Below are 71,530 nucleotides of genomic sequence, written 5' to 3'. Positions count from 1 at the left end.
GCAGCAACAACATCAACAACAACAAGCAGCTGCCATTTCTCGATTCCCTTCAAACATTGATGCTCACTTGCGTCCTATTAGACCCCTCAATCTCCAACAAAACCCTAACCCTAACCCTAACCCTTCACCCAACCCTAATCCTAATCCCATCCTCAATTTGCACCAGAACCCTAATTCTAACCACCTTCCACAGCAGCAGCAGCAGCAGCAGCAACAGCCCCAGCAATCGCAACAGCCGCAGCAGCAGCAACAACAGCAACAGCAACAGCAGCAGAAGGCTATTCGACCCGGGAACCAAATGGAGCTCCAGATGGCATACCAAGACGCTTGGCGGGTCTGTCATCCGGATTTCAAGCGACCCTTCTCTTCTCTTGAAGATGCCTGCGAGAGGTTCATTTCTTAACCCTAAGCTTCGTTTGTATCTCCAACATGATGTTTTTGTGTGCTTTTATGTAATGATGCTTGCGTGTTTGTTTTTGCTCACTGCGGAAATAATGAAGGAACTTTCCATATTTGAATTTCAGTTTCTGTTTCCTTCCTTTTTTTTATTCTATTTTTTTCCAATTTATATGGGATTTTTTCATACTTTATTTATACACTGTCAAGGGGGTCAAAGATGATAACTATTAGATTGCTTCCTGTATATCCTGGGGATTTAATAATTTGGATACCGTTTGATGTGGCATGATTTGGATGGTGATTACTGATTAACCCGTTTTACCTAGAAAAGGCCTCAAACCTTGCTAATTGTTATTTACCTGCTATTTTCTGAATACCTCGATATTTGTTGTGTTGTGCTAAATCTTTAGTGTAGACAAAAATAATATTTTTTTTCCCCTAATGCTGCGTACCTATCATGTTTTCTTTGTGCTTTCTTAGTCAATAATATCAATTCGCACAAGGATGGGAAAAGTGTTATCTTGCAACACTTGGCCACTCAGTATCTAGATGTTAAAGCAGCTTGTAATGCTTGTTTAATCAGTTAATGTCTTTTCCAGAAAATAGGAAAAATCACATGTATGCTAAGGATAAATGGTTTTGGGATTTATCTGAAATATCATGAAACCTTTCTCCTACTGAAAATTCATGTGAATGAGATCAGCATCTAAGCTTACGAACAGAATTTTTTTGGGGTGCCAGTGCTGTATTGGATTTGCATGTTGATACCTGAAAATACTTTACAAAGAATTAAGAAGATGAACACCCCATATAAACAATAAGTACAGAGGCTAACTATTTTGTGTATAAGCAATTGAAAATTTTGAAACAATAGCCTTTTTGATGCTATTATGTGGATGTATAATCTATGTTTTGCTGATATAACGTTTATGATGGTGGCATCTTTTGAGTGATTTCCTTCAGGAATTATGTTTATGGCCTTGCAATCACTTGTTTAATGTAGCTTATTCTGAAGTTCTTTTTGAGACTCAATTCATATTCTTAGCTCTCTCAAGCCTTCCTGTTTTGTGATTTGTTCATGCTTTTACTGTGAAGTTGATTGTAAAGGGATGACAAAATGCCCTTGTCATTGAATGAAGCTATTAATGATACCATGTTGGGATAGTTTGCAGTTGAGTATGTGAGTGAAGCTTCTTAAAGAAGTAATATTTAAAATTATCTGTGCCATTTCAGTATTTCACTCACTGAGATGAGTATGTGGAGCTTTGGTTGTTGCTGCACCTGGAAATTTTTGTGTGTCTAAAAACCAGCAGATCAGATATGTTTAATGAACAATATAATTTTAATTGTATATGAGAAGTATGATTAAAATACTAGGATCATTCGACAAATATTGGTATATTACTTAATCTGTTATGATGAAATGAGTCCTTTGCATGATATATTCTTGTCCTCTCATAGATAAACATACACCAGTGATGTTACTGTTTCATTGTGTGAAAATAGGAGACTCCCTGTTCTTTTACATTTCAAACTTTCTTTTTAGAGAAAGGGGTGTAAATATGATTCTGTTGTCCAGTCCAATGAAGAATAACGTTGTAGAATTTCTGGAGTAACCTCATGACCTCATGAGAATCAGATGGAATAAGTTTGCAAAAAAGAAGTATCAGACACATATGGGGTATTCAAATATTAACTTCTCTGTTATGACTGTATGTGATATGAATGCATTTCTTCGACATGCCTGTTATTAGAGTAGAAACAGTATCAACTGCTCTGATACCATCACAGAAAGAGAGGGAAAGTGAGAGAAAACAGCAGAGAGAGAAAGTGAGAGCATTGTGTTTATGATCTTCATTCCTAGTCAATATCTGCAATAACAGAGATGAATATATAGCCTTACACAAGCTTGCAAAGCAAGCTGGATCAGTAACCGTTTAAAAGATTCGGGTGCAACAGAAAATGATTACTTGAAGCTAACTAACTATTAACATGCTGACTCAGCAGCACTAGACTCAAATTATAACAATTAAAATAAAGGCATGAAGATTGATCTGGTTTCAGTCACTGTAGATACTGTTTCTACACTAATATGTGTTATTTGCTTTCATTGAACCATCGAAGAGATTCATGTTACTGTATTTTTAAAGCGTCCTTTAATTGTTTCATGATAACAACCTTTTCAAATTTCAACTATATCTTGTACTTTTTTACCTTCCTTTTTTTATGGGTTTTACTACGTTCAGTACGGATTGGTTTTAATTTCTCGAAGTTTAAAGGCAAAAGTCAAACTGTCAATTGTTCTCATTAGTGTTTGGGCTACATCTAGCTGTCAGTGGCCATCTGCTGGTTGCTAGGTGTCCCGCACTGGTCATAGGGTGGTTTCAGCTTGTTCACACCGTCCTTCTTATGTTGTCAAATGCCTGTTTCTGAATAGATTTTACCATTCCACTACCCAACAAGTACGAAAAATTGATTGCAAATTGTTTATTTTCTATGAATGGATTTCCAATTGGCAAACTTTTCTCTTCATGATGCTAATTTCTGTGTAACGAAAGGAAATATGAGATGTTATGGGGTGGTGCATCGTAATTTTAGCTGGGATTAGAAAGATACTGAAAGTAATGTTGATCATCGTTAATGCTTCATTCATTTAAGCTGATGCCAGCCAAAAATTCTGATCAATGTTTTTGTTATGTGCTTACATTATAGCCCATAGGCTATATGATTTTAGATGTTGTTTGGCATCAATTTTCTGGTCTGAATACCAGTTTTATCTCTTCACTTGCGGTTTTTCTCACAGCAACCTGCTACTTATCTGTTTTTGCTATGCACCTGCAGTATACTCTCATGTTGCTTTCCTCATTTTATTTGATTTCAAGTTTAATTCTAATCTGTCCTTTTGGTCTTATATATTCAATTTTCAACCTTTGATCTTCTGTGGTACATGTTTGACGCCATGTTATGTTTAGTTACTCTGCTTTTAGAATTATTTAGCATATGTCATCTAGTACTCCAACTTGTCATTGACCCTGTTTCCAGTATCATATCAAAATTTCTCTATTTATGTTTAAAACCATATAATTAAGTTTTTATCTATTCCCGTGTCCTTATTTATAATTTTACTACATGCATGCTTTATTTTTATTTTTTTGGGGTGCAAATATGCATGCTTTATTTATTTAGTTATAGTTTTGCAGAACCTGTAACGTTTAGATTCTAGCAAAATTGAATCCTTACTCTACCATTAGTCAATTGATATGCGCTAATTTACTTCAATCAATTGAAGCAGGACTGACAGTTGGTTTGTTGTAATATAGAAATCAACTTGGAACTCTACTAGTTTATTCATATACTGCAAATGCATGATATTTTTCCTTCTGTAAATTTGACCACATGATTTCATTGGGGGCCTTGATGTGCTTGGTATGACATTCATGTTGAGCTTACCTAAATGAATATAAAATATATATTTTATGATCTCAATTTTAGCTAGCTATCCACAATTTGGTTTTTCAATGGTTTGATATGATGAATTAAAACAACAATCAGTGCTGTGTATAACTTCCTATTACTTGCTATGTGTGAATCTTATTATTGCTTTAAATGCTTCTTGATCCTGATTGCATTTCATTGAAATATGCTAATACTAATTTAAGCATAATGTTTGAAAAGTGCTTTTTTGGCCAATTTTAGCCTGTATCTAGTAGTTTTTTTATTGAAAGGAAGAATACTGCTGGTACAAAAATAAAATTCCCAAATTTTAAAGTGTAATGCAATTGCAATTTGCTCGTAATGCAATTCCCAAATTTTAGCCTGTGTCTAGTAGTTTTTTCTTATGTTTCTGAATTTCCCTAAATTTTCGTCCTGCAGATTATTGCCATATCATGTGGTGGCAGACTATGAAGCAGAAGAGGATGATAGGATACTTGATTCTGACACCACCGGCCAGGTTCTTTCACGGTCCCAGCAGTGGGATAATAATATTGCTGCTAAAATTGCTGAGTTCACTGCAACTTTTGAGAAACAAGCACTTGCCTTCAACATTATATCCCAAAAGAGAGGTTTGGGGGAATTCCGGTCTGAGGAGAGATTGATGATTGAGCAGGCACTACTCCAAGAGGAAAAACGGGCTATGTTGGAACTAAGAGCGGAATTAGAATCCAGGGAGAAGGCTGGTCGTGAAGCCCATGAGGCTAAACTACGGATGGCAGCAATGGTTCAAGCAGAGCAGGCTCGGGCTGATTCACAATCTCATGCTGAAATGATGTCTCGAGTCCCCATAAGAGGAAGTGCACATGGTCATCATGACATGGGAGAGCAGGATCAGGGAGGTAACCCAGTTGAGATGATGAATGGTTGGGGAAACAATACACAGAGAGATGAGAAAGAGCCATCTGAGGATTTCTTGAATGATGAAGCCGAAAATGGAGACACTGGCACCCAGGATGGCTGGCGTGAAGCTGGTGAATTTGATTTGAATGCTAGGTGATTCTCGACAGTGATTGAATAAAAACTTTCGGGAGGGTTTGTATTATGTGTAAGGGATCAATATCCATTTTGAAAATAATCTTTATCCTGGGCATCAACCATCGTCTTCAAGTTACTATCTTAAGATTACTTTCTCAGATGAATATCCATTCACAAGGGCGGAAGGAAAACTATTGAACCAGTATTAGATTGGATGAATATTTAGTTTATGCTCTTAGCCTAGTGTAGCGCACATGGTTGGATCATTAGGTTCAAAGGAGTGTTATATAAGCATACAAATTCAGTCAAATGTATATCTTACTTTTCCGGGAAGCTCTGGTTTCATCGTTTTGGCATCTGATTTTGCAGGTCACGATCGTATCTTTACTACCATATTTATCAGAAAAGGTAAATTATATTTTAGATGACGCGGATTTAGTTATAGGATCGCAGGTGTAAAATTGCTAGCTTTCATTATCAGTACTTTTGCTAGCAAATTTATTTTCAAGTACTAATATCCTAGTCAGATGCCATATGCACGTATGAATAACAATAGTTCACATTTTGCACAGAATTTGTTTTCAGAGTAATGTGCACTTTCCGAATAAAATAAGGTATGACAGCGCAGTGTACAGGTTGATAAGATTACGTAAACGAATTAGTTATAGGTCATGCTCATGCCCTATTTGATTTCCACGTGGGAGAGTGGTGATTGTAGATAGCTAAAAGTTGTTATTATACATTACATTAATGCTTGAATGCGTTGGAATATATCCTATGTTCCTTGCAAGTTGCAACACATGTTTTATGCCCCTCTGACAATAAAGAAATGTCCTCACGTCTACGCCCAGGGATCCCTTTTTTTTTTTTTTGAAATATTTCATCGATTCATCGCTTCGCGACTAGTCCAATTTGGGACGGGTTCAGGATTAAGGCATTAAACTCTTTCCAAAGATGGTACTGGGAAGGTTCGAACACATGTTCTCACACTCCACCTGCTCAGCTTCTATGCACCAATTGAGCTACCACCATTTGGTTACGCCCAGGGATCCTTGACTCCGTAGGTTCTGATATTGCGTGGAGCATTAACACAACTCTACGCATTGACTCAGTTTCTTTTCTTTTTCTTTTTCTTTTTTGTATTAGTTAAACCTATTTTGGTCGCTTGAAAATTGTGAGATGAGTTGGCATTTTATGTGGCGTTACCTGTCCAAAATGCTACTGAAAAAGCACTTTATGTCCTGATAGTATAATTTTAAAATAATCAGTTTTTTGTATTACTGTATTATAATTAAGTATAAAATTAATACAGATATGTCATTTTATTTTTTGATCACTTTTTTTTCTAAATTAATTCATTAATAACAAATTTTAAGTATATATGTTGTATTAGTTATACAGTATTGAGATGTACACTTTACTTAGTATTGAGACTATAATGTTACAACTTTTTTTGTTTACATGCATAGAACTTACGTTTCTATTATCTTTTTTTTTTTTTTGGTAAGCAACTTACGTTTCTATTCTAACTACTCTTAAGTTAGTGTTTAATATAAGGGATAAATTGACATCCAAATAAATAAATAAAGGACCACATAATTTTTTTCGGTTATAATAATAATACAAAAATTTGAACTTACAAACTTCGACATCTAATTTCATAACACTAACCTGAAATAGTAAGTTAGCCTAATTTGAATATAAAATTTCTGAATAGAAAGGAAGGGAATGGTCCCTCTAACCTTAGTGGGAATTAAATTTGTAAATAACCTAACAAATGAGTACTTTGAAGCACGCCTTATAGTATGACATTGACTTCCTTGTAGTATGACAAATGCATAATTTGATGCTAATAACATTGACTTACTTGGGCAACCTTATAGTATGACAAATGCATAATTTGAGTTCGAAATTTAGAATTCTCTTTTCTTTTCTTTTTTACAAGAAATTTAGAATTCTTTGTTAGTAGATAAACTGTGATTTGCCCGATCATTGAAACAGGAAGAACTTCCTTCATTAATTTTTATTTTTTTTGTATTAAAAATGATTTATATCAAATTGACACATAAATAAGAAACTATAACTACTTGCCTGTTTTAAAAAAAGAGAAGCTTGTGCCAAAGATCAAGTCTCATCCCCTAAGTTGACTTCACTATCTAAACTCGAGAATCGGTTCACAATTATATGGATTCATAATACTAATGTGTTCAAACCCAATGACATGCACTTGTCCTACTTAAACGATAGGTAGCCTAACCTTACATAAAACACACAAGGAATACCTTAATTATGTTCATTTCTTTGACCTACATTTTATTTATTTTTTTGGCTCTGAAAATATATTAAGCATCAAAGTATATTTGTAGGTATCACCACCGCATCTTTAACTGGTAATCCGCCATTGCTTACTGACACGAAGCTCTCATACATTGATCAATTTGTCCCAACAAAAAAAGTAGTATTTTCAATTTATAAGACCGCTATGCAGTCATCTTACCATTTCAATTACCCAACCCACCGGCTCATTGTGTTCTAACACACTCGCAAAAACTCAAAATGTATTATCAAGCAATCAAAGCTAAGCTAATTACAGAGAGAAAATAAAGAATGAGGACAGTGAAGATTTCTCAAATGTAAAGTAATGAATTCACAAACTTGACTGCTTCTACAAAATATTAGGCAGCTGAGAATCCAATCTCTGCTGCAATTCCCTAATTTTCAGAGAGAGTTCCCCCTTTTGCTCCTTGTAGTTCTGGAGCAAGTATTCTTTTCCTTCTATTACCTCTTTCAACTCTCCTACTTGCCTTCTCAGCATCTCAATTCTGTCGTCGTCATCCCTTGTTTTTTCAGGGGGCTCCAAATTATTCTCCCCATCAAGATGTCCATTTGCATGGCCATTTCTAGTCTCGGCAGGCCAAGCTGTGATTGTGGAAGATTTGTCATGGGGAACATGTCCAACACAGTGATCTGCAATTGCTTTCCTCAGCCGTTGGATCTCTCTCTCCGAATCAAATAAGCCCCTGTTTGCAGCCTCAAGCTGCAATTGTAAATGAGAAGAAAGCCCCAGCTGAGCATTAAGTGAATTTTGCAATTCAGCTATTTGATCTTGCATCTCTAGTATCATTTCATCTCTTCTCTTCAATTGCTGCCGCAGCTTCTGTATGACTTCACGCTTACTAAAAATATCAGAACCAGATTCTGATACACATGGTGAATCTGAGCAATTTGAATGGTGGAATGGCTTTGAAGGTAATTCAAGACGATCAGGAGAGCATGCCCAGACAACACCATTTTCCTTGCTATATTCAGCAGCAGGAACAGTCACCAAAGGGAGGGCCCCATCAAATTCACTCAACATCTGGCCATTTGGTGGGCACTTTAGTTCCATATTACCTCCAGTTCCTGTCCCAAACATCATACACACAGAAAATCTAAGCCACATGCAACACGTAACAGATCAACAAGCTAAAACATTTAGGGCATGGTACCTGCCCCACAAAAAGGCACCATAAATGAAGGATGTCAAGCGAACTATATCACAGAGAATGCAGAATCAAATTCATGAACTACAAAGACCAATGATTTATTTATTCCATAAAATATAATCACCAATTATTTGGGAATGACTCATGTACAAAGTTGGCAAGCTTTTCTCAGACAGCAATCAACTTCAAATGGAAGCCCATCAACTAATACATTCCAGAATAAGTTAATCCAGGTTTGCTTTAAATGTCTGAGCTATTTGTTTAGTTTGCATCTCTTGGTCAGTAAACAAGATAGATTACATCTGCTGAAACCACATAAAAAATTTGATCTCCACTACTGCAATTATTCTACAATAAACACAAGATCAAATATCAAGTATTATACATTGCTGAGCTACAGTTAGATTCAGAATGTTTAACTCAATGGCTTGATTAGACATCTCTGTGTCCATTCCCATCATAGCTTAAGAGTACTGATAAATAAGTCACATCTTCCCACCACTTCCTACATCTCCAATGTTATGTGGAATTTCTCAATATTATTAGCACATGCAACAATGATATTCGATAGGAGTGTCATTGATATAGAACTAGCACCAGAGGAGGATAAAAAGTAAATAAGATGAGAATGTGAGTAAAGAAATAAAGAAGAATAAAGAGATGATTGATAGCTTCACAACCCATTGGGAACATGGGATGAGTGGAATAAGGTTCCACTAAAACTCAATATATAACAAGTGGACTAAACTAGGAAGCAGTGATAAACCCTACAGGTCTTAGCAAATGAAAAAAAAATAAAAATATCACAGTATACAAGAAAACATTTTATACAAATCCAACATAATTCAAAATTCAAAAACAAATTTTCTTGATAGAAAAGGAAAATTTCTAAATGAGGACAAAGAAAAGTACAAGAAAAATCAACAAAAAATAAACTACACCTTGTCATTAAAACTCAGAAAATCAAAAATATCTCTGAAGCACAAATTAAACCTGGAATGCAACTGAAGCAGCCATGATTATCTTGTGTTTGGGAATATCCATTAGACTGCATAAAGCAATCTGCAGATTTCCTTGTGTTGGAGGATTTTCCATTTGCTGAAGTTTTTTAAAAAATGAAGTTAGAAGTCACCATAGACAAAGGAACCATCTATGCCAATCAAATTATAGAACCATTTTGAGTATTACATTTGTTTACTCATTTGGATAAAGAGTAGTTAATAAAAAGAGAAGAGAAATACAGAACAGGAAGATTGGAATCCTCCCAACAGTATATAAGCACCTTTCTGAGTAGTGGTTGCATTCTGCTTCGGCTTTGAGTCAAGTGCCTGTTTCAACTTGTAACCAAAGCGAATGGATAACGTACTCAACAAAGCACCAGCAGCAATAAGAAGCCAGTTAGGCCCTTCAACTTGAGCATTATTTGCCTTATGAAATCTAGACACGCCATTGGTTTGTCGTTTCATTTTAAGAGCTAAAAGAACGGAACAAAATGTTCAGGGTTGTCCAGGAAAAACCTACAGAAACAATTACCATCATTTCATTACTATCATAAGGAAGACATGAAAGACGTAAAGGCCTAACAAAATTAAAATAAAATACAAAATAAAATCAGTAGATGCTAAAAACTTCATTACCAATATTACCTTTTGAGTTTTGATATTCACCAAAAAAAGAACAAATTCACCTTTCGATAATTAAGATGTACATTTAATATTTGCTCATCTAAAAATATGTTCCCCTCTCTTATAACGTGGAAAATCCTCCTCTTCTCCACCTATTTCCTCCTCTGGTGAATCCATTAAACTTAAAAAAAAAAACTGTTCAATCAGATTTTAATTTTTGGGTAACATTAAAATGATAGATACATTCTGTCCCTTAAACCCTTCTTCTCAAAGATCTCAACCATTTGTGTCCGTTAAACCCTTCTCAACTTTTTCTCCCATTTCCAACCTTAAATCAAACATCATCACCCACACAGAGTCAATCAAGAAACGTTACATCAAAAAGCAGTACCAGTATTCTAAAATGCTAATATTCAAACAAAAACGACAACGACGACGACGACAACAACAATATACAGAACAAATGAAAGAGACAAATAGAAGAAGAACCTAGAAAGAGAGAAATGGAGTGAGTACCCGGGGGACGCCGGAGGTCTAGGAGAACATGGTGGCGCCGTCGTGGTCGACGATGAAAACGGTGGCGGAGGAAAAATAGAGTGAGAGCTGGTTATTGAATAGGAGCGAAAAAGGAAGGGTTTGTATGGGTTTGTGGAAAGTGCGCCTAACGAACTGAGGCAAAGGACAGTGTTGTGTGTGGGGGTTGAGAGAGTGGAAGAGGCTGAGAAGAGAGAGAGAGAGAGAGAGAGTGGGTTTTCAGAAAAAGAAATATTTGACTGGTAAAAAAGAAAAAGAAAAAAATATTGAGATAATTGAATCCAAAGATGCGAAAAAGAAGAATATTGTTATACCTTCTTCCAGATTACGAACGATCTCAACAAAACATGCTTTATTCGGTGTGTGCCACACACAATATTTATAGAACGTGTTTTGTTTTCTCCCCCCTCTCTCTCTTTTTTGGGGATTTTAAAATCAAACTTCGGACAAAAGTTATGCGAAGTAAAATTTTGCTTGAATTATGCATTGAAGCTTTCTAAACAACAAATTAGACATAAATTTGTTCAGTTATAGAAGCATTATTATTGATTCGTCTTCATTATTTTTTTTTTGAAAAAAACAGGGCATAAAAGTAATTTTATTTTTAATAAATTGTAAATTAAAAATTGTTTTCAAACAGTGGCGTAGCCCTGTTATATTTAGGTTGGACCCGGGACCAGCTACATTGTTATAAATTTTATTTATTATATATAATTATATAAGTAATTAGAGGAAGGTTATACAAATAAAATGTTAAGCATGTCAGGCTTACAAGTGTCAACTCGTTCGGAGAAGTTCATTATGTGGATAAGGCCTCCTGATAATTGGATGAAACTAAACATTGATGAGACAAGCTCCTCAAGTACTATGCAATCTAGTTATGGAGGGGTTATAAGGGATTCAACAGGAAATTGGATTGTGGGTTTCTGCAAGAATCTAGGGTGTGGAAACGTTCTTAATGCTGAACTATGGGCTTGTTTAGTTGGCCTAAATCTCAGTTGGAACAAAGGATTCAAAGTTATTTGGTTGGAAGGGGACTCATTGGTGGCTCAACATCTCATTAGAAATGGTTGTAGTGAAACACACCCATCTTTTCCTTTGGTAAGAAGCATCCGAGAATTGGTGACCAGAAACTGGAGAGTGCACATCTCTCATATTCATCGTGAAGGAAATAGTGTGGCTGATTGGCTTGCCTCCTATTCGTATGAGTTTAATTGGCAGACTCAAGTATTTGTTGATCCTCCACAAGGGTGCCTTGGCAGACTATTCTCTGACTCTATAGGAGTAGGGTGGCCTAGAGTTTGTAGCTAGTTTTTGTTTTTTGTTTTTATCTTCATGTTAATTTCCAAAAAAGAAAGAGAGGAAGGTTATACTTATAACTTTTTTTTTAAAACCTCTTACAACCATATCCTAATACCGTTGATTTCTGCCAATCAACGGTTATCATTTATTGTAAATTAATAATTAATTAATGAGTTTAATTTGCGAATTTGCTTTGCTTGTATGATCATATAACAAATTGTTTTCTTCTTAATTTCTTCTTCTTTCATCTTTTTTCAATTAAGATTTTTTTCTAAAAAAATTTTATTCGCACTCACCCCCAGAACCCAACCATTCTGTGATAAGGTACGATGTTTTGTTCCTTTTCTCAAGATTTTAAGAATACATATTCTTGGAATATGCATTGGTAATTATATTGTCCGCTCGGAAAAAAAAAATTAATTTATATTTTTGAATCTTGTAAAAGATAAATTCTTTGTTTTTGCTGACCATAATTATTTATTGGGTGTTTTTAACATGAGTGAAATTCATTCCCTCTTTTTTTATTTATAACTTTTTTTTTATGCGGGTATATTTATTGATTTTATTTCTTTTGAAAAATGAAGTGTTGTTTTTACATTTTCCTTTTTTTTAAAAAAATTATTATTATTTTTTTTTTGGTATCCTAAAAAATTATTTTAATATAGAGTTACAGTTGCTATTGGTAATGGAATTGAATTGTTTATCTGTGGTGTTTGTATTTGATTTCACAACAGGAATAAGAATTTTAGCAATTATTCAATGAAAGCTGTTAAAGAGAAAAATCAATGAAGATATATGTATATATATGGAGTATGAAAATTTCTTGTACATATTCATTAACAACTTTTTTGTTTTTTTTTTGTATTTTTAAAATTTTTAAAATTTTTAAAATATCTAAACACTGATTAAATGATTTATCTGGATCCAATGTCATTTAAATGATTTTAGACATTTATTGCTGATTGTTCAATGTTTCTTTTTAATTGTGAAGTTTGATGTCCTTCTACATTGATGTTCTTCACAGGTCACGATTAGGGGTATAAATGGATCAAGTTAGACCAGACTTTGACTTTGATAGCCTAAACCTAAGTCTATGTAAAATATTTAGAGCCTATATTGGTCTATTAGCATGTTAAAGACTTGATTTATAGGTCTAGCCTGACCTATTACAAAAACTAAAATACCTAAATCGACCTGTAAAGTCTACCAAGTTGCAAACTAAAATTTATAGACCCAAATCAAATTAAAATATAAAAGATAAAAAAAAGTATTCACAAAGATCACATGAATTTTTTTTTCATTAATATCACATAAAATAATGTTCATAAAGATCACATGAAAATATTCATAAAATTTTATATATGTATATATACATATAATTTGCACTTTCTTTACTAATTTAATTTTATATCATATTTTAAATTTTAAATAAATATTTATTATTTGTTAAAGTAACATCAATCCTATTATTTTAAAAATGTTAAGTAAATTTTTTTCATAATAGATTTGTAAAATTATAGAAATATTTTAATAATTTGATATGTTAAATTTTTTGACCCTGCTAAAATTAAATTTCAATTCTGCCACTGTTTTCAAATATAAAATAAGGTGATAGTAATAAAGTTAGATTCTCCAGTGGCTAAAATTTAATTGAAACTGAAATTCGCAAGGCAATGCGCTATTTTTATTTTTTTTTAAGTTGTATAATGTAAGTCGTAAGATATATCAAATATCATGTTAGTCTAAGCTTATTTTTCTCTCATATATAATATAAAGAAACAGAAGTGGCCAGTGGTACATAACTTACATAGTTGGCGAAAATCAATTGCGATTCCTATTTGTGGACGCCTATTTCACCTACTTTATTGTTTTCGATTACTACTTTTATCTTTCTTTTTGTTCAATATAATAATTTAAAAAGAAAAAAAATTCTTCGCCCTTCATTCCTTCAACACCATAACACGTATAAAAAAGTTCTAACTACCAAAAAAATAAAAAATCTACCGAAAAAATGTCGATTGCTCCTATTATACTTGTAAAATCAATTTTATTTGTAGGGTTTTTGTTTTATGCTTTAACATAACACAACAAACTTTCTTACACTCACAACATTTTGTGGGGTCCACACTTTTTAAAACAAAAAAATAAATAAAAAATTAAGGCACGCAAAACGAATCTCTATAACATTACACAATCACTTTTCCTACAACATAAATCTTATAAAACCCTTATTTGTAATGTATTTTAAACATAATATTTGATATCTCAATCAATGCAAATTTCATTTTTTTAATGATTTCTAAAAAAATTCAATTTCTAAATCAAAGCAAATCATAGCAAACTGTTTTTTAAAGTTTTTAAGCACAATAGAAAAATAAATTTTTCTATTAATAACCCTACAAAAAATGTAATCCATTATATAGGCAAAATACATCTTGGACTTACATAAAAAAAAACATTATGTACACGTTACAAAAATTGAGTCATATCCGGCATTGCAAAGTATTTTTGGCTGAAGTTTGACACTGAAGCAGAACGTGCATTAAAAAGCACAAATAGGGAATTAATTAATTCACAATTACTCATAATTTAATTGTTTTATTATTTCACATTATAAAGTCGTTGTCAAACTCATAATTAGACAAAAAAAAAAATAGATACCAGTGCGTAGTTTAATCAAATTTCGAATTTTGTTGGAAAGCGATACAGAAATTGAGAATACAAAAAAGAGAAAGGAAGAAAAAAAATTGACACCATAATTTATTATAGTTCATCCAATGTAAGTTACGTTTAACTTATCTATATTATGTTATTACTAGTTATAAGTCACTTGGTTTACAAGGAAATATAAATAAAATTTAAAAAATACTAACAGTAATTATTCATGAACCCAAATTCAAACTACCAAAGAAATAAATAAATAAAATACTCAACAATAGATTGAACTTCAGATAACTTTTTGCTAACTCCGCTAACAAACACCCTCCTTAGTATGAGACACACTAAATCATAAGTCATACCCAACAAGTTTGAGTCTATCCATCATCTCTAGAAATTGCAATTCTCAAGTATGGGACACACTAAATCTTGGGGTGTAACTGGGTAGACCAACAGCTATTGGGTTTTAACAAATTTTTAACATCTACACAGACAAAAGTTTGAATGGGCCCATATTTTTTTTTATTTCGTGTTTGTGTTAATAAAATCAATATAAAAAAAAAAAAAAAATACTCATGTTGACCCATAGACTTGAAATTGACCCACAATTATATAATTATTTTTTTAGCCTCAATTTTATTTATTAGTTTAAGGTAATTTACGTAATTTTAATTATAAACAAATCATATTATATTTTATTAACCTGGATAATAAATAAGTCATGTTAATATCGAGAACAAATAATACTAAGTTAATGGATTAATCATATTATATCGAGCTAACCCATATAATAAATAAATTGTGCTCAAAATTTTTACATGAAGATGTCATGTTCAGGATAAATGTATTTGTATTTGTATCAAACCTCAATCCAAGACGAACACGACCCACCAGCTAGCATAAATTGGCGCCCTTGGATTAGTCGAATATTTGATAAATAGATGAAAAAATTAAAAAAAAAAATCAATTTTGTGCTAAGTTTTTTTTAAGAATATAAAACTATTAGATTTTATGATAAGTATAATTAATTTTAGATGAGGAACCCAATCAACTTCAAAAGTAATTCAACTTTATATGCAAATAAAAGTGGAAAGCTATAATTCAGGTTTGCGGCACATTATTTCATGTTTGCATTGAAAAGGTACTACAGCGCGCTTGTGGTATAATTTATTCCATAAAATTCAATCTCAATCTAATATAGAATGTTGTTGCACTCAAAAACCTTTTATTTTATTTTTCATTAGATTTCGTTCAGTTTAATGGGCGAAAAATCACATGAATGTAATTACTTCTACTTGGAACAACTTTTTTTTTTCTGTTAACTGAATTTGAAATTCGTGGCGCATTATTCGGGTTTGCGTTGCAATGCTGCATCGCAATGGGAGAAAAATTGTGAAGGAGGCAATAGATTGGCGAGTTAGTGTGGCCAGGCTATTAAGGTCGACGTTGAGGATTGAATTCTAGGTTTGGTGGATGCATTGGTGCCTAATAATGACCCTCATGTGCAATATGTTTCTCAACTAATGAATCTGGTAACAAAACCTCATAGCGGATGCTATTTTCAAAACGCCTATTTAAATTGGAGAGGGCAGATTGGGAAGGGGAGCGAATCAAAAGATGAGCACAAAATTAATTCGTTTTATAATGTAGCCAACAATTGATGTACCTTTAATTGTAGACTGAATCGGTGGTTAGTGATCAAGAAAGGGGAAAAAAACAAAAACAAAATCCGCAATGCAAGGTGGTTAAGTCCCTTCCAATCTGGAACCTTGGGTCAAATTGGCTTGTGGTTGAGATTGACCGGTATAGCCCTTGATTTTGAGATAGTTCTTTCGCTGAATGACCCCTTGTTTCTCACACAATCCTAATGAATTTTACCCTCATTTGATTAATTGGAGTTGGAGAGGGTGAACCAAAAGCTACTTCTGTTTTGGTATTAGGATAAGGAAAATTATTAGTAACGAGTGCAAGATCTGTCACAAATATGCCATCACAATATAGATAAGTTTTACAATCAACGCGCTTCACATAAATGTCATCACTAATCAGGACCCGATTCATCCAAAGTATGGATGGCCAAATCAATATCAAATCTAAAAGATTGATTTTGACTTATAGCCAACTTGTCTAATACGGTTATATTCGTCCAAAATATTCCACGACATGAAGATTGTTCCGGGCTTCCATCCCTGGCTAGGTCCAGGGAGCTCAACCCATTCAGAGACCCGACCCTTTTATTCGGATCAGTACTTCCGACTAGCACCATCTGCTAAACCCACTATCCTCTCCCGCTCGTTTATAAGTTATAACCACAATCACTTATAATCACCTGATAAGGTCATGATCCCTACAATTGTCTGACAAATACCACGTCCGATGCAACTGCCACATCTGAAGGCTACATAGGCTTACAAACAATACCAAAGGAGGACACTTCAGATTAACCACATTTACCCATTCTTGGGTAGCATTCATATTATCCATCACCTACACCAGACCCTAGCCATCAGCAGCAGCATACTCTAGACACTTAACCTATACACATTACCATATTCTAGTTGGTGTTCACTCAGAACAAAGATTAAGGTTAGTCTCATGGTAATTGACAGGGCTAGAAAGCTTCGGCAACTTGTCTAACTCGGGTTATATTCTGGATTTTGGGCTGAAAAATCACCACTTTAAAATTTGAATGACAGTATTGGTACACGGCTTTGTTGAGTTTGCACCATCAACAAACACCTAGAGTACATGTCCTACCAGCAATGACAGGTTAATGTCGATTTTTTTGTTCAATTGGAGGCTACAAGACAGCAAATAGCTTATGTTGAAAATAAAAAATGAACAAGGAAAGTATCAGCAATTCCCATTTCCCACCACCTTTGATTTCTTATTTCTGAAATATCAAAAATAAATGGCCTGTTTCATGTAATAAAAATTATTCTGCCTCTACTTTTTCAGGCTTTCGACATGTAATGATGGCAAATTTAATTACACCCTTCCTGAATCCTTCTATCATCAATGGCATAGCCAAAGCTCCTTTTATGGTTTTTAGTCCTGGCCAAAAAAATAACAAAACACAAGAAGTTTTTAGTCCAGGCCAAAATAATAAAAAAACACAAGTCAAGAAATTCTGCAAGAAAATCCAACATCGGTCTTGGCAGCAGATATATTATTATTTCTATTGTTCAGAGAACAGTTTCGTGTATAATAACAGCTTTAAAGAAGATATAATCCATTAGAAGTTTTCTTCGCCCTTGTTAATTAAAAAATTCTCCAACTTGCAATTCCTTATTATTCTAAGAGTAACAAGCCTAAAATGTTATCACTCCTTGCGCCAAAGATGAAGCCTGAGTTTCTCATTGGTGATTAGGCACTTCTTTGTGCTTGTTTAGTTAAGGAGCCTAGCCAACATGAAAAGTATATTCGGTAGAACTGAAAATGAAAGGAATGTAGGGCAAATTTTGAACAAATCTCATTCCATTTTCACTCTTAATTCTCATCAAGTAATTTGATTGAGTCATTTATGCTTCAACAAGATAATTTTCTGGAAAATATCATACAATTTGCTGCATATTTTAATCTATTTCATTGAACATGCAGGCCAACTATGTTCTTAGTTATGGAAATAATTATTAATGACATAAGACTTGCGATAGGATATGGGATTTGTTTGTAAATGCCATATGAATGTTGAGCTTACCACTGCGCAAGAGTGAAGTGAGACCCTTCCACGTCAATGCTGAGCGTATCACTGCTGGCCAAAATGGAGCAACAAAGGGAGACCAGTCTGCTGACTTGATGTCCTAAATAGCAAGTGAGCATGTTAAAAAGGCAACACAACTTAAACTGTCCGTACATAGTGATTGTATTCGTAATGAGTTGAGGACATGAAAGTTTTCAAATTATGGAAGAAAACTAAGCGTTGAGTTTTGGTGTATATTAACTACCTGAAGTGACAGGGACTCGAGCAATCTGACATAATCAGCAGTTGAGCACCAAGCTGGAAGGTAATATGCATCACATATCTTCTTCAGGAGATCCTCCTCCCATGGTTCTAGGGATTCTTCAGCAGGGCCAAGATCTCTGTGGCACCATGTTACTATTATTATGATGCCACCTGGTGCTGCTACCCGAGCTAACTCTCCAACAAACTATCAGTTGTGTGTGAAGCGGGAAATCAAGATGAGATTACCAGCGTACAGAATAGAAAACAATTTCAAAGGTGCGTTTGATGCATATCTAGGGATAACACAAATACTACGTTACAACACTAGTTAAGTCATAAAGATCAGTTTTCTGGGTTGTTATTTGTTAACTTTTTTATTAGTGATCACATAATTAAAATATTTGCGATATTTGCCATGTAATACGCATAGATACTGAATTGAATAATGCAAAATTTATTGTAAAAGTCTTTGTAGTTGTTAGTATGGCACGATATGATACTTTTCACAATCTCCATGATAAGTATCGGTTGTTTGTATCGGAATGAGTCTTGCATCGTAGTGTGTATCGCTTTATCGTATGATACAGTATCGAATCATGTATCGTATGATACAAATCAAACCAAAATTTAAAATTTTCATAAAAAAAATATATAAAAAGTATCTATTGGTTGGGAAAAATAAATAAAGATATAATTTGTGATTAAAATTCAAAAAAAAACCCTGAAAAGTCATTATTAACAAGGTAAAGAAAATAAAGATTTGATTTGTGCTTTAAATTCTAAAACCAATCTGCAAAGCCAATATTAATAAGGAAAAGAATCTCGGATTGTTGAATAATAAATGGGAGATGTGGGAAATGACTACCTAATGAAGAGAATAATGAATTGTTTATGTTACTGTTAGATGTTGATAGTGATAATATCAGTCTTGATGATTAACGAGTAGAGTAGGAGAATAACTGGCTTGAATTTTAGTTACTTATGTATTTTGTTGATTGACGTTATATTCTTTTTGGAATTTGCATTTATATGACACTATATATTTTTAAATTATTTTATTATTAATTTTCTGAATCTTATGATTCGATACAATTTATGATACAAGATACAAAAAACTGACCCAATAATACATCATACATATTACGATTCAACCACCTTTATATTGTCCATGGTTTTATTCTAAATAAAGGTGAATAGCGACATTAGTCTTTTTCTAAAATTTTATAACTTGATTTAATAAGATTTCATTAGTTTTGCGATATCCCTTAAATTAGTTTTCGGTCCGGTTTTTATACCATTTTAAAATAAATAAATAAAGTATACGTTATAAAAATCTGGTGTCAGAATTAAACTTGAAAAAAGAGTCCAATCACAAGTAATACTGCAAGAGAAATTGAAACCTTTGCTTTGTCAGGCATATGCTCTCCACTCTCCATGGACCACATCAGATCAAATTGCCCATCAGGGAATGGTTGCTCTAGAGCATCAGCAACCTGAAAGGAAACCTGCCATTACAGAAACATGAAGGCAAATATTATATTAGATTCTGCAGAAGTTATCAAGAACCTTGGTGAGGGTTACATTAATATTCTCTGACAAAATTTTGACCAGCAAGCATAAAATTTGTAAAATATATAAACAAATAAAAAAGGCCCACAAAGACCTTGTCAGCTAATCCTTGAGCAGCAGCAAGAGCATTTGCTCTTTCAGCTTGAACAGGACTCAAAGTGATGCCTAAGCTCCTAGCCCCAAATTTCTTGGCCAGGTATCTTGAGCTGCCACCTATGCCACACCCAACATCAACTATATTCTTAGGCCATTTTGTTGGGTCCTCTGTGCATTCAGAAACAGAGTAATTAGTAGCCAGTCAGTGTCATTCTTACCAGTTCATCTCCATTTCAAAACATTAAAAAATCGAAATTCAAAAATAACAACATAAATCATATCTTGGAATCAAAATCAAAATCCAAATTCCTATTATTATTATTATTATTATTAAGGTAAAAGCATTTCTTCATTCAATTCAATGGAGATAATTTATGTCTGTTGAACACAAAACGATGTTGTTTTGTGACCAAAATAAGATATTTTTGTAATTCTAATATATTGCAGAAGTTATATTAGTCTTTATCATTACAAAACGACATTATTTTGGCTCAATGAAAATAATTTTATCGACCGGAGAAATACTTATCCTATATTATTATTTTTTCATGAAAGTCATAAGAATATGAGAGGATTATATTGACAAATTTACAAACTACGCTAAATCTGAAACTTCAATTAAGAGTGTATCACTTACAGACTTAGACTTAGTGTAATCTGTTTGTAAGAAAAAAAATTGTGAATGTAACTTTCCCTTGACTATATTAATGAAACTGAATATACTTGGATTTTAATATTAAATCAATTTAATTTTGGTGGCAGAAAATACCAGAGACACCAGCAAATCGAAGGGACTGTTCGATCATTCGGATCTGAGCAGCGCGATGATCCGAAACAGAAACGGTCGAATCCGGGTCATAAAACCCGTGATGCATATGGTCGCCCCAAATATCCTCCCATAACCCAGACGACTCGTCGTAGAACTCGGCGATTCCCATCTGCAGTTGCAGAGTCCCTTCTTCTTCCTCCTCCTTCTTCTCCTGCTTCTCCAATATCATCTCCTGTCCCCGTGCTCTTGCTGATGGTACCCGAATGGAACTCCGTGACCCGGATCCGAACCAACTCATGGTGAAAGTGACGTCACTGTTCAACTTGCAGAATCTTGGGACTTGCGGGGATTGGGCATGAAGAAACCCGTGACTGTATAACAATGGAACAGTTATTGTGCTCCTCAACACCAGGGCCATATCTCACCACTCACGAGTGGTCACACCGCAATAAAATAGAAAACCGATTGGACGCTTTGTTTTCTTTCTACTTTCTACTTTCAGTTTCACTCTTTCAGTCAAGGATCGAATAAATTAGAAACTTAACAATCGCTACTTGCCACTTGGAAGTGTTATTTTCCAATGTTGCGTGTTTAAGTGTGTGAGCTTTTGTGCCTAAATTGTTGTTTTCTACGGCTGCGTATTTAATTATATTTTATTTATTTATAATAATATTTAAATGTAATTTTTCATTTTATATGCATTTAATTTAAGTCACTGTGTTTTTTTTTTCCTTACATGTTAAGCAACTTAATTTTATGGAATAACGATTATTTTATCACGCTTCACAAAATTATTTACTAGACTGTCACGCTAATAGTAAAAATCCTCGGAATGACACGCGGCATAATTCGCTACATTGTGTAGCGAAATACGTGGTCAAAATATCAGAGTACATAGTCAGCAACAAGACATGTGTCAAGCCAGGAGTACAGCGAATTACTCATCCAACAGAACATTGTCACATCATCGTGCATAATTCGCTACACAGAGTAGCGAATTACTGCTCCTGACACGTGTCTTATTGCTGACTGTGCACTCTGACATTTTGACCACGTATTTCGCTACACTGTGTAGCGAATTATTCTTCTAATTGAGACGTGCCACATCAGCAATCATAATTAGGTACACAGTGTAGTGAATTATGCCGCGTGGCATTCCAGAAATTTTGCAGTTGGCATAGCAGTCTGATAAATAATTTGGTGAAGCGTGGCACTTTGGTCACTGTTCCTAATTTTATTTTATTTGTTCAGCATAATATTTAATTAAGTCACTATGGTTTTTTTACGGTTGCGTATTTAATTTTTTTTTATTTATAATAATATTTAAATGTAATTTTTCATTTTATATGCATTTAATTTAAGTCACTCTGTTTTTTTTCCTTACATGTTAAGCAACTTTATTTTATTTTATTTGTTCGAGATAATATTTTTGGGTACTTTTTTTATTTTATATCTAAAATTTAAAGGAAAAAATTAAATGCCATTATAAATTAATGCTTAAAACTCTGACATCTGATCCAATTCTTATCAACTAGTATGAGCACTTCGATTCGGGGTGCTTTGAAGGGTTTGTTGCGCGTCATGAAAGCTCAATTTGAAGCTTTGGAGGAACGATGCCAGAGAAATGAGGTGATCAATGATCAACAATTCCTTATGACTTCCAAACAAATAATGAAATGACCTCGAATCATCCAAATATTTTCACTATACCCCATTTTAAATATCTTTGTTATGAATTGAATAATTTTATTCCATATCCTTCAAAACATAACATATGAATATTGCACTCAATTATTAAAAGAACATATTATGTAACCCGTATACTTATGTGTGCTGTTAAATTAAATTTAATATATATTTAATAAGTTTTAATTCAAATATCAGCTGTTGTAGAATGTATTATGTAAAGAGCAATGAAAAATAAATGTATCTTCGCCTTAAGGACCTCACAAAAGGCCACCTATCCCTATCCATTTTTCCTCTCTTATATTTTCTCTTCCATCTGCCGTTTGGCTTGATGTTGGTGAGCCATGAACAGAAAATATTTCAGCGCAAGTAGTATTTCGATCCGTTAAATAAAAAATAGTAAAAAACTTAATTCTTTTAGAGAAGAATTTTAGTGGTTCCAGATCACCATTTGCTCAGTGATTCAAACTAATTAAAATCATACAATCAATGAGAAGATAGAAAAAATAAAAAATAAAAAATAATTTTTTGTTCAAATACTACTTATTTAATGGAAAGATCACATCGCAGCACCAAAAAAAATCCCCTCTTTTCGTTGCCATTTATGAACTACAGGCAATTTTCCGCCAATAGCATAATCGACCTTATCTGCTGTCCAGGACCACAGAAACATGAAAAGTAGAGACGGGAGCTGGTGTTAGGACAACCTAAGAGGACGTTTGGTTGAGATTTTTTTTTTTAATACTAGAGAAATGTAATAAGTAAGAAAATGGTTGAAAAATAAGTTTGGTAAGAAAATGTTAAAAAGTTGTTTGGTTGAAAAAAAATTTATCAAAAAAATTAAGTTAAATAATATGAGTCCATGTTTGGTTGAAAGTAAAATATTGATAGAAAAATTGATATTAATGACCAAAATAACCTTTATTTAAATTTTGCTAATGTTAGAAAACGCTTTCCCACTCTTCATCCACTTTTTGTTAATGACCAGAGATGATTGGTAGCTGTGCGTGTACTTTTTGAGGTAGTTTTGTCATAATAATCATTCACTTTTTGCCATTTATCTATGCTTGTTGAAATACCATGCTCAGATTGGTCAAGTGTAGGGGTGTAAATGGGCTGGGCTGGACTTTGGCCTTTTTGGCCCAAGCTTACGTCAAAAAAAATTCAGCCTATCTGGCCTACTGGTCTATTAAAGACTTTATTTGTAGGCCAAGCCCGGCCCATTTTTAAAAATAAGAAAGTCTGACATGGCCTACAGGCCTTGTAGGCCTCCCACTGTATATACTAAGCAAAAAAAATAATTGTATAGAGCAAAGAGAGTTCCATTCATGCATGCACTAATACTTCTCATAAGAAAAAAAATGACAAACAAGAAAGAGTCAACATAATACCACAGCTCTAGAATGTATATTATAGAGGAATAGAGTCAAAGAAATGAAGAAAATAAGAAAAATACAATTACCGGATGCTGAAATAAAATCTACAAAAGAGAATGTCATTTATCTAAGAATCTTTAAACCACCATCAAGACAAGGAAAATAAGAGTATTATTGAAAGATCTTCATCAGTAACATCATAATCCAGCAAGGTACTCATTACTCTATGGTATTAAGTTGCAACAACATGTAAAATTTGGAGACATTAGACAAGTTTTCCTTTCATAAAATAAAATAGCACAAAAAGTGAGAGATATTGGTATTTGGTACTTTGCGTCTTTGCCACATAAAATAAATATTATTTTATTATTTTATTTTAATAAATTAAATAGGTCAGCCTACAAGGCTGTAGGCCGGGCTTGACAAAATTGGCTTATGGCCTATTTGTTAAAAAAGTTTTTTTATAAGCTTAAGCCTACTCTACTTTTCTAAAAAGTCGGGTCTGAGCCAGGCTCAATGTAGGCCGGGCCGTAGGCTGGGCTGAGCCAGCCTGGCCCATTTACACCCCTAGTCAAGTGATACAATGATTTTTTTTGCTTTTTTGCACATGTTTTACAATTGCTAGGCAACCGTGAAAAATGAGTATGTTTTTGCTTCTCTTCTACCAAACCAAGAAAACTTAATATCCCACTCATAGATTATTAGGGAAGTTGACAAAAATCTTGAACCAAAGAGGCCCTAAAAGTACACCGCATTTACTATTTATCGACAATTTAAGGGTGAAAGATAATGTATCACCTTAATCAAAGAAATAATGAATTATGCAAGGACGTGAAAGGATATATAAATTCATTGACTTTAGATTTTGGTTAAGACGTGATCTCAAAACATTTAGGGAAATTCACCTATTTTTGCCTCCCCTAACATATTGCTGACTGTCACCCGGGGAGTATTGCTAAATTGGTGATAACGACTCGTGGTCCTGACTGTCACCCGCGGAGTATTGCTAAATTGGTTAGGCAGATATACTTTGTTCGATAACGACTTGTGGTCCTAACTAACAGTCAACTTGATATATATATATATATATATATATGTATGAGTGAGGATATTCTAACTACCAAAAATTCTCACTGCTAACTTACTACCCATCACATCACCATTGGATCAAAGAGAGAGAATGTTAAAAAAAATTTGAAGAAAGAGAAAATGTTAATCTAATGGTGATTAGATAGGTAGTGGAAAATTTTGGTAATGAGAGTATTCCTCCTCTATATATATAGGATTAGGATGTAAGACTAATAAGTCTTACACCACATCTCAACCGTTGATGGATGGAAATTATCGGTTGGTATTTGTAGTGTAATTAATGATTAATTAATATTAATTAATTCATATAACTTCTTAAATTATAATTGTTGGATGCACGAAAATCAACTGTTGAGATGTGATGTAAGACTTATTAGTCTTACATCCTAATCCTATATATATATATGTGTGTGTGTGTGAAAAAATAATTCTACAACCACTTTAGATAAGGTTATCTACAGCTACAACTAGAGGTGTAAATGGGCTAGGCCAGCCTACAAGGGCCTACGGCCTAGCCTATATTAGGCCAGACTTGACCTGTTATCAAAAAAAATAAATAGAATAGGCCTAGGCTTTTAAAAAAACATATTTAGAAACAGGCCATAAACTTTTTTTTGTACATATCGGGCCTATAAGCCTACGGGCCAACCTATATCATATTACTTGTTTAAAATATAATAAATAAAATTATTATTTTAATAATTTTGAATAAAAAAATAATATTATTTTAGTTATTCTTTTAATTGTTGAATGTTTAATAGGCTTAAACAAGCTAACAGGTCTAGGCCAAGGCTTTTTATTTTTTAAATATAGGTCAGATCGGACTTGTAATTTAGGGCCTACACAAGCTAATAGGCCAGGTCATACCCAATATTTTTTATACAGGCCTAGTCTATTTAAGGCAAAGCCTAGCCTAGCGTAGCCTATTTACACCCCTAGCTACAACCACTTTAAATATATATATATATAGAAAAATATTTCTACGGCAACTTGAGATAAGTTTATCTCCGGCCACCCAAAACTACGTTGTTTTATTTATTTAGTTTCTTATATTAATTGATTCACCTTTGAATGATTATGATTCTTTTTTTCTCTCTTTTCCTTTATCATCATTGATCCATCTTTGTACAAATATGATTTACTAGCCGGGGATAAAATTATCTCGAGCAGCTTGAGAAACGACAAGCCCATATATATATAAATATATATATTATATGATAAAATCATTTCTGCAGCCGCTTTACGTACAACAAAGACAGGTGTATGGTTATGATTCTCCACATTTAATGCTTTCATCCTTTGTATGGTTATCATTCCCTGCATTTAATGCTTTCAAGTATATACATAACAAATATTTGATTGTTGCACGTACAACAACTGCAGAAATGTAAACTCCTGTATATATATATATATATATGTAAGGGCAGGATCTTTTGACACTTGTGTCAAACTAATTGACGCCAAATTTTAACAGTCAGTTTCTGTCAATATAACAGTTATAATTTATTGGGTCACACTATTAATTGATTATTAATTCTTAATAAACTATAATCGTTGGAGTGACAAAAATCAATGATTAAGATTTGATGTGAAATCTCTTGTCTCATGTGGACAACAAAGTTTTGAATTATCTATTAGTTTTGATTCGAGTCAAGTACAATAATATGGAAAACAAAGTTCTCCGTAACAAATTTTAACACGGACATATTTTCAGGAATTCGAATTCAGGACCTATAACAACCCCTTAGGAGTTGTTGCGGTAACAGTCAACTCTGAAGTATCGCCAAAATTCAAAATTGCTTAAGGAGAAGATATTTTCCATTATATTTTCAAATTACTTTATTTCGACACTTTATGTAAAGCAAGAGAAAGTTATACGGGAATGAATTCTCTTGTGTCAAAATTTCACATGATTTGTTCATATAAATTTTGGGATTAAAATTTCTGCTGTAACTTTAGACAAGTATATCTGCTGTTAATTTAAACACATCGATTTGGTCTCTCTTTTTTTAACTAAAACAAATTACTTATCGCAACTCTTCCAAATTACGCCATTAACACACTATTTTCGCCTTTTTTTAACACTGTGTTTGCCTCGTCGGTAACCATGGAACTTTCTTTCATTTTTGCTTCACTATCCTTCACTCTCCTCGATTTCCCTGAGTCACAGGAAGATTCATCAGATTTACTTGATTTCTTATCCATTTGCTTATTCCCGTGGGGTTTGTGACTGGACAACCTGGGAGATCGTCTAAGAGAGGAAAACCCAACGACCCCATTGTTCAACCTGAGAGATCGTCTCAACCCAACAGTGCAGTTTTTGGATTCGACCAATGATTTCTTAGTGGAATCGTTGCATTTTGCGGATTCGGGGTTGGCAAATTGGACGAGAGAGACAGAGAATACGAACGAGGTGTGTAAAAAAAAAAATGGCAAAAACAGCTGATTTGGAACAGTTGCACGATAACTAATTTGTTTTAGTTTTTTAAAAAAGAGACCAAAACGGTGTGTTTAAGTTAACAGCAAAAACTTTAATCCCATAAATTTTTTATAACTATCTCTTACTTTGTTGATGATAATTAGACCTCACATATTTAATGCATATGAAGAGAGAGATAAATATAAAACTTTCATATGATTAGGCCATCTAAAATTTTAATGTGAAACAATCCACTTTCAAGTTATACACATCAAATATGAAAATCGTAAAAAAAATTCTTTTCGAATCTAGGTTTTTTTTTTCTTTTTTGAAACATATCGTAATTACCTCTTTAAGGTGAGTAGGCTCTCTCAATATTCCTATAAACTCTGACTCTTTGAACTGGCTATTAGGCTAATCCGGAGTGCGGGACGGGTTAGGGATAAAGATTTTAAATCTCTTCCAATGATAGTAAGTAGAGATTGAACCAAAGCTCTTTTCTTTTCACTGCTCAGCTCTTATGTACTAACTGAACTACCACCATTTGGTAAGAGAAGTAGCTTATAGGTTTAGCTTTTCATCATTGGAAGGGTTTTATATAACTGTACTTTATTTTTATTTTTTGGATAAACCGCATGTATTTTTTATGAGAGACAATTCTGTTTGAGACGGGTTCAAGATTAAAGTTTTAAATCCCAAAATGGTACTGGAGAGGATCGAACATATGTTCTCGTCCCACCTGCTCAACTCCTATTCACCAACTGAGCCTCTGGCGGTCCTGCGTAAGCACCATTGACTGCAAGTGTGGACATAAATTTTTTAAGAAAAAAAAACACTAGCATGCTGAGGGAATAAATACCTCCAACAAGAAATTATTGTTCAGATACGCATGAAATTTGTCGCTTTATTCGTCCCGTTCGTAGCCCGTCACTCCTTTTGGGAGAATATCCTTCGAAAAGTGGTATCTCGCTAGCGCCTTGTATGTCGTCGGGGATCCGGAGGAGCTTAGTGACAACGACGACATGAGAAGGAGGAGGAGGAGGAGAACAACGACTATAGACATGTTGTGTTAATAGAATTGAATTGAAGTTTTAGAGACTGGTATGGTTTCATTTATTATGTTTGCATTAAGAATAAGAAGAACAAAACATCAGCGTTTTGTTATCTTGAGTACTAATTGGTGGGCCACATGTTGTTAGGTTGTATCTAGAAAGACCATGATTGATGGATGGACGGTGTTGATTGCCTCGTGTAAGAACCTGCACCGTTAATTAAGGAAATTTATTAATTAATTATATGAAATTAGGAAATAATTCTAAAATTGACCCTAATAATTATTATAAGGCTCTAGTAATTATAGTAACTGAGTAAGAATGCTGAAAGTCGCTTTTCGGAAGAAAAGTGCAGATACCGGTTCTGCGAGTCAGTATAAATGCGTACCAAAAAAGTATCCCAAAAAATTATAATAAGTGTATGATAATTACTAGAATAATATGTAGGACTTGTAAAACGAGTTTCAAGTCAATATAATGAGAACTGGTGACAGAAACTGGTACTGGCTATGAAAAGCGCGTATCAGAAAGGTGCTCCGAAAATTATAAGAAAAATATGATAATTCTTGTAAAATTGAGTAGGTTAAGAATCCAAAGTTTGGGATTAATATGCTAAGCGTGGCAATTAAAGTTAATACTGTGCGTTAAAGGCTTAAGTGACTATAAATGCAACTTATGCACAAAACCCTAGGCCATATTGGCTTCCTACGTGAATGCTCAGCTGCTGATTGCCTCTTCCTTTGTTGTTCATCCCTTCCTCTTCACCTTGAGAGCCAAGAAGTCATCTTTCTTCTTGGTTTCTTCATCAAACACTTAGTGGAGTGTAGTGTGAGTAGGGATAGTGCTTTTGTTCTGAGTTTTGTCACTGCCTTGTGAGATGTGAGGGGCTGAGTTGGTGGTTTTGGTTGTGTGAACCTTGGAGTGGGCTTTTTGAGCTTCAAGGTGTGATCTTTTGGTGCAAGAATCAAACTTTGGTGTGGCATTTTCGTGCACTTTCTTGGTCTGCATTGTTGGAGCTGTGTGGAGAGCTCCATGAGCCTTTGCTTTTCTGTTTTGAACCTTGAGTAAGTGGTTCTACCTTTGATCTTGAGTTTAATGGGCTAAAGATGAAGTCTTGGTATGTTTAATGAACTAAACAAGTAACCAACTGTCATATGAACCTCAATGAACCTTAAGATGCATGTTTAAGCTTCTGGAAGTGTTAAAAATGGAACCTTGGAAGGATATCTTCGCGAAATGCAGAAACTGCATTCTGTCGCGAAATATCCGAATATTTGCCGTGGAATATCTGGATATTGATATCCGGATATGGGGATCTGGATATCCGGATATGGGGATCTGGATATCCGGATATTGATATCCATATATTGTCAGTGTGATATCCGGATATGTCCCCGAGGAATATCCGGATATTCTGGGTTTGCGAGGAACAGTAGCGTACTGTTCATCCAGAACTGATCTATGGGTTTGTGGACCCTAGTTTGAGGAAGTTGAACTTCTGTAATTAATTAATGTAAGTCAGAATCATATGATTAAGGACTTATGGCTTGTGTGAAGCCTTAAGACGTAAAACGTAATGGAAATGCGTTGTCTTAATATGGTATGCTTGCAGTGCATGTTTATTGATATATTATTGGTCTATAACAGATTGTGAATCTGCTGTGTTTGGACTTTGAGCTGTGGACTCTTGGCTTTGGGTGTTGGCTTGCAAGATAAGCTTTCGTGTCATTGGTTTAGCCATGTTGTGGTTCCACCATGTCCCATGGGGGTATGGTTATATGCATGCTGTGTTACATGCTTTGAATATTTGAAATGTTGTTGAGCTTTATGTGTAATGGCTTTTAATATACATGTGTTGTTCCATCTTGACGGTAAGCCTGAGTATGTGGCGTCATACAAGATGGTGATCCGGGGTGGATGCAAGTGGCGTCTTGCATTATGTGTGGGTATTAGACGTATATAAATCCTGCATTTCTCTGTCCAGTAGAATAGAATTGACACACATGACATGATTATCTGCTGCATTGCACTGTTTTAGAAATGATATTGATGAACTGCTTTTAAACTTATATTACACATGTAAGTGAGCTTGGGGTGGAAGATCCTTGAGGACCCCTTGTCTTACTGAGATTTCTGGTTTAGAGATCTCACCCCATGTTTGGGGAATGCTTATTTCAGGTTCAGGTAGTATGGTGACTGATGCCTCTGGCGGCAGGAGGCCAGAGCTTAGCTGATTATGATATTTATGCTGTATTGCTGTCATGACTGGATTGGATGCTGCTTATGTTTTCTGTTCTTTATATTTTGAGTTGAGACTTATGTTGGGCATTGTTGCCTTATTTAGGTGAGCATGAGAGTTGTCCATGCCACTCTGTTGTTAGTACTTTTGAGTCGAGTTGTATAAACTGCTAATGGTCCAGTCTACGTATTGTAGTTCCGTGACTAGAGACATACATTATGTTATTTTATATCATGAGGTATTTCAGTTAGCTGTTTTATTGCAATTGCATACAGCGATGTTTTATTAATTGATTAATAAGCAAGTTGGTAATGATAATGACATCATAATTAGAAAGAAAAAGACATTTCGCAATTTTAATTAAGCGCAGCTTAATACGATAGTATGATCACATTACCGTATATATACGGGGTGTTACACCTCGCCTAGTTTCTAGTAACAATACTCACTAACTCTAATCACATATGTCATCATTTGTTTCTCGGTGGAGTTTAAATGGATTGGCACGTTAAAAATTAGGGTATAGGACCATCAATGCGGGACAATCTTTTTGGGGAAAAATTTACCTGATTGCCACGTCTGGAAATTTTTTTGCCAAAATGCCACGTCACAATCCCGCTGGTCTGACAAGCGGGAATGAACTGGACACGTGTCAGCGTCTGAATGGTCAACCATTCTCGCTGGGCTGCCCAGCTAGAATGACAGAATGCTGACACGTGATAAAAGTACAGGCATTCTGTCATTCTAGCTGGGCAGCCCAGCGAGAATGGTTGACCATTCAGACGCTGACACGTGTCCAGTTCATTCCCGCTTGTCAGACCAGAAGGATTGTGACGTGGCATTTTGGCAAATTTTTTTTCAGACGTGGCAATCAAGTAAATTTTTATTAAAGAGGTGGCACAATGGTCAATGTCCCCACCAATGCACCATTGGTTGTAATAAAAAATATTATCAAGATGAGTATGTCTTATAAACATGGGCATGTTATATGCACTCCTTTCACGTGTGGTTACATGTGGAAAGTGGAATGCTTCTAAATTATTATTATTTTTTGTTAAATTGAAAAAAAAAATTGTTATATTCTTTTATTTTCTAATACATTTAAAATTTTCTTTTAAAAAAAATCGGGGGAACTGCCTCTTAATCCCCACCACATAATGTGCGGATATAAATCAAAATTTCTGGGTCCGCTACTGAACTGATCTACTATGTTTGGTATATAATTATACTCTCTTCCATGTAATGTATTGGACAAAACTTCAGTGATACGTCCCTTTATCCAAATTTGAAAAAAAAATTAATACGGCAAGAATTTTATTTTTTTCAAAAGTGGAACAAATTTTTTCAGATTTGGAAAAAGAAACTAACAACATTGGATACTCTGGTAGCACTAAAATTTTGTCGTTACACATTATTTATTGTATTTGATCTGTTACCCTGTCCATGTGTAAGGGACAAATGAATGTAACAAACGTACAAGGAGCCACAGTGAAGTTGACGACCCTATGCGAAGCAAAAGTACAAGAAACTTTCCAGTTTCCATGGATGTTATTACTTTTTTCCGGAATTTTAAGAAATTTACCTAAACATATATAATTTTAAAATTCTCCTTTTAAAACCACAAAATACGCTTTGGAAGTACTGCTTCACTTCAAAATCTTCTCCATATATGAGTTTGCATCCGAAGGCTACAATTCGTGCAAAAGGACTTTAAATGCCGTTTGAAATTAATCAAGAACTGCAATTATCTTATCCAAATCACTATTAATGTGAAGAGACATGAGTTAACATTAAAATCTTTTCTCCCAGAGGCAGCAAAATCTCGTAATCTCTACTTAGTCATTGCTGGAGGGAAAAAAGTTAGGTAGTGTTTGGTTGGAGGTGTCTTAGGAGATAGATAGACATTTGAGATTGGGTATCTAGTTTTACCATATTCTGTAGAAGAGATTGCAACATTTTTCCACCCAACGTACTTGCCCAGCAATCGATGTTCGCCTGTTAAATGGAACAAAATACACTGCCACACAATACCACTTGGCATGTGGTATTGTGTGTTGTCCGGCTAAGTGGAACAAAAAGCAATAAATATGTTGACAAACATACCCTCATAAATTCCTACCAAATCTACTTGAAGATTTATAGCTCATCTTCAATATCCCTGCCAAATAACATAATCTTCCTCTCTCTGGTTTGAAACCCAAACCAAATCATCACTGAGCATGAAGGTTGCGTACGTGGGAGGTGACATAAAGGGAACAAGATTTTGGTTTTCATCTGTTTTCTTTTTTTTTTTCTCCTCAAAGATGTGTTTTTCCCTTATCCATGGTGTTATAATGGAATTTAACATAATGGATGTAGGTGAAAAAAGGTTCTCCAGACTTGAAATTCAGATTTGACCTTCAGAATTTTTGGTTGCAACTAATGTCTTTGAGGTTAATTTTGTTCTATTTTGCTCATCATATTATTTTTGGGTTTGTTTTTCGTTATGTGTTTTCATTCACTGATTGTGCAAATAAAGAACACGATTTTATAGCAGTTGCGGTGGTTAAGGTTGCCATGGATTGTGTCAATAACAGCCCAGAAAAGAGACCCGTAATAAGCCATGTGCTTCGTGCTGTTGGGTACATTGTCTGTATACTGTGATTGAGAACAGATGTGAAGCATTGAATCCATTTTAGTTCGTTTACTTTTTTACTGTTTTGTCAAGGTCTACAATGATTTCAAGCTGCAACTATTAAAAGGGTTGTTTTGGTAGTTACAACTTATTTTTCCATCAATATTTAACCTTCAACCAAACATAGACTTACAAAATTTTACCCAATTTTTCCGGTAAAATTTTGGCCAACTATCAATATTTTTTTGATTTTCCTACCAAACTCACTTTCCAACCATTTCTCCATTAATTACATTTCCCTAGTGTTTAAAAAAAAATTCCTCAACCAAACGCCTCTTAAAGTTAACGAAAGTGTTTTTTATAAAATGACTTGTAAAAATTTAAGAAATAATTAATCTCGATATTCGTTAATTTTTTGAACTTTGTCTTTTTATTTCTTCAATCATAATTAATTATGGGGCATTTATAACAAATTTTATATTACCATTTTTAACAACTTATATACAAAAAAATTTATATCAAATACAATGGTAATTGCTTGACTCCCTCGAGGGAATCTTCTGCTCAGGCTGTACCTACAACGTTTCTTAAATTAGAAACAAAGTTCGACGTCAAAGAAAATATGGAAAACTTCAAAACCGTCTCTAAATTTTCTCATAATCATTTTTTTTTTTTTGAAATTTTGAATTATTTATTTTTTTAGTTTAAATTTTTTTATCACTTATCCCCTAAGTTAAGGAGTAAGTGATAAAAAACTTTAAGTTAGGAGACAAGTAATAAAGAAATTCTAAATAAAATTGTAAATAATTTAAAATTTTGAAGAGGGATAAGTGATTGTAGAAGAAACTTACAAGAAGATTTTTAGAGCTTTTCCAAGAAAATAAACAAAAAGATGTGGATTGAAATGAAAAAGAATTTTACTCTGTGAGAGAAAGAGAACACCCAAGTGAATACTCCTGCTGCACCTAGAAATTTTTGACATATGTGACGCTCATATAGAGCCGTACAAAGAGAAAAAAATATCAACCGTACACTTTTATTTCTATATAAAAATTAAAATTATCTCGAAACATTAACTCTTTTATTTATAGGTTCAAGTTTTTTGTTGTAAGATAGTAGGAGAGAAAAAATAGAGAGAAGTTAAATGTTGGTCCCATCTTTTATATTAAAAAAAAAATTAATTAATTGACACAGAAAACGAATTTGTGTAGGAAAAGATGTTACTCTCATGTAGCATGAGAGTATTATTTCCCTTTATTTATACCACCTAAAGCGGTTACATTCAAACAAATGGATATTATGCGAATTATAAACAAACTACTTGGTGAAGGGCATAATCTGGAATGCCCATGTAGCAAGGAATATGAAATGAAGAACAATACACTCCTAACATACTAAAGACTACAATATCTGAATATATTATATGCCGTTAGCTGATTCAATCTAATTTGCAATATCTTTTTTGGTTTCGTTCAGGTACTCCTCCATTCCTTTGAGCCAGAGATCAGCGAATTCACAGTTCTTCCAAGCTTCAAACCATGGCCCTCCACGAGTATAATGGATGGCCTTTGGAAAAGTAGTAGGATCATTCTCAACAACCCTATTATGCCCCTCAAGAAAGTTCCAAACAACTGGGATGGACCCAATTTCATCATCCTCGAGCCATTGAAACCTGTGAAGGAAAGCACCAGTCTCTGCATTCACAATGTCAGGTGTCAGAACACGATTCTTGGCATGCCCACAATTATACAACACCATTGAAGACCAATTCTTTCTTGGGTACACAGTTTGCACCGCCCCATCCATTTTTGTGGTCTCCTTTGGAGCATAGTCATGTTGAACACACATGATAGCATACTTGTCCTCAATCATGTCTCTTAGTTCCTTAATATCTGCTAAATAGAGGAAATCACAATCCACAAACATTGCCCAACCTTCGTAGTTTGCCAAGTATGGTGTCAAGAATCTTGAAAAGGAGAACTCAGTGCTCTCAAATTGTCCCCTTTCACGCCAATACAAGCCACTTTTTCTCAGATCTGTCTGTTTTAGAGGAATGATCTCAACAGGGATTGAAGACCTCTTCAAGATAGAGTGGCGACAAACCTCAAATGCAATGTCTTCACGCGGATCATAGCCCACGAAGATCTTGAAAGGCTTCACCGCATTACCTCCATTACTCAAACTCATCTTAGTGTTTAATGCTTGAAACTGCGTCCCCTGTTTAAAACCCCAACAAAAACAAAATCAAATGCATAATCCGTTACCTTTTGTTCCCATAGAAAATGATAGAAAGATAAAGACTAAATCTAGTACATATACAATTGTGGTAAGATAAAGTATTCCCGTTTTGCACCATTCCTCACATTACATTGTACATAACCGACAAAAATTTAGTACACGAAATTACTAAAAAAGGAAAATCCCAAGTTAAATGTGAATCAAGTAAATCAAATCTGATGCAAATAAAAAGAGTTATGGACCTAAACGTAGATGGCGATAGCAGCAAAAGGTTGGTAGAAAATGCAGATCTTCCTCAAGCACGCAACTAAAGTCGGTGCCTCTTATTGTCAAAAATAAAAGAGAGAAAAAAAAACACGGTGTTTCACTTGGTCCAAGAATTTCAACGATAGGGATTGGAGAGAGAAGGAGATACTTTGAGCGTTGTAGCGAGTATTTAGCTGTGATGTATGGTGGAGAGTAAGCGTGGGTTTATATAAACAAAATATTTAGAAAATAAAAACAAATAAATAAATAAATTCTGTGTTAACAAGACGAAGCGTTTTGCTGTTACTGAGTGGATAGATGGGGCCAACACAAATCCAAAAAGGAATCACATAGCCCAATGATTTCCCGCCAGCATGATTTCACGCCAGTATTTCTGCACCTAATCAGTTGTCGGTTAAATTTTTAAAAAATTGCTTCATATATATTTTGGGTACATACACGTAAATACGTAACTCACATTAAGCATACAGTAAATATCTTTTTGCTTTTCGACAAATTTCATGATGCTCTTTTTACTAATAACAAAAAAAAATTTATTTGTGATCTTAAGAAATTTAAAATGTCATATATGATATATGCATGGTTTAAATATGTCTTTTGATAAGTGGTCAGTCGCAATTGGTAGTGTAATATTAAAAAGTAGTATCAAATTGGAAGATTCCTTTTGTTTGCAGAATATACAATTATTAATGAATAATTTGTCCTTTTTCATCTTTTTTTCCTTTTCTATCATGTCCTTTTATCTTGTTATAAGAGGAACAAATTTTGAGTACCACGGATGTATTTACATCTTATTCAGAAAAGGAATTTTTTTTTGAATTTAAATAAAAATATAAATTAAAAGTTGAATTTAACTTGTAGACAACTTTCACTTTTTTTTTAAAAAAAAAAAGTAGCCACTTGATTACTCTTGTTTCACTTATTTTTCTGAAAGAAATTTTCTAATAAGGTGATGTTTGATTACCTTCTTTTCAACAAATTCCTTGAAAGATCAAGTATGGTTTTTAGAAACACAATGTTTGTTTGAATAGATTTTCACTAAATTCCCATCTATGCAATTTGTATGGCTTTATCAACTTTTGTTGAGAAAGATAGATATCTGCATTGTTTAGAAACCAAATTTGAGGATGGTTTTTTTGGAAAACCGGGTAATGCACTGTTGATTTCATAAAAGTTACCTAATTTTCCCAGTAAAGTTTTTTCCCACCAAACAACTTTTTTTTACATTTTTCTATCTATCTCACTTTATCTCACTTTCCAATCATTTCCCTATCTATTACATTTCCTTAGTATTCAAAAAATTTCTCGTTAACCAAACGTCCCCTAAGATAGGTCTATGAATTAATATAGCCAAATTGGCATATAACATCAATAGATCCCTTCAATCAGATTATGGAGTTATAAACTCATAATAAATATATTTTATGAATTTATATTTATATTAATATATATATATATCGATTTGGTGTTTTCATTTTAAATGACAGAAAGTTATGTCATTTTAAGAGAGAGATAGACACAGAAAAAGAGAAATCATAAGAGAGAAAAAGTGGATGATTTTTTTTAATTTAAAATTCAAATTTTCTGTGTCTGTATTTCTCTTAAAATGACATAACAAACTGTCATTTAAAATGACAAACATTTTTTCCTATATATATACTAGTGAATTACCCGTGCGATGCCCGGGAAAAAAAGAACAAAATATTTGTCGTCCGCTGTGGTTGGTTAATCGCACTGCAAACATTAAACTTACAAAAACCTGTGTTGTTATCTTGTTCTATATTTCAAGTGGAAAAAATTACAGCATTGATACAGAACTTTGTAAATGTCAACCATAAACAAAAATCTGCTATTCAGAGTGATCAATATTATGCAAATCAAATATATTATCTACTCGATGAGTTATGTACAAAATAAATACACCATAGTAGACTATGTTGAAATGAGGATGGCTAAAAAAAGAAAAATGCATACAACTTATTGCTAACTATAACAGTCACTAATAAAATCAAGGTAACAAACAGACCAAGCAAATATGAAATTAAAATATCAGCTTGTACCTATAATAAAAAAAACGCTATTAATTCAGTGTCATTCTGTAGCAATCATTGGAGGGATGAGTTTAACACATACCAAACATGTGATTTCCTATGTTTATGCATTACCAGAGACATCCTCTTCCACCATCATATTTATGCCTACGATACAAAATGTAAATGCTCATAAAATAAATTACGCTAATATGTTAACACTCAGAAGTAATAATCTCAGTAAAAAAATGGGTTATTTTTTTTAGAACCCAAAAAACGTTGTCTGAAAGGGATTTGAAAGCAAATTAACCAAATGGTCATGTATGAGTCATATTTTTTGCTTACATTGGAACAAATGTGTCTAAATAGCATCAAATCAATACACATGCTAAAAACTTGTAACAATATAAAGAACCCACAATGATAAATTTTTAAAAAACAACAACATACATTTGGGTCCACCAAAGACTTAAAGAATGAGGTGACAATAGCTTCGCTGCTTCAAACACTTGAAACTTCATATCTTGGCTCATTATATGACTCCAAATTATTTTTTTTACGTTGAACTTAAATAACATCGATTTTTCATTAAGAACGTTTAGTTTTCTTAGATAATGTTTCAAATTAGCACCCTAAGAAAAAAAACTTCTTCAAAATTAAGTATAACTCGTGCGATGCACAGGAAAAAAAGAAATTTGTTTGTCTGTCTCGTAAAATTTAATGCAAAACATAAAAATATATCTCTGCATTTTATTTAAATCAATATTGTTAGCTACCTAACTCAAACTTTTGTACATATAGAGTTGGCAAATTTTTGAGTTATTAAGTTTAATATAAAAGAAGAAGAGCAAAATTTTAATTTAATTACAAAAAAATAGGCGGGTCCGTCCTCCGGACCGACTCCACTTTGCAACCTCTAATTGTCAGCATTATATACCAGCATATAATAAACTTTTATATTTATCCACACGAAAAAGTTCTAATATTTGCATCTAAGTTTTTATATTTTATCTCAGAGATGGACTTTCGTTTATTACAATCAGATTTAAAAAATAATAATAAATAATTATTTTTTGCAAGGATTTGCGTCGTTTGTATTTGAAATTTTACAAATTTGTATTTACAAAAATTAAAATCTGATTTAAGAATTTAATTATAAAAGAAGATGTGTGAAATTTTAATTTAATTATAAAAATCTTTGGAAGTCCGGCCCTCTGGACCGAGCCCAGTTTGCCACCTATAACTAACGTTTTTATATTTATTCACAAAAAAGGCTCTTATAATTACTTCTAAGATTTTATATTTTATCTAAGAGATAAACTTTCATTCATTACAATTAGATTTACAAAATAATAATAAGTAATTATATTTTGCAAGGAATTGTGTAGTTAGTATTTAGAATTTTATAAATTTGTATTTACAAAAATTGAAATCTGAATTAGGAATCTAATTATAAAAGAAGAGTGAAATTTTACTTTAATTATTAAAACGTGTTGGCAGGCAAGGCGTGCAGGCCCTTTGAGCCAAGCCCAGTTTGCAACTTTTAACTATCACTGTTTTATATAAATAATTAATTTTTTCAAAGATTGTGTAATTAGTATTTTGAATTTTACATATTTGTATTTACAAAAATTTAGGAATTTAATTATAAAAGAAGAAGGATAAAACTTTAATTTAACTATAAAAATGTGTTGGTGGGCCGGCCCTTCGGGCTAAGCCAAGTTTGTCACCTCTAACTATCAGCATGCAATAGATTTTTATAGTTATCCATAAAAAAAGTTCTTATCGTCACATTTAGGTTTTTATATTTTATCTTAGAGATAGACTTTTATTTATTACAATCAGATTTAAAATATAATAATAAATAATTATTTTTTGCAAGGATTTGTGTCGTTTGTATTTGAAATTTTATAAATTTTAAATTTTTTCTCACCCAATAGATATAATAATAAATATTATTAATAGGCTTAATAATTTTCTATCTAGAAAGTATAAAGTAGTAGAAAACATGCATAGAAGTCTATGCACATTCTTCAAGTAATAGCTTCTAGGTAATCATTTACCACATAGAAAATTTTGTTAATTACACTCTTACATCAACAGAATGAAAGTTTAATTTCTTTCTAATATATTTAATTTTAAAATTTAAAATTCAACATGATAATAGAATTAATTATACATACTTTTAAAAAATAATTTAATTAATTATACATACTTTTAAAAAATAATTTTTTTTCTCTTTTAATTTATATTATATACATATATATATATATATACATTTAAAATATTTATCTTAAGTATTTTTTTTAAAAGTTTCTTGTACGCATTTTTTTTCATTTTTGTATCATTATTTTAAGTTAAAATTTTAATTTACTTTATTTTAAATTATATTTTTATAATTTTAAATATTTTTTCCGTTAAATTAATAATTTTTATTAAAATTAAATTTATTTTATACATATTTTTTTCCTGTTTTATAATTAATTCTAATAGGTATAATAATTAAGCCCAATAGACATAATAATAACTATCATTAATATGCTTAATAATTTTATTTTATTTTGGAAATATTCCAATTGGTTCATTGCTTCACAACTAATCCGATTCGGGGCGGGTCCAGGATTAAGGCATTATGCTTAATAATTTCTCATGCAGAAAGTAGTGTGCAAAATTAAATGCTGAATCTTTTCCCACCTCTCAAGTTCAAAATTCAAATTTAGAAAGTTTAAATTTTAAGTATTAAATATTTTCCCTCCCTGTAGACATAATAATGAATTAATAGGCTTTGCAATTTTCTATGCAAAAAATAAAGGGAAACATGCATAGAAGTCTAGGCACATTCTTCAAAAATAGCTTCTAGGTAATCATTCACGACATAGAAAATTGTGTTAATTACACTCTTACATCAAAAGAATGAAAGTTTGATTTCTTTCTAATATATTTAATTTTAAAATTTAAAATTCAACATGATAATAGAATTAATTATACATACTTTTTAAAAATAATTTTTTCTCTTTTAATTTATATTATATATATACACATTTAAAATATTTATATTAAGTATTTATTAAACAGTTTCTTGTACGAATTTATTTTCCTTTTTGTATCATTATTTTAAGCTAAGAATTTAATTTACTTTATTTTAAATTATATTTTTACAATTTTAAATATTTTTTCGTTTAATTCATAATTTTTTATTAAAATTAAATTTATTTTATACATATCCTTTTTCCAGTTTTATAATTAATTCTAATATGTATAATAATTAAGCCCAATAGATATAGTAATAACTATCATTAATATGCTTAATAATTTCCCATGCAAAAAGTAGTAGGCAATATTAAATGCTGAATCTTTTCTCACCTCTCAAGTTCAAAATTCAAATTTAGAAAGTTTAAATTTTAAGTATTAAATATTTTCCCTCCCAATAGACATAATAATAAATTAATAGGCTTAACAATTTTCTATGCAAAAAATAAAGGGAAACATGCATAGAAGTCTAGGCACATTCTCCAAGTAATAGCTTCTAGGTAATCATTCACGACATAGGAAATTGTGTTAATTACACTCTTACATCAAAAGAATAAAAGTTTGATTTCTTTCTAATATATTTAATTTTAAAATTTAAAATTCAACATGATAATATAATTAATTATACATACTTTTAAAAAATATTGTTTTTCTCTTTTAATTTATACTATATATATATTATATATATATACGTTTAAAATATTTATCTTAAGTATTTCTTAAAAAGTTTCTTCTGCGAATTTGTTTTCCGTTTTGTATCATTATTTTAAGTTAAGATTTTAATTTACTTTATGTAGATGACTGAATGTAGATATAAAGTAGAGTTTTATTCATTCTTATTTACACTCAATTTTTCCTTATTATTTTCTTTGTTGAGTTGCTCAGTTCTGCGTTGTTCCTTGTCTTCTTTTTATTGTGCGGTTGTGTCGTCTTCTACAATATGCATCTCTTTCTTTGATGAAGAGAAAAATCATATATTAAATTTCCCCGACTCACTTCCAAGAGAAAGGGACGAAACTCAATCTGTTTCTCGAGAAAGAAATGGATCAAACATTCCTATTTTGTGGATAGGAAGGAATACCGTGGTTGGTGGTGAAGATTTCTCAGTGGATGGAACAATAAGAACAAAGAGATAAGAATGAATACGTGATGAAGGATTTACCATTGAGGGACTTTTCTTCGAAAGATTGAGTGTCATTGGAAGAGGTGACTCTGGAAGCATAAAGCCCCTCACTGTTCCGTGGAAGAAGAATGAATTAGCACTGTGAAGAAAGATCTCTTTTGGTAGTCGTGGATCGAAACAATTGAAGGTGGAAGACGCTGAATATGTAAATAACCACTCACAGTATCATGAATCCTTCCACCCTAAAAAATGAATAAATCAGTGTCAGTAAAAAATTTATGAAAAATGTTATAAAAAAAAATAAAAAAAATTATGAAAACGAATTCATAGGGTTTGTTCATAAAGAAACCGAAAATTATACCAATAGAACAATCCCTACGCACATGAACAGAAAGAAAAAAAAAACGCAGACATGAACAGAAAGAAAGAAAAATGCAGGCAAGACAAAAAAGAAGAAGAAACAATTCTCTATTTATACAAAAACTCAATGCATTATTTGAGAAGTACCTTAAGGCACAACTTTAAAAAAAAAATCAACTTTCAAATAAGGCACTACTTTAAAAAAACTTTTCAACTCCCAATAAGGTTCAATAAATTGTTGTAGCTTCCAACTTTCGCAGCTTTCAATAAAGAGATTGTGGGAATTTAATTTAATTGTGTTTTTTAATCGGATTTCAATTGATGTTTTAAAATTTTAAGCTTAAAAAATAATTTAAAAAATTACTATAACAGGAAACATTTCAAATTTCTTTAAGTGTGAACACAAACCTCAGATTCAAGGAGAATGCGACACATCATCAAAGTTTCCAATAAACGGTTTTACTTTAGAATAATATAGATATTAAATAAGGGTTTTGCATTTGTCATTTAACATGACACAACAAACTTTCCTACACACACAATATTTTGTGTGGCCTACACTTTTTGAAGAAAAAAGAAAAAAAAAATTACAGCACGCAAAACGAATCTCTATAACATTACATAATTACTTTTCCTATAACATAACTCTTATAAAACTTATTAAAGAATTAATATTTTTATATTATAAGAGATAATTTTATCTTTTGTACATATAAAAATATATGAGATTCATATAGACTCATGTGAAGAAAAAATAAAATAAAATTATGAGTCGCATACGTTTTTATGTATTTATAGAACAATACATAATCACGTTTTTATGGTTGTTTTTATGCATTCTTGGGGAGGGGCTGAACCTTTAGCCATCACTGACCCCCGCACTCCAGATTAGTCCATAGCCGGCTCAAAGAGTCGAAGCTTGTGGGGATACCGGAGGGAGCCAACTCGCCTCAAAGAGGTAATTATGGTTGGGTAACTCCAAAAAAAGAAGAAGATAAAATAATTTCTTATAATATAAAAAATACTAATCTCATATTTTATTATCACTTAATATTATATACATCCCTGAATTCTTTTCAAACATTAGTAACTAATTATTAAGAATGTCGGCATTTCAATAGAAAAGGAACAAATTAAAATTGACGTAAAAAAAATACTGTTGACCAAAAAAGCCGGATACATTGGTGGATGGTTGAATCCTTTAAATATGTTAATAGAAAGTTTGATCCCTGACCGTTTATAAGAAAAAATATTGAAAAAAATATCTATTCTTTTTAAAAGATATAAATTTATATCCTTTTAGATCTTAATCGTTGATTTTTGTTCATCAACGGTTATAGTCTATTGGGCCAAACTTAATGAGACAAATTTATTATTAATTAATTAATAATTTTAATCCAATAAATTATAATCGTTGATGGACGGAAATCAACAGTTAGGATCTAAAAGAATATAAATTTGTATCATTTAAAAAGATAGATGTTATTCCCAAAAATATTTTGTTAGTAAATGCAAAACTCACTTGCATAATATCTATATTTTGAAAAAAATTAGTCTTCAACTATGGATGAGAGATAATTCGAAGAAACTCAAAATAAAAATAAAAATGTTGAACGAGCATCACAAATCTATTTAATTTCTGAAATCGGTTTATTATTCCTCTAAAATGCGCTTTCCTTGTTTCTTATCATTTTCGGGACGTTTTTATTTCTTTTAAAAAATGTACTTCAAATTCCAGTTAAATCTGGAAGGAAGCAAAAATTCAAAATTTTCCATGGCGAAAGGAGACATATAAATTCGTTAGTACTATTGGCGGGAAACACGTTCTTTGTGTGCACGCGACGCGAATCGCGATCCAACTTGTATCACCGGCGCGCTTCCCTTCTCTCTCATTTCTGTTGCCATAACCACCAGACTTCGCCGTAGCAGCATCCTTCTTCCGCCGTCGGTATGACCTTCTTCTCCTCTATCTCTTTTGTTCGCAATTTAAATAAGGAAACGAGCTTCGAAAACAAACTAAGCGCTCTTCTTCTTCATTCATAGTTCTCTCTGCGATTTACTCATGGATCTATCACTGAGAGATTCAAAAACTTCAACTCCGTCTCATGCCACATTCTCTGGTACTGATGTTTTTCTTAATTAACTGAAACAGATTTGTTAATGTAAGCAAATTCATTTGTTAGAATTATAAATCATATTTATTGAAGACTCGGATTAGGAATTAATCTCATGCTTTCTGCTACAGTTATACTATGAATTTGCTTTGCTAACTTGAAGAAGAGGTCCATGCTATTGTCTCTCTATTTTTTTCTTCGAGATTTGATTTCTATTTAGGGAAGAGTATTAGGAATTCTATGGAATCAAAGTTGATTTCATTACTGGACAAATGTCTATATAGACGCATGAATACAAGATGACAAGTACATCCAATTTAAACAACTAAACAACTAACATATAACATAATAAAACAGAAGTTATTTATGTAATTTAAATATTATCCTTATCCTTATTCCTATCCCTAATAAGAATAGGGAAGAAGAGGTTCATGCTATTGTCTCTCTATTTTTTCTTCGAGATTTTATTTCTATTTAGGGAAGAAGGAGAAAAGGAGGAAGTGGGAAAAACTTTCGTCTTCCATTGGTAGAATATTTTAATATCATTTTGGAATTCCTTTTCTGAAAGTGAGGGATCTGTTGCTTTTATTCCCTGTTCGATTTTGATTTTCATTCTTTGGATATGATATTATTGTTTTTTAAGTAAGGATTTGAGTGTTGGATGGATTGGTTTGAGCATATTTTAGGAATAGTGTTCCAAAGAGAAATAATCTTATCAGATTGATCCAAGGATCTGGTATACTGTGTGGAATCTGGGTTCCCCGCCTAAAGTCACCATTTATTGTGGAGACTCTGCAGTAAGCGGAAACTTGAATAGGAGAGGAGCAGTTGTAAATTTAAGAGGATTCCGTTTAGGGGGAATTTAATGTGGCATGCTGAAATTCCGAAGGTGAATAGTGGACCGAGTTTCTGCCATCGATGCTGAAGTAGTTGTGCTTAGAAAGGGTTTAGATTGTTATGTTGCAAAATTTCTCTATGGTTACCATGGATAATGATTCACGTCATGTTTTTTCAAGCCTGTGTTGGGCAGGAATGTTGGACACCATAAGAGATTGCCTCTGTTGTTGTGGTTGATGCCAGATGAAAAGGTCCACTTGCAGCGGGAAAAGAATGTGAAGCTTGGCTTGGTTAGAGGGTCTGCACAAAACTGTAGATTAGGCATCTTCTAGATCTTGGAGAGTGAACCCCTAGTCTTCTTGGTTGGATTGGTTGTCGCGGAAGGTCTTCCTGGACCTGGACCTTCCTGAATTGGTTGTTTCTACTCTGTAGTGTGGTGAATAATACTCTTTCTTTGTTGGACAAAGCTAAATAAGGAAGAAGGGTTAGACTGTAGATGTTTCAAGAAAGTTAGTCAGATGCATTACACTAGCTGCTAGCTTCTTGATTGGCTTGTGCCAGTGTTCTTCCTTCAATTCATGTATGCTTTAAAATTAGATAATACCTAGAGCTTATATAACTTTGAAGAACAGATATTTACTTCAGACTTCTTTTTTACCCTTGTTGGTGTCTGAGAGTGGTCTATGCTTGGAGCTTCCTGTTGATGTGCGACCGTAGATGGATATATTAGAATGCTTCTGATCGTTATCTTAATGTATTAGTTTCTTAGTTATGCTGTTTCAACCCTATCCTCAATAATAACAGCTTGATATAGAGTCTTTGTTGCAGTTTTAAATTTTTAATCACTATAAAATGCATCAGACATTGATTCTCTTCTTGTTTAAAATGAGGCCATTATTACGTTTTATTTGTAGGTACAAATGGAGTATGTTTGATGAGAAATGCATGGAAAGGGGATCAACATCCATCCATCATCAATTTTATCACCACTTTCCTCTGTGCAAATTGTTTTCGCCTTAATATTGTCCCAATCGCCCCAGTAATTGGCAGTTTTTGTCTCCTTTTTTTGGCTGTTCCCCCGCCCCCCTTGTTTTATGTACTGGTTCACCACTGAAACTTGAGGAGTTTCCTTGTAGGACTTTATTTTCAACTGTGGGGGTTTGTCTGTAGCTTTCATTTTCGTGACAAACTGGGACTGCAACAATGTCTCTCCAATCTTCGACAGGTAATTATGCTGCTTTTTGGAGTCATTGCCTTGGGCTGTGTTTGAGTAGTTCTACTGAGGAAAGAGTTTTGAGTTTTATGTCTGATTCAAATTTTCTTATGCAGAGTTCAGAAACTGAAGACGCAATTTGCACGTTTTTATGTTGTCATCACTCTCCCAGCAAAAGAGCAAATGGATTCATTTATTCAGTCGTACTTCAAGTGAGTTCTGTTACTTCTGTTCTAATTGATTATATTTTGCTATGTATGACTTGAATAATGAAAGAACAAGGATCATGGTTATGGATACGTGAAGATTTGGGATGGTGATTGGCAAGCCGACATTTGTGCCAGTTCAGGACTTAGAGATGGGGTTTGAAAAGATGGTAAAAATAGCTCATTCTTCTGGAGGTAGAACCCGAAACTTGAAACTAACTTTCATGTATTGTTCCAATTTATTTATCTTATTCTCCAATTAATTGCAGTATACAAGGAGGAGAGAATCGGAGAAAAATTGAAAGCTGAGGTCAGTTGATAAATTTTACATTCATACAATGTAGCTGCTAGCAGTTCCTTAAGAAATGCAACCAAACATGTCGATGTTTGAACTTTGTTATGGTTGTGAAGAGGAAGCAGTTGGTGCAAGGAATGAACTTTTACCTTAAAGTGGTTACATCCATCCCAGGCATCGACAATCACGACGCAAATGCGGTAAATCACTCTACTATGAGGCAACTGTTCAATTCAGTTTTCCTACTTTTACATGCCTCCATCCAATGTTGCTAAAGCTCAAAATTCTCGATTTTTTAGATATTTAAACTCACTTAGGAAGGTTTAACAGCCACACATAGTTTGTGCATTCCTTTTGTATATTTACTAACAATTGCACTCGTGACAAAGTTTTGATGCTATATCTTGGGCTTGTGCTACACTTCCTAGTTATTGAGGATAGTAAACAACATAATAATAATTTTGTCACGTGAAACCATGGTATCTATGCATATAGCTTGAGTTATTTTGTTATTCTGATCGCTCAATTCAGCTTAGTCAAGCTATTGGTTCTGTCCAAGCAATTGCCAAGGTATCAAAAGAGCAAATTCTGGAGAACACTGATCTTTCTACTGACAAGGCAGAGATGGTTTCAAGGTTTCTCAGGGACCCAAAGTTTTACTTGCGTCCCAAGATCAACTGATGGCAGAATAACAACGGAATCCAGGTTGTAGTTTTTTTCCCCAAATGAAATAAGCAGCTCTTTGCACTGTTTTAATACAAGATCTCTGCTAATTCCTTTATCTTGTTAACTTCATTATAAGATAGTACTACTAGTTCCAATTTCACCGACTGCAAACAATTGTGAGTGAGAAGGCACCTTATCGTTTTGTCTCAAATGATGATAAGACGGAAGCTTGACCGCTTACCTATAGCCCGTCAGTCTGTTAATTAGTTATAAATAGTTTTTTAAATATCAAGATTAACACCTAACAAAAGGAATCAACAGTGAACATCAATGAAATGAAACATCTAAATCCCAGTCTTTTGTGGCTTGATGGTTATATATTATGTGAAATTGATGTGTAGACTTTTTTTTTTTTGGTGTGGGATGTGTAGACTTTATTCTAAAGTTTTATGGCACATAATGATTTTATATGAAATAATTACACAAATTTTTGTTTATACAATTATTTCATAGTCAATATGTTATATCATTTGGTTATTAGTTTAGTTTTCTTAACTTAGAAGGGTTTTTGGTTGCGAATATATTGAAAGATTAGCCTTACAACAATATCTACAAAAATATTGTGATGATAAAAAACTTACATAAACAAGTTTTACACAAGAATTTTTCATGTCATACTTTAATTATGAAAAGGAAATTCTATGGTAAGAAGTGTCATGCAACGATTTAAGTCAAACCGCTCAAAGATGCGTATTTAACTACTTATCAAATAAAATATAACCACCTAATTACATATTTCTTATCAGACTCTTAAATCCATCAATTATATATAGATAAGAGAGAGAGAGAGAGAGAGAGAGAGAGAAATATGCTTAACAAATGATTAATTCACTACCCTATACCACAACATGTACTTAAACCCAAATGGTAAAATAATTAAATTTGTTTGATGGTTAATTACACTTCTGTGAATGATTCATGCACAAAAACTGTAACTATATTTACCCCTTCAAGTTAACCAAGCGTACCAGCAACTATTTAGTTTCTCTAGAAACAACTGATTATGACTTTTTAGCACACAGCACAAGCAAAACTAATTAAAATAACAAGAAGTTTGATGTTTCATGATCATACACAAATTTTTATTTTAATAGAATACATTAATACTTATACTCGGTAGTGTAATCTGGCCAAATGAAAATAAGATTTACTAGTATGTTAATTACATGTTATCCATTTTTTAGTTCACATTTTTAGGAATATAAAATGAAAATTATCAGAGTAATAAAATTGAAAAAGAAACAAAAATTCACTAAACAGTAAAGAGATATGCATAACTTGAACAATAAAGTTGAGGGTGTCGTATTTTAGACAACGATCTTCAGTTTCTGTAAGTAATAAAGTCTTGCGGAAATTCTGTCAATCTATTGTAGATGTTAAACCTTATAATTCCAGCTTATGATTTTCTCAGGGGTGTTTGTTTCAAGTTTTTGAAGAGGATTACCGGTAATCTGGTAAATGTAATTACCACGTTTGGTAGAAGGAATAAATTACGATTCTCGGATATCCAAGGATTACCGGTAATTTGATTTATAAAGAAAAGTCACTATTCAGATTACCAAAAATAATATGGTAATTCGGAATACCAATCAGAATACCAAGTAAAGGAAAAGCACAACAATAAATTTTGAGACAAAAATATCCCAATACACATAAAAATCTAGACCCAATCTATCAATTACAAAAGTAAAAATAGTTTGGGGTTATTTTTGTAAAATAACCTCATATTCCAAGTCATATTTCGTTCTAAACCAAATATGGAATCAGTAATTTTTACCCAATATTTCCGGTAATATTTTGGCGAACCAAACACCTCTTTCGTAAGATTCCAAGTAAACTCAATTTCTACTGAATTCCCATTAATCATGATTCCCGGTCACCAAAAAATTCCTCTTGTACCAAACACACCCTAAGAGATATTGCCAATTACTGGAAAAGAGATATGCATATCATGAACACTACAAATACACTAGAAGAATCGAATAGTAACCGTAGAGGCAGCTGCATCTGAGGCAGAAGAAGAATTAACAGTTAGCTTAAGTTGTACGGTTGCAAAATATTTATACGACCACTTCATTATTGACTGAGTTTAAATTAATTATTTTAATAGTTAAATTTTCTTTGATACTCCTCTGAGAGAAAAGGGAGAAATACTGTATTATCCTTCTTAAAGTTACAAAAAATTAGTAGTAAAATTTACAGACCAGGTAATAGAAATCTGCATCACTTATGAATTTGTGGGTTTTATAAATTTATAACTGCTAAAACAAAGATTGTAAATTTTTTTTTTGGTGAATAAAGATTGTAATTTTAGGTAATGTAATAAGAGAGTATTAAGTGAACACGATTCCAAAAATGATACACAACATTTCGTACATAAGTTTAACAGGCTCCGAGAAAACCATTGATTGAGAGGAATAAAAAGAAAAAAACCAAAACAAGAACAAAAACAAAAATGAATGATGAATATAGATTTGCTGTATGTGAAGGAGCTTTTTCCATGAAATACAAAAATATGCACAAGACTCGTGAAAAAATATTCCCTATAATAATTCTCTCTTACGATTTTACCTTTCATTAATTTTTCGGGTTAGGTGGATCAATTAAATTGGCTATTAGACCATGAATAATTAGATAATCTAAGAAAATAAAATTATATTACACTTTAATAAGAAAATTAGGAAATCACAAGATGACAGCAAACCAGTGAACCCTGCATTCAAAGTCCAAATGCTACTCTTTGTACAAAATTTGGGCGTCTCTTGCTTGGCATTTTAACTAGCCCAGCTATCTGCAGCTCTGTAACTGCCCTGCAAAAGCGAGCTCTATGGCAAACCAAGATTAAGGATTGTGACCGAGATCAATAAACAGCTTTGCATTCACTACAATTACGAATGTGGAAACGGGGAACATGCAAATACAAAATATAATAGGCATACCATAGATCGCCTACAAGCTAAAATCATTTAAAGATCAAGAAGACTCTTATCGGAACTACTATCGGCAAATACCAAAGTTGCGACAATTTAAGAATTTTCATGGTAGAAATCGGTTATGGATAAATATATTCCCATTCAAGATTCTATAGCACGACTCTTCAATATAGGAACATTTCTGGATCTATTTAAAAAAGAGAAAGGCAGATATAGAGGACTGTAATATAATAAATAATAGGAATAAATCCAATTTACCCCCTAAAACTTTGAGTCGTGTGCACTTTGGTCCTTTAAAAACGTGCAAATCGATCCCTAAATTTTTTAAAGTATGCATCTCAGTCCTTCCTTCTAGTTTTCGTCAAACAAAAACAAAAATTGTTGCATTTATTGAGTTTCAAGTCCGAACTGCACTTGAACCCAAGTTTGAAATAATAAATTGAATTTTTTCCATCAAGAAATTTGCAAGAAAAAATGGTCATAGTTTGAGCATGACAATTTTCATACGGAAAATTATACAGAAGGACTAAAATGCAATCTTTAAAAAGTTTAAGGATAGCGTTACACACACGCGACCCTAAGTTGGAGGAAGTAAATTGGACTTTTCCTGAAATGAGAAGTATGGACCATGTATCCATAAAAGACAAAAGTCAAGTTATCAAGGTTGAGTGAAACCCAAGATTTAAGCTTAATTTCAAATAGGCCCTTGTCATATAGTTTTGAAAATGTTCCATTATTTCTTCCCAAGTTAAAATGCACGCATGCAATAATAAATGGGACTGCAAGATCGGTGACATAATGAATTTAGAACTGCTAATTTGGGACATCTAGCAATGCATTTGAAGTATTATACCTCAGGCTATTAAAGATACTCTGCGAAATGGAAAATATAAAGGATACTGAATTGATGCTTCATTTTGGTCTCCAGATTCATTTGTATCTTTTCTCTTCTTTGGTAGGGGGGACTGCTTCGATTTTTGTTTCCGTTTATTCGTATGTTGAAAAGCAATTGCTCTAAAAGACTGGTACCAGTCATGAACATTGATAAGATCTCCATGCTCTTGAGCCAGGGAATACCTGTAAAAAACAATTAGCATCAACTCAAAACATTGATGTAGAAACTTCAAAGCTAAATGAAAGAAAAATTTCAGAGCTCCAATGTGTTCGATGTACTATTTGTATCCAAGGTTTAAGCGTATATACAAGCCGAAACATGTTAACTATAAATGTCAACCACCAAGTAGTAAGCAAGGCTTAGTAGAAGTCAATAGTATATGAGTAAGAAGGAATAAGATTGATTGGAAAAAAAGAGAGAACATTATCAACAAGTTGCAAGAATTGGGATGCCGTATGCAAGCACTTAACTAGATATACTTACATAATTGAGGTATCATGTTTGGATGGCAATAGGGCATTGCCACTCGTGTGACAGCAATGGCACCCTAAAATCTCATGGAGCTCCAACAGATCAAGTTGAATCCTTCTTCTTGGATCTCCAATCAAAACCTACGACAAGCAAAAAGTTAATGAAACCTGCAGAAGAACAAAAAAGGTTCTAAAGAACTTCAAATTTATGCGAGAATAGAATCTCATTATTTGCAGTTTATATAAATAAAGATCTTTACTCAAAATGTCCATTTTCAAAAAGAGAAAACAGACAGAAATATTAGGGGCCTGTTTGATTGTGTTCTGGTTTTTTTGTTCTTAAAATTGTTTTGTAAAATAGTTATGGAAACAATTGTTTTCTATATTTATTTATTTTTGAAAGTTATAAACCAAAACAGAAAACAAAAACAACTCAGACATGTTTTCTAAATTTGATTCTAAAAACAAAAAAAGTTATAGTTTTCAAAACATTTTTTACAAAACAAGCTTTACCAAACGAATTTTTTTGTTCTAAAAACTAAAAAACTGTTTTTAAAAACAACAATCAAACAGAGCCTAGATCTCCATCTCATTCATGATGAAATCAACCATGAGAGAAAAATGAAATCTAGTCAGTGCTTAAGTTAAGCTAAGGAATCTCAACAAAGGGCAGCTCATAAGAATGGAAACAGTCAAATGCTTTGGTTATCTAATTCTTTAGAGAATAAATTAAATATTCTCAGTTACTTATATATCTGAAAATATCATATACAGTAATCCTGTTTCCCACAAAAGGGCAGAGTTATCAACAATATTATATGAAGCAAATTCGTCTGTTCAGGTTTTTATGGTTACAAGATTTATTTTTTCATTTTATCCAGGTCATCAGCAAATGATACCAAGTTGCATCTTTGAACAAACAGATTAAGGATTTATACCCTAGTCCTAGTTGTAAGCATAAGTAGGATCTATGAATTGGAAGTCAGGATACAAGAATTTAAGAGAAAGGATGTAATGAACTGTAGCCATTTCATATGTTAGTTTTGTGTATGATCTGGTAGTATCTAAAAGTGATGAGGCTGCAAAATAAATTGCAACTGAATTTCGCTGAGTAAAGTGGAAGGTCGACACAGTGGAAAAAATACTCTGGATTTCTTACCAATTGAAGCTTCTCAACATTCTTGAAGCAGAAAATTTCATGAAAAGGCATGCCTTCAATGGGCCTCAAATAATCTCTGTTCCATGAAAAAAGAATGAACGACAGCAATACTTAATAACCAGCAATAAGGAAATGGCAGGTTAAATACTATTTTACTTATGCGCAAAGCAATACAGCGAAGGCAGTTAATAAGTCAAGCTCTTCATACTTCCACTATAAAAGATGTTAACAAAAATAAAACAGTCATTTCACGTGTGTGCTATAAAGTCGATTCTTTGTATTACATTATGACAAAATCGCAAATGCATAACAAATAACGCAACACAAGAATGGGAGATGCATTATAGCACACCTGGATTAACATTCTTTGTCATATAAATCATATCATTGAAGTTCATATCAATTGAAGATTGGTTTGTATTTTGTCAGAGTACATAAAAAAGATAAAAATATCTGATAAAAATGAGATATTGGTGTATGAAATCAGCACTACTGGTGCTTAAAGTGCAACAACACAATTGATGTTAAATACAATCTACTACAAGTTATCTAGTTGTATTTGATTCTTGATTATATAAAAAGCTAATACTATTGCTAAAGGCTTGGTGATTGCAAATATCTCCAAGTTGAGTTAGAAATATCAGCTTCAAAACTTAATTAAATATTAAGATGAACTTTGGGAAAGATGAGCACGCATCAACAGATTTCAGACCTAAATAAGAATTTGATCAAAATATTGTCCTGTTTTAATTAAATGTCTTGAGGAAAAACAACGAAGAGGAATGTGGAAAAATGCAGTGTAGGCAAACCAACAAATTGAGCCAACTTTTTTTCAGTTATTCAAGATCAAAATTCAAACCCCTTGTGAAGCAACCTATGCCTTCCTTTCCTGATCTTTTGCATTGTTAAGATAAGCCTAGTACTTGGAAATAATATAGATTCAATATAAAACACTGCTCATATCAACTCTTCCCCCATCAATCAGCATAAACATGAAATGAAACACAGTTACAACACAAAACCTTACCTAACTAAACAATCTATAAATGTGAGAGCTTGCGAGTTTAACATTCTCGAGTCCTTCTCAATGTTTACTGAGACCCTGGACGCAAATCTCCTGAAAATATAAATAGTTAGCCTAAATTGAAGTAGGGCATAAGTAATGGTTGGTACTGAGATTACTGAACAATTTTGGTAGAAACTAGATGGTACATGACAAATACGGAGAAATAGGAGAGTTTAGGTTTCCGTGATTTACACTGGAAAAAATGGCACCCATGTTAAAGATTATCTGAAGGGAAAATTGACGCCAACTAAGTTTCAGGACGAAATTGAAACAAAAAATTAGTTTTTTTTGGGTGTAAAAGGTTTAGGAAGAGAGAAGAGTACCTCATTCCAAGTTCATAGCATTACGTGTTTCAGTAAAAACTCATTCGCAAAACAAGAAAATATTTACCATATTATCAGGATGTTTGGTTTTTTTCTCCCACGTTAATTATATATCCATTTCTCCTTATACTATATTACAATTCAACTAATTGTCAAGTTAAGACCAAAAGAACACAGTTCAGAAATAATTTGAAAACCATAGGCCTGCCGGCCCCATACGCTAGCCCGAAACTGACTGGTCCGAATCAGGAAGGCTAGCCTAAAATCCCACATAACTACCAAATTCTGCGCTTCCCTTCAGCCCAATTCTACCACGCCCATATGAACCCAAATTCCTGAATTCCACCATCTGGCCGCCTGCCCCTTATTCCCCAAATAGCTAAATGAAAAACCCAAATTTCACACCTCGAGCAGGTACCTGGCCGTGAAGAACAGCAGACAGCAAATTTGTTTGGAATAACTAACGATCCACTTGAAAAGAAAAGAAGCATATTGTTGCCGATTATTAAGAAAATTGAAGTTCGAGTAAAGTTCCTTTTGGGTTCCTAACAAAAAATGATGATGTCCCCACTTTCATCCCTTATAAAAAAAATACCCATATTAGTCCTTTTTAGGGACTAAATTGAAGTCTTCATTGAATTTATGAGAAACCATATTTTCAAAGAACTGGAATTGTAGAGAGACCAAAAGTTAATTTTTTTTTGTAAAGGACGAAAGTGGAGACCGTGTTTTTTGTCAGGGACCTTTACCCTTTTTCTTTCGGGACTACAAAAATCATATATGCACTTTGATTATGTAAAAGGGATTTTCCAGCGTTGGTTGAGAGAACAGAGTGAGGGTCAGTGCTGATCTCTTCGCTGGCGGAAGAAGAGCTTCGTTGGTGTCAATGGAAATCCTGCCATTGTTGTTACCGTCGTCGTTGGTGTCCTTTTGTATTTGCACTTGTAAATTTTGCCGCTTAAATCCTTGTGCAGAGCACCATGAGGAGAAGAACCGGCATGCGGGAATGGATACAGAAGAGAAGAGGAGGAATAGCATACTGACTAATTCTAGTAAATTTAGCGGCTTGTCAGGTAGCGGTACCAAAACATCATTAGTGAAGAAGCCGTCTCCTAGGCCAAGGAATCACTCTTTTTGCATGACTTATTTTCACCCTTAACAAAGCAGAAAGTTCCCGTCCCCCATAATCCGTAAACAATCTCGACAATTAAACTATGACCTACAAGGAAATAAGGAACAAAAAAGAATTAGAACGTTACTTGGAAATGTCCTTGGAACTCTTGCGTGGACTCTTTCCATCTTCACATCTTACTGAAGATTGCAACATTTTCAATTTCTCGTGAATCTGCAAGAAATCATTATTCAGTGATTATTAGCTAAGACCACAAATCAAGTTGTACAAGGTTTATGCATTTGCTCTCTATGACTGCAATAAGGAATTGGCAAAATGAATAAAACAGAATTGGACACCATGCAAAACACAATATCTTCTTACATCATTACATTAAGTCTTTTTATGGAACTTAGCTGGATTTCTACGTATGATTTTTTGAAGATTTGGACACCATGAAAAACACTTTCTCTTGATATGTGCGTTATAAGCCTTAAAGGCTGGAATTTAAAAAGCACTCTCACACTGCTCGGCTTCTTGGTATGGTGGTCAACCAAGAACTAATGGCTGTTTCAAAGGTTCCTGTAATTTAGATTTTTTATTTTTTAGTAGATGTAATTTAGATATTTTACTTTTATTGATAATGTTTCTTCCTTTATCAGAAAAATGTATTGGGTGGTCGGTTTATACTTTATAAGTCAAGCAAAATCATAAGTGATCCCAATTCCAATTGCTTACTGCTGACAAATCCTCCGATAATCTAAATATCAGATCCACAAGGTCAATAAAATGGGATAAAGGAAGCACACGTTTAAGAGATATGTTTCCAATGAGTAACCATGCTCATCGGCCTAGCATCACCCATTCACTTGTGATTGACCCCTTCACTGAGGCATATGCTACAACAAAAGGGATAGGAAGTAGAAGGAAAACACACAAGGCTGAGAAGGACAAAATAGGAAGCAGAGGGAATATTCAGATTGTTAACTGAATGCTGAGTTGGCAAGGAATAGTAGGAAGTGGGAATTCAGTTAGGGAAAAATGAGAATATACCAGGGAAGGAAACGTAGGGATGAATCAAGTAAATGGGTTTGGAAGGGGATAGAGGTACTGAGTTGGCAGACCTCTGGAGTCTTATTTTCAATTTTCTGTTTCTGCTTTCTGTAATTTCATATCTTCGCTAATCTCCTCTATCCTTTGGTTAATAGGAATTCAGCTCCATCAACTTGCAGCATGCCAAATTCAATGGGCACAATAAGATTGCGGACCATCTTGTGTTGGCAGCCATTGAAAAGACAGCATAAGTAACTTCATCATCTAAGATGCTGATTGCCCATATTCAATAATTAGATCCAAATTGCTCCAAACCGTGGTCTCAACTAGAAGAAAAAAAAAATTAACTCAGAAAAATTAACATTCCGAGCAAGCATATTTCAAGTGTAAACATACCTCAGAAATATCTGCAGTAAGTTTTTCCCAATTCTCAATCAACTGATATAGCATTCCTGTAGGGAGATCCCTGTATAAAGTCCAGTCAGAAGTCTATAGATATTTTAAGTAAATAAAAATAAAGGTCTGTATGAAGGGGCTAAATCAACAAATTAGCTGTAAGTATGAAAACTCCCATAACAAAAATGGTTAACAAATTGAAGGTAAAGTTCAGTGAAAAGTGTTTGGATAGACAAATAAAAAAGGAAGGAATATTACAATTTAATTTCAATGATTATCAATTGGGTTTATGTAATGTTATCGAAATTTTTGGTTTGTCACAAAATTTTGTATCCTACTTCAATTCTTTCAGGGAGTTATATTTTTCGATTTATTTTCCTATTAGATTCAGGCACGGGAATACTCTTGTAGTATTAAAGTAATTTAGGACTGCCAATATAACAAGTAGCTGTATGCATTAAATGTCAACTTTTATGACAAATAGAAATTACAGATTTTATGGCTTCTCTTTCTATTATCCCTCCTTTTCTGCTTAAATATGCTTTTAAGAGCCAATTTTGTTCTGCATCGACAAGCTTTTCTTGCTAAATAAAATAAGGCAAGAATCATATTCCTAGCTACCTCAATTTGCGTACTATGTGGGAAATAAAACCACCGCTTTGCATGATGGAATATTGTTGACACGGATCATTTGTCGAGGATAACCCATGATCTTTTCCATTCCCCACATGACAATCAGAACCCCTTGACAGGTACAAATCTGGATTGAGCACTTCACAAAACAAATCCAGCAGTCGTACTCTGCTATATTTTCCAGCTTCATATAGGCACTGAAAATAAAGGAAAAATCAGAATAATGAAGTGTTTCTTTTTATTTCTCAACCGGTTTATTGATTACCCAACTAATCGGATTCGAGCTGAGCAGGACTACAATAAAGTGCTTATTTGGTTCTATTAGAAATTTAAGTATGAATGATGAGTAATTAAGTCTCATTCCTTAAGAATGGATTAAATAAAGACAATATAAGATAAAAGATACATAAACTTAATTCCTTAAGGTTTTGGATTATAATGAATATTAGGCCATCGTGGTTTGAATTTCCTACTTAACCCATTGAAGTGTGCGGGGGATGAGTTTCCTACTTAATTTGGGTCTATAACATCAACAAACTGACAGAGTGTGACCCTCTTCATCTGGTGGCATGTGCCCATTTGTAGTTTTCTTAAATCAATTTAGGTGTTCAAATGTCATACACGACTCTGAAAGTGAGATTCATTCCTATGTTTGTAATATAGTTGACTATGCGAATTCCTTGGTCAATTTAATGCCCATATTAAAACTTCCACTCCTACCCCATTTTGGAAATTTTCAGGAGTAATTACATAATGCACTGAAAAGCTACTTATTGGATTGTTTAGATATCTGCTATCATCAATTGATCATTTGTAATACAAAAGATGATCAAAAGAAGCATCAAAGGCAATGCAATTTGATCAATAAGAATGGATGATGAGTGCACAAGGATTTAAAAACAATTCCTAAATCTTACGAGAACTGCAGTGCTCCATAGCTTCTGCACTGTCACCAATTCTGACAAACCCTGAGCCATGCTCTTTCTAGTCTGATCAACGATTTGATTCCTAGATTAATTTTAACCAAGGGGTGAACTCATTGTCATTCCATTAAGCAAATCTAAATTAGAACAAGAAAATTTGTAACCTGTAATACCTTGCATACGATGGAAGTTCATCCATGTATTTCAACATAGTCTCAGGTGATAATGCAGATTTTCCCTCCTGAGAATCCATATACGACCAAACATTAAAATAATAAAAAAAAAGGAATACGATGATAAGAATTTTTTAAAAAGATTGAACAAGAAAAGTTATAGGTAAGTTTCTGATCAATAACATATATAAAAACATAATGGAAATAATTCTCCATGGACCATATTGCTATTAAAATTTAATTTAACTCCACGAACTTGCAAAATGTGACATCATTATTTTACACACACATTGGCATTGGTTGAAGTCGAAGGAAGTAAACACTCCAATCAAAATTGTTGAAATAGAGTTTTCAGAAGAAAATTGCATGTATAGACAGTACAATTAATCATTGGAGTGATAGTGACGTTTATATTGTTAATATGCTCCTTAACTAGAATACCCAGCAATTTGAAGCTTGGATGAAGTACCCGCGTCAATATGTTGAAATGTCTGAATTTTAGTTATAAGAGCATAAAAGAACTGGATAAAACACTAAACCAACTAAAAAATAAAAAACCAGAGCAACTTGGGCTAAATGATCCTAAAGTACGTAATCACAACACTACACCCCAAAGCTATATAACTATGAAGTAAAACAGATTTGAAAGAGCAAACAAAGGAAAGATAATTCAAATATTAGAAGAGTTTTAGACAGACCTTTTTGTCCTCTGTGAGTATTCGCCCAGGTATGAGACTCAGAGGTTCCTTAGAGAAATGTAAAAAGCATGCTACCTGAAAGATATAGTCAGAAATTATGACATGTAAAAGACTAAGTCATGTCCCCCATTAATGTGTTTGTAATTCATAAAATAAAGATACAAATAACAGTCAGTAAACCAAAAATTGCATTATCAACCTTCAAAGCTCGTATAAAAGATGTTACTGTCCCATCCTGGTTGACGAAGTAGTTTCTCAGGAAGAGTGCCACTTTATGACCAATATTAAATGTGGTGCAATTTTTCACAAGAACAGCCTCAACAATTGCATCCATTCTCTCAGCTGGGGTTCCAAGCATAAACTTAGACGGGCACAATCGCTCAAGAGCATGTGATGGCAGAATGTTTCTAGGGGTATCCACTGACGTTGCAACTCCAAATATTAAGATGATTGGGACCTTGATAACCCATTCACTGATAGAAAAAGTGGAAGAAGATGAAATCCAGTTCACATCACCTAAGTAAACCCACCATTATACATTAAAATAAATGAGCAAATAATTACAATCTCCTAATGTCAGCAAAAATGTACAAGACAAATATACATGGTGAGGCCTCAATGGTTTTGGACAGAACACAATGGCATGTTTGATTCACCTAGCCGACCTCACCTAGTAGGAAAAGGCTTTGGTTTAGTTGCTGTATGTACACGGTAAAGCCTCAACCATAATTAACCTAAGCAATAGAATAACCAAATAAAGTATTCAAGATGCACAAATGCAAACCCAGTTACAAATATGCATGCAAACATACTTACAGAAGATGCTGAAACATACCTCACCATCAGAATGAAATCAGTTAAGACTGATCCACAACATCTTTCCAAGTCATTAATGATCAGCACTAGTGGTTTGTTGTAGTTGTCTTGTTCTCTATACCATGATGCTAAGATTGATATATCAGCTGACTGCTCAACATCAAAATTAAGAAAAGGAAAGAGTAAAGAAGACAGTAGAACTAGACAGAAGTAATTTAAATATAGATAAATAAGTACAGAGAAGCACCCACATCTATAGTACCCCCTAGAAACTCCCGCAGTAAAGCTTTCAAGCAACCAGCAATCCCATTTTTTAACGAAAATTCCAGCGATGAAAGCATAGCCACATGGCATCCATGGGATTTCAGGAAATGGCCAAGCTCTTCAAATGTCAATATATCATCTACAAACTCTATGTTTCCTGCCAATCATAATTAAATCTCAGAATTTTCTTTAGAAATATAAATGTTGCTTTCACTCCTTAACTAGAGTATTGATGACCAAAAGCAACTCACTTAAGCTGCATGCTTATAGAATTGATGGATATCTGAATTATACCCAGTTTCCAAGAATCAAAGCATTCAGCAGATTTACCAAAAATGTGAATGCAGACGCTTACTGATAATAACTAATGCAGTAAACAGCTGCCCTGGGGTAATATTTTTTAGAATAGGGAAAGACCGAGTTGCTTCAGCAATATTACGTTCTCCAAGCAATCTAGTAGCATTGAAGCACTCTAGAACCCATTGTTGTATATCATTAAATACACTAGCATTGAGATCTCTCAACACGTCCTGCAATAGAAAGAAGAATCTTTAATAATTTTCTTATTGAATCATTCTTGGGTAAAGAATTAAAATAAATTCTAATGCTACATAAGCATACAGCAAAACCAATAGTAGTAAGTTACAAGACTTGGGACAAGATAAATAGAGAACCTTAATGGTAGACTCAATTTTTGTCCAGACAATGTCGAAAGTTTCAATTTGCAAGCAATCAGATTCTTCAGTCATACTTCCTTCCAGTTTCTTTGCACCTTGTGGTGATGATGAAGATGGCTCATTTCTCTTGCGCAATTTTCCCCGTCTTGTTGGTGTTCTGTCTTTTCTTTGGGATGAAGATTTATGAAGAACAAAGAACGGCTATCGAAAGGAAACCAAATGAGGATTAAATCAGTAGCTTGGAAGTAAAATCAAACAAATACTAAAACCGACTTCTACACATGACACTTGTTCTTTTCTGCCTTCTCCTTGTAAGAATATTAATCAATAAGCATTATGAAAATTAAAAATGAAGCCTATTAACTAGCACTACTGCTACGGATTGAAGACAATGGTCCATGGCAATGTTGTTATAGAGGCTAGACTTCATATTATTTACTTGTTATGATGCAGAAATGAATTATTATCAAACAAATGAAACAATTATTATAATTTCACTCTACATTCCTCATGCGTTTGAAATTAGTCAAAATTACTGATATATATTTCCGATTAAAACAACAATTTCGACTTCAAATGCCAAACAAATATTAAAAAATAAATAAAAATAGCCTCGTTAGCTTCGGAATGGGGCGAAAACACAAGACACGCGCACAGCCACGTTATTTTTCATTAGATGTAACATCAGTAGCAACTATAACTAGCCGGAGCAATTAAAACCAAGATTAATGAGATAAGATAAAAGGCAAAAGCGCATGCGGTTCGTGTACAAGATCCCTAAGGATATTAAGCAACATTGAGAACTGGAAGTTAATGAACTTATCAGAACCAAATCACAGGCCATATATAGCGAAGCAATATTCGAAATTAGTGAAGCAAAACAAACAAACCAAAAAAAAAAGTGTTAAATCAGACATTAGGTATCTACAATATCAGAGAGAGTATGTGAGGAAATGAAATAGGAAACGAGAGAAAGAGCGAGAGAACCTGAAGATCGTTCTCTACGGCTTCGAGTGTTGTTGACGGAGCTTGCGAATCAGTAACACTCGGAGAAGAAGGAGCCATTCGATGAAGATGTGAAAACTGCTACGGACACACAGAGTGTGGGGGCAATGGGCCAACAAAATGAGATTGGGTTACCTTATGGCGGGAAATTACAAGGGCAATTACGGAAAATAATAATCCACAATCTCAACCTTCTCTTTTTACCAGCTATTTAAAAAAAAAAAAAATGTTTTCTGTAGAACTCAATTTTAACTTTTTTTTAAGGGAAAATATACTCTTGTGTTGTAGAAAGAGAATTTTTCTCTCCTACACATACATCGATTTCCGTATTACTTTTTTATTCTTTTTTTATAGTGGGTGGATCCCACACATGATTATCTCTATTGCATGAGAGAGTTCTCTCCTATTGCATGAGATTAATAAAACCTTTTTTTTAAAGGATTAAAATGGAATTAAGCGTATCATTCTGAAAATATAGGGCTTTAATGTGATTAAATTATCTACATTTGCTCTCAAAACGACGTCGTTTTGGATTAAAAAATTAAAATAAAAAAGACTATTATAACTCTAAAATAAATTATAATAACAAAAATACATTGATTTTCACCTCAAAACGACGTCGTTTTAGGCTCAAGTCATCTTAGAAAAAGCGAACCCTCAAAAGAATAAGCTGCTTTTCAAATAAATATACGCCATTTTATTGGCACAAAAAATCTACACATTTTTAGTTTTGCTTGGATGCAATAGGCATATGTAAATGTCAGCTTTCTTTCTTTTTTGGGTAATTACATGGTTGCAGCATTAAAGTTTATAATAGATAATACTTAGCTTTAAATCGGTAAAATTAAGGATGAAGAAAAATAGAGAAACGAGGGAGTATAAAACAATAGATTGGGTAATTTTTAAATAGAGTATATAGATTATTAAATATCAGAGATTAAAAAAAAAAGAGCAGAATAAGAATTAAAAAAAGTAGTGGACGAATTTTTAGGTTATATAATGGACAACGGATAACAAGAACATATTATTATTTGGGTGAGTATTTCCTCCGTAAACTTGCATGAGATGCATTGAATAGAAAGGCTTTCATTAGATTTTGGTTGAGTATATATTACAAAGCTTTGGATAGAAATGTTCATCTAGAGTGGGCAACGACCTGTTTACTTTCTACTGCAGATACATTTTTCACTGAATCTATGTCAGCTGCAATAAGGTCAGTGGCTAAAAGAAATTCTTTGCATGATTGGATTAAATACACGAGTATTGGATTGGGCAAGCTACTATTGGAAACTATATTGCTAGCATCATTCATTAGTCTAACAAGTGTATCCTTCTTAAACCGTTGAGAATTTTCTTTGAATAGATTCAACCACGACGACTTGGAAAATGTCAGCAAGTCTTTTTGGGGATTATTGGTGATACATGTGAGAGAAGCAACATAGTCATCTTTCTCAAGCTTCACAAAAAACCTCTCCATGATCAGAGGAGTTGGTAGAATACGATCTGTATCCGTTAAGTGCTTCCATGTTATCTCCAAAGGCCCTTCCTGTAAACCAAGCAAGGTTTCATAAGTTAATGAAATGATCTCTCTCAGATTTCCTTATAAAGTTAACATCTCTCATTCTTGTATAAAAAATTGAGAAAGCTATAACTAGGATTTCATACTGGGAAAATTTCAAGACAAACATAAATACTATAGAAACTTTATTCTTAAGGTTTCTATCAGTACATACATATGGATGCAGAAAGAGATTTTGAACCAAGCATGACATGTCCATACTAATACAAGGGCACAAGCACAAACTAAACATGTATGTGAATAGGGAAGTCTTAAAAAAAATTACAGTAATTCACAACATCTCTAAATGAAACACATATTTGTTTTGTTTAGATTCTTATAATTACTCTTCCTCTCTAGTGTTTACCGCATTCAAATCAACATCAGACAAATTTTTTAAGAGGATAGCAAGAAAATGCAAAGACCATTTTATTTTATTCCTCTTTATTGGCTTACCAAGCAAGCTTTTATTCATATTTACTCCTGGCTAACTAAGCATATATTTTAAATTACCACAAGCCCAAAAGTAAGATTCTCTTCACATGATCACAAAGGATCATTTAGAAATAATGACTATGTAAAAAAAAAAGGAAGAAGAAGAGGAAGGTCACCTTTCCAGCTCTTGAAGCCTCCAATACCATTCGAAGATGACGTTTTGGATTGAAGTGGTAACCATGGCACAGCATCCTTTGATAGACATGGTCAAAATAATCCCATCTCTTCTGTGCAACACATGCATCTAAAATGGTGTTGAATGTATATATATCTGGTATCACCCGCATTTTGTAATCAGTATTTTCCCTCAGGTGATTTGTGTTTTCTGACATCTGCTCAAATAGCTCTTTAGCTTCTTGAAACATCCCGTGTTCCAGGTAAGCTTTCAGTATTATGTTATAAGTAACCAGATTGGGAGCACAAATTTCCTTCATTTTCTTAAAAATATATGCTCCGTCTTGAATCTTTCCAGAGTCTAGACTTGCTTGCATCAAGCCAGTGTAGGTCACAACCAGTGGTTTATTTGCAACCTTACATATCTTGTCTATCTGTCAAAAGATGAGCAATACCTTCTGTATCAAGCCTTTTATAGTGGATAAATACACTAGGACACTAAAACTAACTTATTTTCATAACCACCAGGACGCTTCTCTTTGAACAAAAACGATTTTAACACAGATTTAACAGACAATAACATTTGTCCAAATACTAATGTCAACTGAAGTGACCATCTTGTTCACACTTCCCTGAGGCACGTATACTGTGAGGCCATAACACAGACACTTCTTGCTGTTTGGAGTATGTTAGTTGATATAAACATGGTAGAAGAGTTACATAAGTTCTATAGATGCATATAATGCCTTTACAGGTTACCTAGTTTAGTAGGAGTATGGCACGGTTTATCTTATGTTGTATTTCAGCAATTGCTAGTTTGCAACCCTTCCGTTTCAATCATTGTACTGTAGAAATTGAGGATTCTCTGCACTATTATAGAACTTTCTCATGATTTCCATTTATTATCTCGAAGGCTATGCTCTACAAAGTGGATTTGGAAAGAAATTAAAAAAAAAAAGTGGAATTCATTGATGTATTGGACTACCGCAGGTGTAATCTAGATACACCAATAATTTCCTTGCTTCTCTCCAAATCCAAATTACCATACATTGCTTTACGAATTTGGTGGATTTCACTTCATCGACCACCTTTGCACTTAGGAGCCATCCCGTTGGATACTACTGATAAAACCGTTATCCATGCAAAATCCCATGAAATTAAACTTCTATCGAACAAATCCAGATACAAGTCTTCCAAAAGGTCTATGTTTTCTTCTTTTTATTTCTGATTGGGTTAGGACAACTCCTTCATGGAACATTTTCACCGCCAAATTCAAGTAGGTTTACTATAATTATGTGGGGCTGTATGGGTAAGATGGATGGTGAGACAGTTGAACAACAACTATTGCATTGTCAGTTGGCATTCGTTCAGTTTTGTTTGGGATTGATTGCCTTAGATGCCATCTGTCTGCTTATGCCTCAGTGCGTGACTGAGCTATGTACCGTTGGAGATTAGGAGAGTTTTGGGCTTGGGTTATTCCTGCTTGCATTATGTGGACTTTGGGGTGTATGGGTTGAGAAAATGAACATACTTTCAATAAAAATGGAAAACTTCGGAAGAGATAAAGAGTTCAATTTGAATTGCTTGTTTTTTAAATGCACAGTTCTTTTACCTTTTGGATGTTCTTTGTTCTTTTGAGACTTCATAAGCTCCGACTTTTAGGCAAATGTTGTGTTACTTAGCTTAAGCGTTACAATTTTAACAATACAACATCTGCCTATCAATGCACTTATATTTTTCAATGGAAATGAAATGGACATCACCGTGCCTACCCCTTTGCCACCCCATAAAAAAGATAACTGTGAGAGAGAACAGGAAAAAGGTACCTGCATCAATGCCTCGTGAGTTCTTCCTGCTGCACAGAGGCATCGGGCAAGATCATAATAAAGAGAAGCAGAACCTACAATTCCACGTCTTTCCATTTCTTGGACAGCCAACACAGCCTCATCAGTTTTTTCCTCTTTCCAAAATGTATTCACGAGAACTGCATATAACAGTAAGGTCAAGATCATAATGAAATTTAGTGATTCACAAGGATAAGAAAATAAATGAGAATACCTCTATATGTCAATGAATTGGGAATGGAAGATTTCTGAAGTTTTCTGAAAAAATCATGAACCAGGTTGTACTTGCCACATGAAAACATCACCTGTCCAAGCATCAACAAATTCATGAATCATGTGCAAGCAAACATTCATTCATAACGCAATTGCATTTGTATTTTATTTTTTTTATTTTTGTTTTTCCATGGAATCCAAGTTTCCCAATTGCCATATAATTTGACACAACCAGGAGTAAGACCTCGTCCTAAATCTTGCAAAGATCTCAAATTTATTGTATTTTGCTACTCTATTTTCTTGAAGAAATTTTTTAATTATCTGTCACATTCCTTCCTAATTAGCCACACCACACTTGGTGAGCAAGTGGGTTACTCTTTTGAGTTGATGTATTATTTTTGTTGCTTATTATTTCCACTTCTGTGCTCTGTGATCCGCTATTCTTAGAGATATTTATCCTACCTCTTTGTACTCTCTGTTCCTGATAGAATCTTAATATTCTTGAGTTAAAAAGAAAAAAATACAATTTTACTTCTCAGATTGATTAAAAAGTTTTATTTATCAAGACTCATGCAAAATATTTAAGTGTAACTATAAATCATAAGAAAACTAGAGACAATTACTACCTCCATAATTAGGCCATAAGTTGAGGCAGAAAGTTGTTTGCCTAGCTTCTTTAACTCCTGTAAAACCCAAAAGGCCCCTTCCCACTGTTTCCGCTTAACGCAAGCATTAAGAACCTGCATGCCCAATTGATATATAAAATACTAAATCAGGCCCAAATTCTGAAACTGGGGAATTATGAATGTTATTTAAAAAAAAATAAAAAAATTCAAATAGAACATTAAAACTTAAAAGAGAAGCAAAATAATCATTTCACCAAAGCTGGGTATGGAGTATATGAAAACCCACTCAAAACAGTATAGATAAGAATAAACAAATGTTCCACAAAAAGAAAAGGTTTTACATGCATAAAGTGTATGTCTTTTATCCCAATTGATCTAGTATGCAACTCTGAATAACAAAATTCATTTGGGAAAACATTCACTGGATGATGATGGATCATCGAAACCTTCTGATAGTGACCAAAAAGATAAAATGAAAAAATCGAATTTGGAAAAAACAACTGATGAACAAAGAGACAGTATTTTAATTTGTCATAAAAAATATTATTTTCAAATTCAATAAAGAATTAGTAGCATAATTTTTTTTTCATGTCATTAGAATATCTATTCTCTCTTCAACTACAGAAACTATCTAATCAATAAATTTAACCATAAGGATAATCTAGGACTTTAACTTGCACATTGAAAAAGATGAAATGTCAGACCCCAAAGCTATCCATTTAAGTCTAGAATGGACTCCAAAGATAGGGAGTAGAACAACTATCTATTAAACCACTTCAAACTATGTTCCTTTTTATCAACAACTTACTGCATTATAGACTATAATATCTGGTTCCAGCCTTGGGTCCCACTTCTCAAGTATCCCTGTTTTAAACTTCTTCTTTGGTGGCGATCGCATAATATCAATCACATCAAAGAGTTCCTTCATGTGCCCTGCTTGTCCAAGAGTGACAGCTATACTATGATAAGCAACTAAATCAGGATATGAGGACATTTGTTGCTGGAAGGAAAGGAACAAGTGTTAGTGAAGTTGTCCATGTTCCCACCTCAAGTTAATTAACATTTTTCACAAAAAGGAACAAACTGCATCAATTACTTGCATTACCTGCATTGCATGAAAGACATTTAGTGCCTCTACAGGTCTCCTCGACTTTCCAAGTGCATCAAGAGCAGCAGTATATATATGCCTATATCAAAGATTAGCACTTTAACATATAATTGAAGGAAAAAAGAAAAAAAGGCCATTGACTAGCCAGAGCTAATTTTATGGGTCAAAAGGTTCATTTGTGTATGTGCGCGAGGGCGTACGAGAATCAATCTTACACCAATGAATAACATTTACAGGATAAATATTTTTCAAATCTACCACTAGATTGAAAGCACATGCATACCAAATTTCATATCAATCAAAGGTAGTTTTCTACTCAAATATATCTAAAAATCAAATTATAATATACCTTCAAAAAAACAGATATGTCCACCATCACATACGTCTAATTTTTTAAATTTTCTATAATTTGGCATGTAAGATAAACATGACAATTATGCATACTTATAGAGCTGGGTTTATTAAAATCATTTTCTAAGATATCTATACAGGTTCCTAATTGCTTACTGTTCAAGTATTAGTCATACTAAGTACCAAAGGCCATTCAAGTACCTTAGCTTATAGGACTTGAAGCGCTCACGCCTTTGAAGCCATTCAATGACCTGTATCACTCGCCGCCAGTTTCCTAGTTTTCCCAAGAGTATGATAACCCTCGTTATAGAATAGTCATTAAATTTGAGCTTTGCACTTCTTATCATCTTAGAAAACACCCATTCAGGTAAATTGATATCTGCACCATTCAATCTGTTTGAGAAAATGGTCAAGAAGACAAGAAGGGAACTCTTTAACATGATTGAAATATTAAAATATCCTAAAATCACACATCGAGAATAGCCATGTGACTATCAAGTTAAGGCAGGAAGGAAAGAAAAAAGATTAATTTCCCACATGAAGCAACATTTACCACAAGATATCCCTTATATCTATTCAACCATCCCAATCAACCAATGCCTGTTAAAGGAATTTAAGAAGGAAGAAATCTATAGACAAAGAAAAAAAATGGCTCTAGGAGGAGCCCAGCTTTATCATTAATTTAATCCTCTAAATTTTAAATTTCCTGAGGGAATTGAGATATTTTATTTGTATCACTGTTTGCTCCAAAAATTTTGAGGAGCCCATGAAGAAGCAGTATGGTGTTCTTCGTGGATGAAAATACAACTCCTTTAACATTCTTTAAGTTCCCCATTATTCTTTGGGGCCAACAGTAATTTACACTCATATGCATAAATAACGGAATTTATGTGATAACCAAACTCAAACTCAAACTCAGAACAAGGTGCAAACTGGCAAATCATGCACTGCACTTCCAAACCACAGTTAAGGATAATAAATCCCCAGATTACCAAATTTAGAATGCACATATAAAGTAGAATGATTCTGATAGCACACAGATTCAACTACACTTTAAAAGCAAAACCACCAAAGTGCAATGTGAGAAAAATCCTAGAGCTATAACTTTATATCTAAAATATTAAAAGACTATGGAGCCAAACAATCATAGATCTGAGCTCAAATATCAAAACATGCAATTTTAGGTATTAAGCATCCTGTGTAGATTGCTTAAATTGTTCCCTGAGGCAGCATTTTACCAAAACTTGTTCATAATAGAAAATGAAAATTCAGCAAATAAAAGTTTATGAATACATTATTGTCCTGAACACATTATTTTGTCAATTCTAAGTATCCCAGAAGCAGGAAAAAAGGAATGAACTACATACAATCTGGCTAGCTTTTGGATTCTCTCCTCCATTGCCTTATGGGAAAATTGTTGCTTGCTGATAACATTGTTGTCGTCTAGATTCTTGAATGCTGCTCGTTCCAGATCCACGTTGTCAGAATCATAATCCCTAGCAACGAAACGCTTACTGCTCATGTTCAATTTGATATTTGCTGGTCCATTTCTATTTATCAAACTCTCAATTTCAGTATGTCTTCCGCCAAGCCTTCCATCCATAACTTTTGTGCTAGCTAAAATTTTATCTCCACCAGGGGTTTTACTCTGTGCGTTGTAATCCCTTTGTCTGCTACTAACAACCTTTTCTCTTGACATCTTTGAAGAATATAAATCACTAGTGACTCCCCTCTCTACGACATTCCCACGGCTACCATTCGAATTAGACCTAATTATGTTATTGCTAATCCTTCCACTTCCACTTTTTCCTTGACTCTTAACCACACTGCAGTCATCAGATTCTGGTTCTAAACCACGACTCTGGCGTTTCGACCACGCATCTTGTCTTATCTTCCCTCCATGTTTCTGCTTCGCCTTTACATCAAGTTTGCTTCCTTTCTCATCATATTTATTTTTAAATCCTTTAGTTGGTGTTCCTCTTACCTTACCATTACTTATGGAAGAGCATTCTTTTAATGCCACGTCTTCTTTAGCAGCTTCAAACCCATCTTTTCTATCAATTTTCTCTCCAACCCTTCTAATTTTTTTATTTACTTTTCCTTCATCTCCCTTTCCCCTTGTCTTCTGTTTTTGAATAGTAGCATCATCAGCATGCTTCTTGCCCCTAACAGTTTTGGCAGATTCCATAGCCTTCAAATATTCGTCGAAGGATGGCTTAAATTCCAACTCCTTGGGAAGAAGCCCAGCATTAGAACCACCATTAAGAGAAACAATAACTGGCCCAAAACTGAGCTTTGCAGTACGAGAGACCCGAAACTGAAATTTCCTTGCAACTCTTGCGTTCAAAGCATTACCAAAGAAGGGTCTCGAAGAAATAGGATTAGGAATTGCATAAGAAGAGAACGAATTCCAACCATGATGCAAAGTAGAAGCAGAATTCCCATTTATTTCAAAGCCAATAACTCCCATCTTACTCTCAGTGTTAGTGTTTCTCAAATTAAGAAGAATAAGAAACAGTTCAACGTTAAGGACTTACGGTAGACGAGGTCATAGGTAGCTGCATTCTTCGACGAGCACGCCTGACACTGGAAAACCAGCATGGCCTCTCAAATTATCCGGATTCACTTCTTGTGCGTAAACCCCAATATTCGTACACGTAAAATTTGGACAGGAAGAAGCATACTTTTTGATAGTGTGAAAAAAATAACCACAATTTTTTTAATAGAAAAAGAGAAAAAGAAAACAACTTTTTTTTTTTCGGTTTACAATTATTTTTTATAAATTATGTAAATACGAGCGATGATAGTGTATCACCGATTAGACATAGCATAGATTGTAAAAATTTGTAAACAAATAAT

General features: G+C 33.3%; 7 protein-coding genes across 8 annotated transcripts in view; 2 read left to right on the top strand and 5 right to left on the bottom strand.

Moving 5' to 3' along the window:
* Positions 1 to 5,232, top strand: part of LOC133298432 (uncharacterized) — a 5,583-nt gene extending 351 nt beyond the window's left edge. The window contains exons 1-2 of the mRNA XM_061497724.1: positions 1 to 390; positions 4,273 to 5,232. The exon at positions 1 to 390 is cut by the window's left edge and continues 351 nt beyond it. Coding sequence (XP_061353708.1) covers positions 1 to 390; positions 4,273 to 4,891 — 1,009 coding nt within the window. The 3' untranslated portion in view covers positions 4,892 to 5,232. The remainder of the gene's footprint in view (positions 391 to 4,272) is intronic.
* Positions 5,233 to 7,298: 2,066 nt separating this feature from the next.
* Positions 7,299 to 10,824, bottom strand: LOC133298061 (uncharacterized). 2 transcript variants are annotated; one of them, XM_061497304.1, is made up of 4 exons: positions 10,496 to 10,824; positions 9,637 to 9,871; positions 9,348 to 9,452; positions 7,300 to 8,271 (listed from the first exon to the last, which is right to left on the bottom strand). In XM_061497304.1, exons 2-4 carry the CDS (start codon positions 9,818 to 9,820, stop codon positions 7,535 to 7,537), a joined length of 1,026 nt encoding a protein of 341 aa, XP_061353288.1. In that variant the 5' UTR covers positions 9,821 to 9,871; positions 10,496 to 10,824; the 3' UTR covers positions 7,300 to 7,534. The 2 variants fall into 2 exon arrangements, with proteins under 2 accessions (XP_061353292.1, XP_061353288.1); XM_061497308.1 differs by lacking the exon at positions 9,348 to 9,452 and having other exon boundaries at positions 7,299 to 8,271.
* A 6,502-nt stretch (positions 10,825 to 17,326) lies between these two features.
* LOC133297495 (tocopherol O-methyltransferase, chloroplastic) lies at positions 17,327 to 21,329 on the bottom strand. The gene is made up of 6 exons (XM_061496662.1): positions 20,854 to 21,329; positions 20,083 to 20,252; positions 19,820 to 19,924; positions 18,421 to 18,624; positions 18,174 to 18,276; positions 17,327 to 17,527 (listed from the first exon to the last, which is right to left on the bottom strand). Exons 1-6 carry the CDS (start codon positions 21,269 to 21,271, stop codon positions 17,409 to 17,411), a joined length of 1,119 nt encoding a protein of 372 aa, XP_061352646.1. The 5' UTR covers positions 21,272 to 21,329; the 3' UTR covers positions 17,327 to 17,408.
* Positions 21,330 to 34,771: 13,442 nt separating this feature from the next.
* Positions 34,772 to 35,515, bottom strand: LOC133297700 (protein CDI-like). Its single transcript, XM_061496880.1, has one exon. It carries the CDS (start codon positions 35,513 to 35,515, stop codon positions 34,772 to 34,774), a length of 744 nt encoding a protein of 247 aa, XP_061352864.1.
* A 303-nt stretch (positions 35,516 to 35,818) lies between these two features.
* LOC133297693 (protein PARTING DANCERS) lies at positions 35,819 to 47,722 on the top strand. Its single transcript, XM_061496869.1, has 8 exons — positions 35,819 to 35,837; positions 46,242 to 46,366; positions 46,464 to 46,552; positions 46,657 to 46,752; positions 46,847 to 46,941; positions 47,016 to 47,056; positions 47,158 to 47,241; positions 47,573 to 47,722. The coding sequence occupies exons 1-8, from the start codon at positions 35,819 to 35,821 to the stop codon at positions 47,720 to 47,722; spliced, it is 699 nt and encodes a 232-aa protein (XP_061352853.1).
* A 2,756-nt stretch (positions 47,723 to 50,478) lies between these two features.
* On the bottom strand, positions 50,479 to 62,422 carry LOC133297686 (origin of replication complex subunit 3). Its single transcript, XM_061496860.1, has 17 exons — positions 62,345 to 62,422; positions 61,355 to 61,558; positions 61,036 to 61,210; positions 60,668 to 60,837; positions 60,436 to 60,566; positions 59,800 to 60,073; positions 59,601 to 59,675; positions 58,903 to 58,967; positions 58,724 to 58,814; positions 57,879 to 58,003; positions 57,174 to 57,243; positions 55,873 to 55,958; positions 54,252 to 54,341; positions 53,225 to 53,300; positions 52,079 to 52,206; positions 51,601 to 51,777; positions 50,479 to 50,592 (listed from the first exon to the last, which is right to left on the bottom strand). Exons 1-17 carry the CDS (start codon positions 62,420 to 62,422, stop codon positions 50,487 to 50,489), a joined length of 2,121 nt encoding a protein of 706 aa, XP_061352844.1. The 3' UTR covers positions 50,479 to 50,486.
* Positions 62,423 to 63,449: 1,027 nt separating this feature from the next.
* Positions 63,450 to 71,229, bottom strand: LOC133298307 (pentatricopeptide repeat-containing protein At1g30610, chloroplastic). Its single transcript, XM_061497578.1, has 9 exons — positions 70,039 to 71,229; positions 68,873 to 69,064; positions 68,318 to 68,399; positions 68,021 to 68,212; positions 67,213 to 67,326; positions 66,588 to 66,678; positions 66,356 to 66,513; positions 64,532 to 64,963; positions 63,450 to 63,908 (listed from the first exon to the last, which is right to left on the bottom strand). The coding sequence occupies exons 1-9, from the start codon at positions 71,139 to 71,141 to the stop codon at positions 63,498 to 63,500; spliced, it is 2,775 nt and encodes a 924-aa protein (XP_061353562.1). The 5' UTR covers positions 71,142 to 71,229; the 3' UTR covers positions 63,450 to 63,497.
* Positions 71,230 to 71,530: the final 301 nt, after the last annotated feature.

The sequence above is a fragment of the Gastrolobium bilobum genome, unplaced genomic scaffold, assembly GCF_033153095.1.
Source record: "Gastrolobium bilobum isolate Gb01-03AN ecotype WA unplaced genomic scaffold, APGP_CSIRO_Gbil_v1 utg3870, whole genome shotgun sequence".
Classification (NCBI taxonomy): Eukaryota; Viridiplantae; Streptophyta; class Magnoliopsida; order Fabales; family Fabaceae; genus Gastrolobium; species Gastrolobium bilobum.
The sequence above is the reverse complement of the archived record's forward strand: the minus strand, read 5'-3'. Positions and strand labels throughout refer to the sequence as shown.

Coding starts and splice junctions, on each gene's coding strand:
- LOC133298307 (XM_061497578.1), bottom strand. CDS start 71,141: ATGGGAGTTATTGGCTTTGAAATAAATGGGAATTCTGCTTCTACTTTG. Junction 69,065..70,038: donor ATCCAAAAGCTAGCCAGATT/GTATGTAGTTCA, acceptor TTTCTCAAACAG/ATTGAATGGTGCAGATATCA. Junction 67,327..68,020: donor ATATTATAGTCTATAATGCA/GTAAGTTGTTGA, acceptor TTGGGCATGCAG/GTTCTTAATGCTTGCGTTAA.
- LOC133298061 (XM_061497304.1), bottom strand. CDS start 9,820: ATGAAACGACAAACCAATGGCGTGTCTAGATTTCATAAGGCAAATAAT. Junction 9,453..9,636: donor TGCAACCACTACTCAGAAAG/GTGCTTATATAC, acceptor AAAAAACTTCAG/CAAATGGAAAATCCTCCAAC. Junction 8,272..9,347: donor CTGCTTCAGTTGCATTCCAG/GTTTAATTTGTG, acceptor TGTTTGGGACAG/GAACTGGAGGTAATATGGAA.
- LOC133297693 (XM_061496869.1), top strand. Junction 46,367..46,463: donor ATATTGTCCCAATCGCCCCA/GTAATTGGCAGT, acceptor GTTTCCTTGTAG/GACTTTATTTTCAACTGTGG. Junction 46,753..46,846: donor TTTATTCAGTCGTACTTCAA/GTGAGTTCTGTT, acceptor GGATACGTGAAG/ATTTGGGATGGTGATTGGCA.
- LOC133297700 (XM_061496880.1), bottom strand. CDS start 35,515: ATGAGTTTGAGTAATGGAGGTAATGCGGTGAAGCCTTTCAAGATCTTC.
- LOC133297686 (XM_061496860.1), bottom strand. CDS start 62,422: ATGGCTCCTTCTTCTCCGAGTGTTACTGATTCGCAAGCTCCGTCAACA. Junction 61,559..62,344: donor CCGTAGAGAACGATCTTCAG/GTTCTCTCGCTC, acceptor TCCTTTCGATAG/CCGTTCTTTGTTCTTCATAA. Junction 58,004..58,723: donor TATGGAGCACTGCAGTTCTC/GTAAGATTTAGG, acceptor CTTTATTTTCAG/TGCCTATATGAAGCTGGAAA.
- LOC133297495 (XM_061496662.1), bottom strand. CDS start 21,271: ATGGCCCTGGTGTTGAGGAGCACAATAACTGTTCCATTGTTATACAGT. Junction 18,277..18,420: donor TCGAGTCCCTGTCACTTCAG/GTAGTTAATATA, acceptor CTTGCTATTTAG/GACATCAAGTCAGCAGACTG. Junction 17,528..18,173: donor CACTTCACTCTTGCGCAGTG/GTAAGCTCAACA, acceptor TTTTTTGGCCAG/GACTAAAAACCATAAAAGGA.